This window comes from Vulpes vulpes, chromosome 1 (assembly GCF_048418805.1).
Source record: "Vulpes vulpes isolate BD-2025 chromosome 1, VulVul3, whole genome shotgun sequence".
NCBI classification, from domain to species: domain Eukaryota; kingdom Metazoa; phylum Chordata; class Mammalia; order Carnivora; family Canidae; genus Vulpes; species Vulpes vulpes.
Window position 1 is genome coordinate 45,886,905 of NC_132780.1, and position 60,948 is coordinate 45,947,852.

The following is a 60,948-nucleotide window of genomic DNA, read 5'->3' on the forward strand; positions in this document are numbered from 1 at the left end:
CTAAAACACAGTAAGTGCTGGAGAGGTGGTAACTGATGCTACCACGGTTCTAGTCACATCTGGGTCACTACTTCTTCCCCCTACTTCAAGCTGTGGCAACCAGGAAAGACCTGGGGTCATTTGTAAATGAACAGATAATTGGTCACCAGAACTGCAGTCCCAAATTGTCCTGCTCTGTATTGTGCCTCTGGTCCCCTCCACCCATCTGGGGACCTAACCCCTAGGAATCCTGGTTGGGATGTGGAGAAGGATAAAGAAAAGGCAGGGAATGGCTTATAAATCTTGCTTTCTAAAATCTTGCTTGCTTTTTTGTCAATGCAATTTATATAACTTTTAAATTTTGATAGTTTCAAATTTACAGGAAGGTTGAAAGAATTTTTACATATCCTCCACCTATTAACATTTTGCCCCATTTGCTTCATTATGAATGCAATTTATAAACATGATCATGCTTAATAAAACAATTTTATAGCAATCTATAATTAATCAATATTAGTAAAAATGATTTAAACCCAAGCTAAAAAAATACCACTTTGCTGCCAGGGTTAACAAATATAAATCTAATCAGATATAAATCGCAGCCTTTGAATTGGAAAGTTGGATTTTGCCCTATCTATAACCCACACATAATTATGGGTGACAATGTTAGGACACCCAAGGGTGACCACAGTGATGTTCATTTCAATGTGAGCTTATTTTTCAAAGGAGAATCACTCTAAATGGCCTTTGAAAAAAAAAGCTGTTAATGCCAAAACAATATTTGTTTTTGAGAGAGAGAGAGAAGCGTGGGGAGGGGCAGAAGGTGAGAATCTTGCTTTCTTCTAAAATGAAGCAAGATTTTAGCAAGCAAGCAAGATTTCATTTAGCAAATGAAGCAAGATTTTTCTAAAAGAAAGCAAGCCTTCTAAAATTTCTAAATGAAATCTTGCTTTCTAAAATGAAGATATTTCATATTTTATAAATCTAAAACCATCTGCACCATATGCAATTAGAATATACTTCACCTTAAAAATTCAGTTTACTTTTTCACATGGCACCGACGCAGCTGGCAACCATGTCTTTGCAGAGGTTTGGAGTTTAGGGCTTCAGGGTTTAAGAAATCCCACGCACCTGAGTCTCTAATACAAATAGGCTTGTCAGAGATCAAATACACTGACCTGTGATGGAAGCAGAAGTGAAGATCCTCAGGAGAGCAGTGATCAGACCCAGAATAACCAAGCTCTCACCCATGGCCTCTGGGAAAAGCCAGAAGGCTCAGGTACATAAGTTTGTTGCTATGATACATTCCATCCACTGAATCTCAAGTGTATACTGGCTGTAGGTCAGAAGCAGACCCCTTCAGAATCCTCCGTTCTAGAACAAGCAAACATTCTACCAAGTTCCCAAGTCACGGTTTACCCTTCACATCTTGCGTCCCTTTCCAACCAAAAATGACTGCCTCTCCTGCCCACAGACAGGGGGGCACACAGCAGCTTGGTGGAACTGGGGGCTCACTTGTGCAGTGTCGGCGCACGCTGCTTTCCCTTTTTGGTGCCTATCACTCTACATCTATTTCTGGCTCAGGTTTTTTTTCTTAGCACATCCCTGGAAGCTTCTCATCTCTTGCTCATCTTGACCACACAGAGTCTGATACTCCCTTTTCTCCTGCTTTCTCCAATTTTCCACGGGTAACTTCACCCGACTTCCAGCATACTGGGAAAACCCAGTTGTAAAATTCATATCACTGAACACCTGTAGAGAACCTGAGCTGAGATGTGTGTGTCCATGTCCACAAGTGGTGGCTGAGCCACATCCTACATTCACAGCACAGCTGACACCTACCGAGCACTTCCTGTGTCCTGGCCACCTTGATAAACTTTTTCTCACAATTCTATGGACAGGTACTCTATGTAGCCCCATTTAGCAGAAAATGAACTGATGCTCAGGGAGGTAAATACCTTGCCCAAGGGATGACTCAGTTCACTAGCAGAAGGAAGAGCTTTACCTTAAAGCCTGGACTGCCTGATACTTGTCTGACATTTTGTAATGCCTTCCACTGGCAGAGAAGTAGAAGTCTTCAACCTAGAATTGACACCAATGATTTTCAATGTCCTTATTCTTAGTCCCACTCCCCCTTTTTTAACAGAGATGTAGCCTCCGGACAGCATGTGGTTCTAGCCTGTTCAGGTCTGAAGAAAATGTACAGAGACATCTTAATACGAGGAAAAGATGGCACACCTCTGAAGTCTGATGGGACAGGGGAGGACAAACAGCCAGCCGAGGTGAAGCTCCTCGTGGTCCATCTGAATGGGTCGTTTGAGGTCATCTCTGGACGCTTACTCAAAAGAAAAGGACATTTCATGCCTCCTGAATTACTGCAGTCCCAGTTTGATACTCTGGAGCCCCCATCAGCTCCAGAAAATTTCATTCAAATCAGTGTGGACAAAAATCTTTCAGAGATAATTGCTACAATCATGGACACTCTAAGATAAAAGGAGAACAGTTTCAGATTGGCAGTCTAGAACAATCAGGAAACCTCTATTCCATCCCAAACTATGTTCTAGTGTCTTTGCCAATACTGTATTCTAAATTCCTAAGGGGAACAAATCATAGTATACTGAGATACACTTTTTGGGGTATATTTTTAGGAATTTGTGCTCTGACACACTGAGAAGAAACAGCAGGGAACTCTGAAAGTAAAGCTTCAGTAGAAATTCAAATTCCTATGACCTAATCAAACAATCAGAGGGAACCCCGTAATCGATGCTGTAAATCACCACCTTATTTAGAACATTTCTTGATCATACCTATATTTGAACAAATAAATCAAACTTGGCTATCCTTGGTATCCCCTAGAAATTGGTCCCAGGAGCAGAAACGTGTACAAAATCGACCACTCACCACCAAGTCATGTCACACCACACACTTCTAATCCTCTCCTCTCTCCTTGGATTATCTCAAGGTAAATAAAAGCACAGTGGATGAAGCATGAGACTCACTGACCAGCCGTCCCCACTCATTTTGCAGAGACCCTTGTGAGACCAGGCTGGTGTCAGCCACCTGCCTTCCTGCTGCAAAAGCCATCAGCAACAGATCCTAGGACAAAGAAGGAACACCACAGCTGTTACAGCACAGACATGAAATGAACCTTTCACATGGGCAGCAATGTGCCAGGGGCAATGGGGCTAGGGGAGGCCGTGTAGGACGTTGGGAGGCACGGGTGCATGCCAGTCTACTCAGCAAAGGCTGGGTTTCAGCCCTTCCCCCAGAGGCTCCAGAAAGAAGTTTCTTTATCTCTTTATCATAACCAAGGCCACAGAATACAGCTACTCTGCAGGGCCACCGAATAGCCCTGCCCTGAAAGTGAATTTTGGAACCAATAACCTGTTTTTCTCCAAGGGCATGCAGTCTGTCTTGAGAACCAGAAATAGAATATCTGTCGGGGGTGCCAGGGAGTGAAAGAACCCTTCTGGGTAGACAGACCTTGCTTAAGAAAACTGAAGTTTAAGCCTCAGGTTTTCCTCTCTGCCAGCTCCTGCCTGGTTTCAGTCTCTGTCAACCGTCACTGCTCAGCATCTGAGCTCTCCAGTAGGCCAGTCAACATACTCAGGCAGGCCGAGAGTCCCCCCAACACAGAGGAAGGACTCGGTGATTGTCCACTGCACTCAGTGAGTCTGGATTGAGTACTGTGATGGGCACTCTGCAGGGTCTAAGGACCTGCAGTATCACAAAGCTCTGGTTCTCAGCTGGCTTCCATTGGGGTGGAAAGATGGGGTATCTCATAGCCTCTGGCCCAGGCCAGAGTTCTCAGTGAAGGCAGCTACTCCCAAAAAGGAATTGATTTTCATCCCACTGGACTGTCACATAGGACCTGGTGAAAAAGCCTGTTTATGATTACAGGAACACAGAATCTATCATATCCCTCAATAAAAATGTTTTTTGCAGTTGTACCATACAATGAAGTTTCTGAGAATACCATAAAGGAGCAATTGTATTCCTTTTTGTTGTTGTTGTTTACCATTTCAGAAGATCGTGGTGTATTTTCCCATCACGAATATAACATGCTCCATCACGCTCCATCGACACCCTTACCAGCCCACAGGCACAAGCACCCAACTGCTCCACTGGGTTGCTTTAGGGTAACTGTGTCCAAATGTTACATATTGAAACTCATTAGTTTATTACAAGTTACTTTCCCTTTGTTAGAGTTAAGGTGTCCTATTCATATTTGCTGGGGTTTTATTAGCCATCAGTCTCACTGCAAGGTGGTTATGGGGATATCAAAAAATTGCTGTTAAAAATGACCAGAGGCATGGACTCTGCTGGGGTTGAGAACCACTGCTCCAATCTTCCCAAGCCGGCCACAGGGAGGCCAAGGCGTGGGCTAGTACTGCCCCCTGGTGGCCCGGGGAGCACGGCCGGCACACTTGAGCTCCCAGCCCTGGAGAATACCTCCCGCAGGCAGCCCCTCCGTCCTGTCCCTGCTGCTCCCCACCTGGCCCTGACCATACCCTTGCTCAGCCTCCACGACTTGGGAAGAAGGGGCCGGGAAGACTTGTTTGCTGTGGCTCAAAACAGACGCCAGTGATTTTCCCCACCCTGCAAATACCACTTAACACCCCTCTGGCAGGACTCCTCCATCTCACCCCCCACTCCAGTGGGTAATTTTTCCTTTCCTATAAAGCACCACCTGCCTCGTCAAGTTAGAACTGAGAGAATACATGCACAGTGCGGAGGCCAAAAAGGACACAACTAGCCAGCCCTTGTTACACCTGTCACTCCCTGGAGGCTGACGGAGTGTGGCCATAGGACAAACTCCACTCCTCTGCTTTTCAGACTGTGAGGAGCTCATGAACCCCTGCTTAGAATGTGAATCTTGTCTTTGGGATTTAACAGGTCATCCTCCTTAACTGCTGCCAGGCTCTGCTAACACTCCTGCTGAGCCCTCAGAGCCTGTCGAGACTCTGAGATGGGCTGTGCACCGGCTCTGGAGTCAGGAGACGCTGAGCTCCAGGTACAACACTGCCATACACTCACTGGTTAACTATGGGCAAGACACCACTACAGGGTGTCACCAGTGCCCCAGAGGCCCAGAACTCATACCGTCAGGCCGGGATTCTCTAGAGACTGCTCTGACGAGCAATCTATCTTCCCTCGAATGGAAGGGCCAGAAGGGAGAGATTAGAACAGGCTGGCTTTATTTTTCTTTTTAAGATTTTATTTATTTATTCATGAGAGACACAGAGAGAGAGGCAGAGACATAAGCAGAGGGAGAAGCAGGCTCCATACAGGGAGCCTGATGCCAGACTCGATCCTGGGGCTCCAGGATCATGCCCTGGGCCAAAGGCAGGTGCTAAACCACCGAGCCACTGAGGGACCCCAACAGGCTTGGCTTTAATCAAAGGTACCATCCCCCAGAGATTTTCATGTTTTGACACTACTATGCAGGTTTATTCTCCCCTCACTAAATGGCAGATCTGTATGTTCAAAATGATTGAAATTTAAGTATTAACTGTTTTGTGGGCATAATGAATGCCCAGCCATTACCAAGGAAGAGAATACTAGACATCCAGCCTACAAGTTGTGTTGGGCCTCCAAGTAGGGAGGGGTTTCAACCTTTACAGCATCTCAAGTGTAAAATGTAGCCTGGTGTCAATTTCCAGACAATCTTCAATCCCTCCAGTGAAGTTTTCCCCCAGCAACCTTAAATGCTGCAGAAACTGAATTTTACTTTCTGGGTTAAGGTTGGAAAGTCATAGGCCATCACTCAGGAGGACCCAAGATCTAATATGAATACCTAACACATAGCTCAACTAAGGATCCAATGAGGTGGTGGTGGAGGTAGTGGAGGGTATGTCCCCAAATCATGACAGTCAGTGGTAGGACCCACACATTTGAATGCCCAGAGGGCCTAGAAAAAACAGTAACGGTGGTATATAGCAGACATCAGGTAGTGTCAAGGGCTATGACACAATAGATAATGCGTGCCTTATCTAAAAAGGGCAGCCAGGGGATCCCTGGGTGGCACAGCGGTTTGGTGCCTGCCTTTGGCCCAGGGTGCGATTCTGGAGACCCGGGATCGAGTCCCACATCGAGCTCTCGGTACATGGAGCCTGCTTCTCTCTGCCTATGTCTCTGCCTCTCTCTCTCTATCATAAATAAATAAAAATTTAAAAATTTAAAAAAAAATTAAAAAAAAGGAAACCAAGTTGGATTCCTTTAAAAAAATAAAAAAATAAATAAAAATAAAAAGGGCAGCCACTACTCAGCCAATGATACAGGAACACACCAGCATTATACAAGTTGGGTTTATTGCTCATTGAATAAGGGAGAACAAACCTTCAGAATCACGGAGGGAGGTGGGGTGCGGTGCAGTTAAGATGTCACAAAAGGGGATGCCTGGGTGGCTCAGCAGTTGAGTGTCTGCCTTTGGCTCAGGGCCTGATCCTGGTCTCAGGATCAAGTCCTGTGTCAGGCTCCGAGAGCCTGCTTCTCCCTCTGCCTGTGTCTCTGCCTCTCTGTCTCTCTCATGAATAAATAAAATCTAAAAAAAAAAAAAAGATGTTACAAAAGGACTTATGTTTTGGATGGACACATTAGGTGATTTGAGGGAGGATTCAAGGAAGCTGCAGAAGAATTGGAGAATCACTGGGATCTTAAGGTGAGAGAAATAAACTGAGGCTAAAGCTATCATTCATCAAGAAGTGTATTAGCCAGGACAGGGAGGTACTGGTCATTTTTGTGGACTGGATAATGTTCATGGTTTTCTCTGTGAGCAGGCACAATTGCACAATGGGTCTTTTGACTTTGGTCACTGAGCAGTCTTGTAACTATGTAGGTATTTGGAAAAATTATTCAGCAGGACAAAGAGACCTCAATTTTAGTAGGCCAGCTCCTGGATGACAGGCACTGCCTTTCTTCCCTCTAATCATCAGAGATCATCATCACTAAGATCTGTTAGGCCTAGATGTGAAGTAGTTGAGGACACATATATCTGTAGGACACAAGCAGAGTTCAGTGTTTAACTTGAATTTCCCTTCTCAAGAAGTGAGAATTTGGTAGGCTTTCCATCTTAAGTAAGGGTCAGGTTGCAGCAGTTGATTATACTGAGGTCTGAGTAACAGAGAACTAGTGGATTAACCTCTCAGGATCTATACCACTTCCTTCTGTAGTTGGGGCTCCTGTGGTTAACCTTTAAAAAGACTGCTTAACTGGTTTCCAAGTAGCTACATCATTTTACATTCCCACTAGCAACCCTACCAACACTTGTCACTTTCTATCTTTGTGTATATGGCCATCCTAGCAGGTATAAAATGGCATCTCATTAAGGTTTGGATGTGCATTTCCGTAATGATGTTGAACATCTTTTCATGTGCCTATTTGGCTATTTGCTTATCGTCTTTGGAGAAATGTCTATTCAAATCCTTTGTGCCTTTTTAAATGGGGTTGTTTTATCTCTTTGTATTGTTGCATTGTAAGAGTTCTTTATATATCCTGAATAGTAGATTCTTTTTTTTTAATATTTTATTTATTTACTTATTTATTTTATTTATTTATTTATGAGAGGCGCAGAAACACAGGCAGGGGGAAAAGCAGGCTCCATGTAGGGAACCCAACGTGGGACTCCATCCCAGGTCTCCAGGATCAGGCCCTGGGCTGAAGGCGGCGCTAAACCGCTGAGCCACCCGGGCTGCTCTGGATAGTAGATTCTTAACAGTTACACTCTCTGCCAATTCTGTGGGGTTGTTTACTTATCAACTTTGAAGTACAGAATTCAAGTTTGCTGAAGTCCAACTTATTCGTTGGTTGCTTGTTTTTGGAATCCTAGCTAAGAAACCACTGCCCAGTCCAAAGTTAGGAAGAGCTACACCTTTGTTTCTTCTCAGGGTTTTTATAGTTTTAGCTCTTATATTTATGTCTTGGATCCATTCTGAGTTAGTTTTTGAATATGAATACACATTTTAACAAGACCACAGGTCACACGCACAATGATGTTGAGAAACACTGCCTTAAGTGACTAATAAATTCTCATTTCCCTTTAAATCCGTGGGTCTAGTGCTGGCAGCATATTACAATCACTTCAGCTTTACAAAATCATGCTTGACTTTAGCCAGATATAACAATTCCACTTGGTCTGGGGTGGGCTTATTTTTTAATCTCTTCAGTAGCTTCTGATGTGAAGTTAAGAGTTGAGAAATACTACGTCTTCACAGATTCTGCGTGGATTTCACTGACATACCTTTGCTAGGCTGGTTTGCAGGTACTACCTGCTTAGTATGTGATGTCTGGACTTCTAACAGAGCCACAAGAAGACTGGGATCAGTGTTCACAATGTGTATGTAACGTGAGATTGTAAGCTTAGAGTCTGGATAGGACACAAATCACACTTGATCACTGCAAGATGGAGGTCATATTGAGTGGTTGTATATGTAGACAGAGTGGAGACAGGTATGAGAAGAGGAAATAAAGAAGGTCAATACTGTTCTAGGAAAACCAAAGACAGCTATATTTTAACCTTTGGTTATCATGTTTTGACTGGAGTATTACTTGTCCTTGTTCTTTTTCTTTTTTCTTGAAAGAGAGGAATGGATATGCATTGAATCTTCTCTTTCCTTTGCAAATCCAGAACCACAGAACCAATTCAAATGGGTCAATGATCATAAAAGCTAAGCTGATAAAATTCTCGTAAGAAAAACACAGGAAAAAAATCTTCATGACTTTGGACTTGGCAATGGATTCTTATATATACCACCAAAAACAAGAGCAACAAAAGAAAACATGAAACAGATAAATCTGACTTCATCAAAAATTAAACACTTTTGTACAAAAGACATTAACAAGAAAGTGAAAAGACAACTTACAGAAAAGGGGGAAAATATTTGCAAATCATGTATCTGAGATTGAGCCCTACAGGTCAGGCTCTGCACTCAGTGCAGAGTCTGCTTGAGATTCTCTCTCTCCCTCTACCCAACCCTGCACTTTCTAAAATAATAAATCTTAAAAAAAGAAATTCTCTCCCTCTGCCCCTCCCCCCCTCTTGCTCCCTCTCACTCAAATAAAGAGTTGGAAAGGATGGAGAGAAAACTGGAGCCCATACACTACTGGTGGAAATGTAAGATGATGCAGCTGCTATGGAAAACAAGCAATTCCTCAAAAAAGTTAAAAATTAAAAACTATATAGGACCCAGCAATTCCACTCTGGGCATGTACCCAAAAGAATGGAGATGCAAATGGATACTTATATGCCAATATAAGAAGCATTATTTGCAATATCCAAATGGTGGAAGTGTCCATCAACAGATGAATAAAATGTGTCGTACCCGTATAACAGAATATTGTTCCACAATGGAATGAAGTACTGATACATGCTACAACATCAATAAACCTGGAACACATAAGTGAAAAAAGCCAGACACAAGTCTACCCATCATATAATTCTAGTTAAATGAAATAACCCAGAATAGGTAAATCCAGGGAACCCTGGGTGGCTCAGCAGTTTAGCTCCTGCCTTTGGCCCAGGGCATGATCCTGGAGTCCCGGGATTGAGCCCAGCATCGGGCTCCTTGCATAGAGCCATCTTCTCCCTCTGCCTGTGTTCTCTGCCTCTCTCTCTCTCTCTGTGTGTCTCTCATGAATAAATAAATAAAATCTTTAAAAAGAAAAAAAGAATAGGTAAATCCAGACAGAAAGCAGACTAGTGGTTGCCAAGCTTATGGGGGAAGTAAGAGACTGCTTAAGGACTAAAGGGTTTCCTTTTGGGGTGATGAAGTTCTGGAAGATTGTGATAGGTTGCACAAAACTGTGAATATACCCAATATCAGAGAACTATACACTTTAAAATGGTTACAATACATTTTATTACATCTATGTTACCACAATTTTTAGCAAAAAAATAAAAACCACAACCCCTCCCCACAAAGCAGAGCCCATCTCACTAACCCTACTACCATATGCCATGACATCAGACTAGAAAAGTGACTCAGTCAAGTGTATATAATTTCTTCTATGGTATTCTATAAGTAGGCCAGTTACTACTTATTCCTCAGGAAAGAATAAACACTGGAGAAGAAAAATATGCTCCTCTAACTTTTTTCCCCTCCTGGGATCAAACTGTATAGTAGATTAAGATAGTTACAAATTCTCTGACATTCTACCCATCAAGAAGTGGGGCCTATGACCCTTAAATCTAGCCCAACTAAAACTGACCATTAAAATACAGGAGAAATGACATTGCATCAATTTGGGGCCCTGACATTTAAAAGCTAACAGCTTTCATGTTTCCTGAAATACTCGATCTTTAAACCTATCAACCTATGTTGTAAAGAAGCACAAATAGCCCTGTGGAAGAGGAACTGGGGCCCCAACCACACACTCCCAGGTGAAGGCATATAGCAATTAAACAGCCATGTAAGTTCTCTTGAAAGTAAATACTCCAAGACCCAGTCAAGTCCTCTAGCAGGATTCACCAAGCCCTGCCAAAACTGCAGAGTAATTTGTTATGAAGCATCAGATAACACAGCACAGTGGAAATTCCCTTCCCTCTCTTGGAGCAGATAATCTAAAGAGTTTAAAAAAAAAAAAAAAAAAAACCTGGCTTGAATACACAGCAAGTACTTCAGCTCTGGTCTTTTGACTTTTGAGGAAAACTACACCGGGAGCTCTAATATGTGCCGAGAGGTTTTAAGCACAGAGTGGGGCAAGCAACACACACTGGTGCTGTAGACAACAAATCTTAACATGTTTAAATTGGAACTGCAGTCTGAGCATGTGCTTCATTGCTCGCTAGCTCTGGAAGAAATTTTAACCTCATTCTCTTAAATCTAACCAAAGCAAAGTTGTGAGGAGGGGGTTGCTTTTGCTCCACTTCGGAAAGGGTTGCCCATAAAAAAATATTTCAGATGGGCTGGGAAGGTAATACTCCTGCAAGCAAGGAAAGGCAGCTCTAGCTGAGGAAAATGATGGTGTGTGTGTGCGCTTGCTTATTTAATTTATAAAACCTACTCTGGGGATCAAATGCTAGTAACTCTTTTCTCTTTTTACTCTTTGGGAGAAAACAATGACTCCATATTCTCTTCTTAACTCAAGCCCTCTCCACATACCAGGATCACTCACATTAGAAGACAAATATGCTGCATTACTTCCCATCTTAAAATTCAAAAGGTAAAGTTCCTCAACACCGCCACTACTCTCTTTACCACTTACTGCCATTTCACTGACTCTCTTTGCTTCAAAAACTGTGTTTCCTGCTATCGCCGCACTTTACCCTCATCACTCTATAAAACCCCTCTCACAGTCATGAGAGTGGTAGCTCCCTTTATGGATCCACCGGTTAATATTCAAACCATGACAAGTATGTAAAGCAAGAACATTTTACACAGTTCATTTACCATCTTTCTCCTTGTGAAAAAGTGCCTTGCTTGCTCTCAGGTCTACTTCGCTGGTTTCCTCTCCTCTCCTTGAACGGAAGTTGGGAGTTAAGTGGCCTCAATCCTCCCAAAGTGTGTTTATCAACATTCTCTACAATTCATCTGGTCAGGATTTCTCGGGATCCCTGGGTGGCGCAGCGGTTTGGCGCCTGCCTTTGGCCCAGGGCGCGATCCTGGAGACCCGGGATCAAATCCCACGTCGGGCTCCCAGTGCATGGAGCCTGCTTCTCCCTCTGCCTATGTCTCTGCCTCTCTCTCTCTCTCTCTCTGTGACTATCATAAATAAATAATAATAAAAAAAAAAGGATTTCCCAACCGTAGCACTGGAACATTTTGGACCAGAAAAATGTGTTGTGGGAGCTGTCCTACGCACAGATGTTTAGCAGCATCCTTGACCTCTACTCACTAGACACCCATAGCAGCCCCAATCATGTCAAGAATGTGTCTCCAGATAAAGCCTATTAGCAATTGCCTCCCCCTGTGTGTGGGGGTGGGGAGAGGAGGAAAATCATTTCTGGTTGAGAACCACTAGCTTAGTTCTTTGGCTTTCAATACCAGATATGCACACTGGCAGCTGTAAAATGGCTACAGTTTGAACCTCTCTCCTCCAACTGCCTTCTCATTTTGTCCACATACAGGTCTTATCAAGTATATCCCACTTACCGTGTCAAAAATAAAATTCTTATTAATACTCCACATCGTGTATGCTGGTACCTAGCTTGTCACCATGCTTGACACCTCTGCTGCTCTTTGAGAACTTCACAATTTTATCCATCAACAAATCCTACTGGCTCTGCCCTCAAAATATACCCCAAATCTACTACTTAATACTTCACTGCTATCAAGCTCAAGCCCATATGATCCCTAAGATCATTACCTCATTCCCTATTCTACCCTGGTTCCCCTAGTCCAGTGGTTCTTACCTAGGAACTTGTTAGAAATGCAAATTCTCCTCCAAACCTAGGCAATTAGAAACTCTGGGGATGGGACACAAAACCTGGGGTATTAAGTCCTCCATATGTGAGGGCACTCCTTGCCCACATTTCTCCAATCATATTTCCTATACCACTTTCTCCCTAGCTCACCTCACTCAGTCACACTAACTCCCTGTGTTCTATAAACACACTCAGAGCGCTTCCACCACTGGGCTTTTTCAATAGTTATCCCTCTTCCTGGAAAGTTATTCGCCCTCGAAGATAATCTTCAAGTCTCTATTTAAATGTCACCGTTTCAATGAATCCTTCTTCCTGGACTACCCTACATAAAATAAAAACGCCTTCTTCCTGAACTAGCCTCCTTGCTCTGCTTTTTCACCAAAGCACTCCGTTACTATCTAACCAGGCTATGTATCTGTTGTGTTTATTATTGTCTCCCTACACTCTACTATATAACCTCATATGGACATGTTTTATTTACTGCTACACTTTGAGCAACTAGGAAAGACCCTTATACTTAACAGATGTTCAGTGAGTGTTCACTTTCTGAGGCAATGGCTTCCTATGGTCCATTAGAGGAATGATACAAAGAAGTCAAGGAAGAGTATTTAATGTTACTTAAATAACTACCAAGAAAATATCAGGGAAGAAAAAAAAAAAAACACAAAGCAAAAACATTAAACCAAACAAATCCCAAACTCAGAGCTGTAGGGTGACTGAGAAGGATGGATGCAGCAGCTGAGAGTAAATTAATCACTGGTCAGCAAAGTTTAGGAAGACTTCAGAACTGAGCCCAGAAGGAACGGTTGGCCTTCTGTAAACCGAGGATGACCAATGAAATTACAGAGAGAGGACCATGTGCAATACCACAGAAGTGGAGGCTGGCTGGGCAGTCTTCCCAAGGTGTGTTCATATGGCATATCCCTGAGGAACAATTTGGTGAAGTGAAAAGGATGGTGGAACATAAGAGAAGGCTGGATTTGACAGCTTTAAACAGATTTAACACAGGTCTTGGTTAATGTCAATCTCTAAGAAAGGAAGTAGAGTATGCAGTATTTCCCTGCCTTAGCCACATAATCTTTTCTCATTTTGCATAAGCACACAGACATGAAGCCAAGCTGAACTTTTATTACTAATGTGACATTTTTCCCTTCATTTTGCTGTAATTTGCCTACTAAATTAACACAGTAATAATGTGTCCCCAAACGAAAGACTCCCTTCATTAGTGTATTTAAACCAAATGTGCAACTCCAATTCTGAACATGCCCAGAAGCCAGCTGTCATTTTATCTGATCATGCTCAATATTCACTACACATTGTTTAGGGTATCACAAATCTTCCACTTGGGAAATAAAATCCTGAAATGTTATTTTCATCACTCATTTTCACCACTCCATTCTTTATTCAATTTGCAATAAATAACCCACTATGAGAACAATTTAAGCCTATATTTTAAGTGTCTTTTTTAATGCTTTTGAGAATTTTAGGTATTCTGACCTCCTAAAAAGATATTCAGATCTAAGATAAACATATTAGAACTAAACAACAACAACAAAATAGTAGTGCTTCAGCAGCTGGAAGGCACTCAAGAGACTACACAGTCCACTGTCCTGAAAGGCCTCACCAGCCCCATTACAGCAAAGAAATCATGATGCCTTTACTCAAAGTCAAATAACGAGTTAAGCAACAAAAACAGCAAACAGAGCTCAGGTCACCTGACATCCTAGTTGGTTATCTTTTAAACACACAATACAGTGTATATACATATTTTACTTAAAACCTGATAAAGAATGATCTAAAGTGTGATAAAATCTGTGTAAGTCAACTCCAGTGGTCTTCAAAAGACATAAAGAAAAGTTAAACTGAAGACATCCTTTTCTACAAAAAAGGCAAGACAAACCAAATGTAAAAGCTAGAGATTTATTGTTATTTTGTGATTAATAAATTGTCAAATTGGTTATGACACTATCCCACACTGTATACCACCATTCGCCAGTACAGAAGTTTTTTAAACCAGATTGAGGCATACGGCAGAGAGTGCAAAGACACATGAATACCATCCTTAACAACCTCCTCTAGTCATGCCTCCACCTTGATCATCACTCATGTTTTCCTCCTAGGGAAAGTGTCAGAACAGTGCACGGGCTGGTGGGCAACCTGGCCTCTTGACCTTTTTTAATAGCAAGCAACTTACAGAAGTAATGGAATTCAACTTGTATTTCCTTTGATTTTATTGGTCTGAACTCATTTTAGATTAACATTTTAATTTCCTGTAACTGTACATGAGAGTATATAACGACCTAAGAGAATACTGAACCAGAGTCAGCCAAATATATTACTGACCCCAAAGTTGTGTTTTAATTGGTCCTAAAGGAATGTACCACACCCCAACAGTTTGAGAGTTAGGCAAACAGAACTTCTTTGGGGAGGGAAGAAAAAGGCTGTAGAACAGCCAAATGTACTCAACATTGTTAAAACGGCTCTTTGTTTTTCACCCCTGAATGATACCTCTTTACTACACTATATGCACAGAAATCCTAACAGAATCTTGGTTGCCAGTATTATTTAGGCTGGCCCAATCCAGGATAGATCCCCACCCCCCGCCCCCAATTCCCCTTTTCTGAGGCTCTGGAAAGCACAATATTTAACTATTTCTTATTAGAACTACCAAAACACTTCAGAAACAAGTGGCTCACAAATCATTTTAAATTCGTGTATTGCCTGTGCATGAGAAAACTGATAAACCCAAAAGATAGTCCTATTTTTATATGGCAATTAAAAATAACTGAAACATCAAGACACTTTCAGTGAAAGCAACATTTCAATTACAAATTGTAATGCCTGTTGAACTACCTATGGGAGAAGCTGAAAGTCCTAGGCAAATGCACTTTTGGGTTATACTACAGTGCTCCTTCAGTCTGCACAAAGATGATAATTTACAGTCAATCTGTGAATGTTGAGACAATGTTACATTTTGTTGTCTGTACAATTAAATGTCCTTAGAGAGATAACCAGAATCAGCTTTTCTACTATATTTTCAACAAACCTGACTAACCGGCACTTTTGCTGAGAGATGTTTATCAAAGATGCTGTAAGATTCTACACAATTAAGAAATACTCAGCTTTAAAATATTTCCTTATCTTCACTTTTTTTGGTTATAGGTGCTCTGCTCAGATAATCTATTGCAGTTTGTTTCTAGAAATGCCATCCCCAATGTGCATACTACATTGTATTCAAATAAAGCAAAAACTGTCAGTAGTATAAATCTTACAGCATTTTTTTTTGCAAAAATACATGCCAAAGTCACAATAAGCAATATTGTACCACAAATTATAGAGCGCAAATGATTTGCTTCTTTTTAATGCTTTTATTCTACATAAATTACTACCATAGGCTAATGTTTAAAAAGCAAATAAATTGGACAGATGCAGAACAAAAATCTGTTCACCCAACTATAAAAGGTGAGGTTTTTTTTTAAAAATTACCATAAATGCAGAAGTGTTTGATGCATGCAGTAGCCTTAAATGAAAAAGCATTGATTCCCACTGTTAAAAAAAAAAAAAAAAAAAAACACAGAGAAACCCACACATCTTAACTGCACTCCACCTTAAAATGCATCATATTGGGTTTGTTTATAACAGCACAGAATCCCAAGAGTCAAAATGAAATAAAGCAGGTATTTTAAAGATTTAAGAGCCGTTATCAAAAATAAATTACATTTTTTCAAGATACAGAAATGCCGCTATGATGGCTGGGAGCCCAGTAACCTTTCAATAGCAGCATTGATATCACCTCCTGTTGCTATTAGCGCTTGCAAGTTTGCTTCACGGTTCAAAAATCCCATTGCACTGAGCTGTTCCAGTTGTTGCTGAAATCTGACTTCTGGATTCTGTAGCTGTTAAAGGGAAAAAAAAACACAAACTAACCAAAACTCTAAGGAAAATCAGTCTGTGTCACGCCTGCATAACCTCTAAAAAGTTTTAAATGCTCTTTTACAAATATGCTGGTCTACTAAGCTGTAAAAGCACTGGCCTCTCTTGAAACATAGTCAACATTTTTAAACATCCAGTAGCACTTAATGTTGTTATTTTAAATAATTTTAGACTTAATCCTGTCAAATAGAATACAAAACTCTGCTCTTAAAAAAATTGCTTTTGGGGCAATTCTGGGAGGCTCAGTAGGTTATAAGTCTGACTATTGATTTTTGGCTCAGGTCATGATTTCAAGGTCATGAGATGGAGCCTGGCTTCAATGTCAAGAGTCTGTCTAAGATTCTCTCTCTCCCTCTGCCCCTCCCCCTGCTTGCACAAGCACTCTCTCAAAAATAAATAAAATCTTTTAAAAACTCGCCTAATAAACCTCATCCATTACATTAGGTCTATTTAAGAAGCCGCTGAAAATGCAAGAAACTTAAAAGTATAAACAGCTCAGAACTAAGGATTTATTTTGTAGCTATTGACCAATTGGGTAAATATAAAAGCTAGTGTCCTCACATTCTAAAGGTAGAATGAGGCTTAGACTGTACACTCAATTTTGCACTGGCTGGTCAAGTCTTCAGGAGAGTTCCATTTCCATTTCCAGGCCCACAGTATATTATATACTCCTGATATTTCAGCTCCATCAAATCTTTCTTCAGAAACAAAGTTAAGACAAAATACATAAAGGATCAAACAATCCTAGCCAATCTGATAATGAGGAGGCCTATAGCCTGGTTCAACTTAGGTAACAGTTCTGATACCTAACATCTTTTTTACTTACTAATTCCATGAATATTATACTGAGCCAGAGCAATGTTAAGTACTGGGAATACAAATAGTTGTATAGGATAAAACTCTGCCCTGTTTATTAGATTTAATAAGGCTTAAAATCAGAAAGCATGCTCTATTTTTTGCCATGCAGAATTACAGGGGAAATCTACCATTAACAGGTTTGACTGGCTCTCATCTTTGTACAACAGCAGATTCTTAGTAAGGCTAATTAATGTTTCCAGATGTGAGAACATTATTAGAAGTCCACATTTTTAAGCCATATATTTGTGAGGCTTATATATGTAACACAAGTTACCACACACAGTAGTAGTGGGCAGGGAGAGACAGGACATTTTCTTTAAGACAAAATACAAGGACAAGATAGAACTATAGTTACAGTTGTTCAGGAGGCATTTGGGATAATCAAGCTTCTTTCTTAAAAAAGATTTTATTTATTCATGAGAGACACACAGAGAGAGGCAGGGACATAGGCAGAAGGAGAAGCAGGGGACTCGATCCTGAGACATCAGGATCACAACACCTGAGTCAAAGCCAGACGCTCAAACACTGAGCCACCCAGGTGCCCCTGGATAATCAAGTTTCTATGCCAACCTGACAGACTTTTAAAAAATACAACATACTTCAAATAATTTCCCAAGATGGACTCTAAAAAATGCACTTTAAAAGGCAACTTCCAAATAAAGCAAAGTTGGGAGTATTTTTTTCCAACCACAGTTTCCTTTGATGTCTAATAGTACACCAAATAATTTTGTAATGCCTATTCTACAAGACTATGTTTTTCACTATATTCTAAACCCTGAAGGACTGCCTCTTTCTTTTTTGGTTGTTTGTGGAAATTTCTAAATTTCCAACAAGGAATACAAAATGTGAGCAGAAAGAATCTTTACCTGAGGATTTACTCCAGCAAGAGCCTGCAGCATCTGTTGGATAAACTGCTGGTGTCCGGGTTCAGTGGTTCCGGTCGTGGGACTTGGGTTGTCAGTAGGGGCAGAGTTAGACCCGTTGCTTCCTGAAGAGCCTCCAGTGCTTCCTAATGCCCCCAGGCCAGGAGTAAACCTAGGGAAGCAAGAATTGGTAAAATAAACCTCAGGTCCTGCAATAGGAGGCCAGACCAGGCCCCTGGTGGTAAATCAGTTATATTTTTAAAATAGTATTAGCTGTTATCTTCTTAAAATGAGCATTTTTAACTTTGAAAACTCAGTCTTGAAAACAATCTCAACAAAAATGGGCACAATAATATATAAGTATAAAATGCTCAGAGAGAATAAGTAAGTACTATGCACTTTCACAGTCATCCCCAAATGAGCCTACCCTGGGATGAGGCCAGGGGCTTCCGTTGCTAATGTCTGTAAACCCTGCTGAATTTGTAACAAGGCCTGCATTGCTCTAGGATTTGACATTGCCGATAATGTATCAGGATTCTGCATCTAAGGAAGAAAGAAAACAGGTGGTTAACAAAGGAATTAATTACAATCAGTGAAAGTAAAATTTAAATGTTTCTTTGCTACATTTCCGGAGAAAATCTAAAACCTTACTTCCAGACACTGGTAACCCATAATCTTTCCCCAGATAAACACAAGCACCTCTTCCTTGACAGCAAACCTAGAGGGCAAATCGTGAACTAACTTGCTCCCAAGTCCATCATGAAAGCCATTTTTCATAAGGAAAGATAATCAGGAGCTACTCTGGAAGCCACAACTGTTCCCCTTCACCAACAGAAGACAAAAGTATTATTTCTAAGAGACAACCTCCAACTGCACAATTTGTATAACATGGTAAAATATGGTGAAAGCTACAGATTCTTCCCAACCAAGTGTTATATCTGTTGCCGATATAACAATTTTACCAGTAAGATATACTCTAAAACAATAGTTCCAAATTTGAAGTTAGTATGTGTATTCTAATGTTCAGCGTCACTACTTCCAAACATAACACCACCTGACTGACCAAAAAAGAGGCTAACATTAACATCATTACAATAGATCAAAGGACAATAACCTTGGATAATAGTTTACAGACCCAAGAATCATTTGTATAATATTTAAACACCCTAGAGCTACTAGTTTCAAAACACCAAGACTGACTTCTCTTTTGTCTTTTTAAGTAATAAAATACCATTCCAACCTCAAGGTTTTTTTTTTTTTATTATAAAACCTTCCTTGTAGGACAACACTGACAATTTTAATCATGCTAATTCCGAGTCTGAGGAAATGAGATCTACCCCTCAAAAAAAGAAACATTCCATTAATTTGGAGGAATTAAAACATTACAAAGAAACCAAACCTGTGAAGAAACAGAATAGGGTAGCTCCTTCCTGCTACTCGAGATTAGTTAAACCACAAAGCATAACATAACACAATGGAGCACTTCAAAGTTAGTAAAGTGAAAGGAAATGGTTTATGGTATTAACGAAGCATTCCAAATCCTAAATCCTCAAAAGCAAAAACAAAATGGTTCTTTCCTCAGAATTTAAGAAATATGAGCAAAAGGTCAGCAGTGAAATGGGGCTCAGTTAAGATCAAGCCGAATTCTCTGTGAATTGACAGCAGTATCAAACTAACATCTATGGTTTGCTATCAGCCAGAGAAGAGCAAGGAAAATGTTTATCATCAAACTTTTTCAAGCAAATCATTACCGAAGATAGCTAGCATCTTTTCTTACTCACTTGTTGGAGGAAAGTTGGGAGCTGTTGTCTCATTTGTTCTTGAAGCTGAGGATTTCCAGCAAATAGGGGATTATTCAGCATCATCTATGGGGCAAGTGTTCAAACATTTTTAACTGGAAATATCTGAAACAAGTAATGTACCTTGTTTAATAGTCTATCTTCCCCCAAGTGCCTAATCTGGCACTTACAGAGAGGAAGGTAGAACATGAATAAAAAAGAAGGGAAGATACTATCCACAAGAGGGATCTCCAGAAAAAAAACAAAAACAAAACAAAAAAAAATGAGGCATCTTCTCTCTCAATGAGAATGGTGAGTATGATAATGACATGCAATATCCTAAAAAATAAAAACAATCGTTTTCTTAGGATTTTCCTCGAGCAAAGGAAAATATATGCCCTTAAAAGAAAAATAGGGATAGCTGGCATTCAGGAGGATACAATAACTGCTACACTGACAGAATAAACATAAGCATCAATACATGAAACAATACATGGCTTGCTTAGACACCTCAACACACAAGTGGCAAGCACAGAGAAAAATCCAGATCTGGAACCACTATATCTATCTACCTGCCTACTGCAAAACAGCTAGTATTAGGTCCAGAAAAATAACACTGCAGAACGGCAATCACCCTGCCAGAGAAATGGAGCTGCTAGGTGAAAATCAGTCCAGGACTAGCACCAACAGATCTCTGGGTAAAGTATTAAAATGTGTTAAGACCTGAAAGATGTAAATCTGTTTGAGAACACCAAGATTAGCCTCTGGATTTCACCTCACTACCACCAGAGATGAGAAAAGTGGCATGCCTCCTAACATTCACATAGGTGTTAAGAATTCAAGTCAGGGTCAATATTAACGTTAATACCTGAAAATAAGATTATGATACACAATCAGCATAACCAGAAACTAATTCTCATAGCTTTGAAAAAGACGAAAGTTTTATCACTTTCCCAGATGGTATGAAGTCAACTAACAATGATTTACTGATCACCTATTTACCAATCCAAAGTCTGGAGGGTAAAGTAAAATCATCATTGCCCTCAAGTAGTTAACCATATTTGAGAGCAATTAATTATATGTACACACTAGAAATAGAATTCCACTTTCCCTCCTTTATTCTTACAAAATGGATTAATTTCAACAAAATGAAGAAGTGTTTTATGGATATACAAATATTTGTTTCAAAGTGACCAATAAATTCACAGTAAATAATACCTACTTGATATCAACAAACCTGCTTCTTTATTGTCTCCATTAAAATGCTTTTAATTATGAGAAAAGATTAATAAAGTTATCACATTTATCTTCCAGGATTCATGTCATTTGAGAAAGCATGGCATCTTAAACCCATTCATTCTTTCTCAGAAAATCATTATTTTGTTTGCGTAAGATATTTCTCCTAACTTACCTCACTATAAACAATAGTTTTTATACTCAGACTTTTTTGAAGATCTAAAAAACTAAATCAGCATAGGAAAACTACAAACTTTAATTTGTTGATAACCAGAGTATGTTGTAAACATTTCTAAATTGTATATAATAAAAGACACCCATATCTAGCCTTCTCTGTTAACATTTTACTTTAGAGTGAAAAACAATTTATCGAAGTGCTCAAGTCACTGTATAATGTAGTTAGTTTAAATGGCTGGAAATGTGCGTATTAAAATCAAACTGTTTTTTTAAGATTTTATTTATTTATTTATTCATGAGAGAGAGAGAGAGAGAGGCAGAGACACAGGAAGAGGGAGGAGCAGGCTCCATGCAGGGAGCCTGATGTGGGACTCGATCCCAGGTCTCCAGGATCATGCCCTGGACTGAAGCGGTGCTAAACCGCTGAGCCACTGGGGCTGCCCAAAATCAAACTTTTAAGTGAAATGCACATTCAGTGCTAATTAGTCAAACAGACTTTTAAAAACATACATATATATTTTCCACATTTATTTTAAACAAAAGTGCTATGATCACAGTAAGTTGAGCATTTAATAGTAGTAACTCATAATTTTTATATGAATAAGAATATACAAAAATTCAAATACAAAAACTTGTTCTTTATTTCTAATTCCACAAATATTAAGAGGGTAGAAGTTATCTGCTATACACGAATCAATATGGTTCCAGACTTCAGAAAACAAAAACCATTTTGTTTGACATAATGAAGAAAGTGATTAAAAGCTTTTAGAATTCTGAAAATAGGAATACACTATAAAGGAAAAGATTTAAAGTCCCTAACACTCTAAGCTTTTAATACCCAGTAAATATAAACTACAGATGATCAAGGTTATTTAACATCCTCCAAGGTTTTTTTTTCAAGCCCACTGGTTCTTAACCTAGGGACACATCAGAATTGCCCAGGGAATTTGGGGACAGGGGAAATGCAACGTAATTACAACAGAATCTCTCAGGTTAGAAAGATTTTTTTTTTTAACTTTAAAGCTCCCAAAGTGACTTTTTTTTTTTAAGATTTTATTTATTTATCCATGAGAGACAGAGAGAGAGAGAGAGAGAGAGAGAGGCAGGCAGAGACACAGGCAGAAGGCGAAGCAGGCTCCACGCAGGAAGCCCGATGCAGGACTCGATCCCAATCCCAAGACTCCAGGATCACGCCCTGGGCCGAAGGCAGGCACCAAACCGTTAAGCCATCCAGGGATCCCCTCCCAAAGTGATTCTAAGTGTTCAGATCCACTAATTCCCCTAGTTATAGTCTCTTCAAAACGAATTAGAAAATGAGTAAATTAATAAAAGGCCATCATACTAATTTTGGAGAGGAATCTATAATGGAAAGAATGAGAACACTGTTCCACAAATCTCCCCCTGCATTTTAACAAATGATTTCAGACTATTTTATAACTTATATATTTTTTAAAATATTTTATTCATTTATTCATGAGAGACACAGAGAGAGAGAGGCAGAGACACAGGCAGAGGGAGAAGCAGGCTCCATGCAGGAAGCCCAATGTGGGACTCGATCCTAGGACTTTGAGATCATGCCCTGAGCCAAAGGCAGATACTCAATCACTGAGCCACCCAGGCATACCTATAACTGCTATTTTGAACATGACTATTTCTCAAAGATTTATATGATCTAATAAACACAAGTATTCCAAGAAATGTATTAACACTGTACTTAATCACTTTCAAGATTTACATTTCACTATCTTCCAGAGTCATCCAAAACTGTTTTCATCTCCTAAATTAACATATATACAAATTAAACCTTCACTTCTTTCTAGCCAATGAATAGCAGATATGAAGCTGTTTTAATTATACATGAGGAAGTTAGTTTACTGCAAAGAAACAAAGTATCCAAAATATTGGAGGTGCAGTTTACCTATTTTTCTAGGTAACACAACATAACCCAAACATGCCAAAATCATATTTGATTAGGCTCTTTCAATTCACACTGCACAGTCCTTTTTAATACAATTACAAACTCACCTGTGCAGCAAGGTCAGGGTTCTGACTTAGTGACTGCATCATGCTTCTCATGTAGGGGGCGGACAACATATTTTGCATAAGTTGTGGGTTTTCGGTTATTTGTTGCAACAAGCTCTGCATTCCTGGTGTGTTGAACATACTAGCTGAAAGTTAAAAAAAAAAAAAAAAAGAAAGAAAGAAAAATGACACTGTATCAAGGAAAAAACACATAAGCAAAAGTGAAAGTTTTAAAGTACAGTACATACCATGTGTAATTTTAGGAACTACAGATGAGCACACATATTACTAATCAATTGAACTAATAAGAATTATAAAAGAATATCTCCCAAACTACATGCTAAACATATAGCAGTAAAGGAAGGCTTATGATGTTAAAACATTCTGCTTACGTTTCCAATAAAATCACACCTAATGGAAAGGGCTAAGTTCTAAAGTAAACTTAAGAGGCAAAAATTAGGTATGGTCAAAATTACTAACTGAAAAATCCCACATAGTAAATCTGCGCTAACGTTTCCTCTAGGACTGCCTGATTAGAACCACATCCAGCACCTGATACGCTCACACTGAACCAAACCCTCTCGCTTCTCGCCCAGATTTTCTCATGGATGAGCCTCCATTCCACTTTCACCCAGGACTGATACGGAGTAAAATAGCAGGCACATTTAACGTATCAGAGCAAAGACTAAGTAAGAACAGTGACCAAAGCCAGATTACCTGGGTTCAAATCTAATTTATGTAATCTTGGGCAAGTTATTTGGCTTCTTCAAACTTCCAGTTTCCCCATCTGTCAAATGGAATAAATAGTATCCACTGCATGGACAGGTTGTGACAGCTAATGTGCATAAGTGCTTGTTAACTTTTTTTTTTCTGAGACCTACTGCTAAATTTATGCAAATTTAACCTTCTATGAAAACTAATCTGTTCAACACATAACCAGATTTTTACTTGCTGACTAGATAAACTCAAATATATTCTCAAACTCATTATACGCAAACTTAACTCCTTAGTTTTTTCATTTCCCTCCTGCTCTAACTCCAGAGTCATTTTATCAGGCTTAAAACATTCAACAATTCCCATTTATCTTTCTGGTTTATTAGAAGTCTTTTGGGGTTTTTTTGGTAATCATTCTTTTTTTCCTATTTTCTCAAGTTGTTTCAATTAGGTTATTTTCCACATTCTGGAGTCTAAGAATATTCTAACACAAGTGTTGAACAAACACTGCCTGCAAAGCAAATATGGCCCATGACCTGTTTTTGTACAACCTACAAGCTAAAAATGTTTTTTACATTTTTGAATGGTTAAAGAAACATTGTGAAATGTGAAAACTATATGCCATTCAAACTTCAGTGTCCATAAATAACATTTTCTTGGAACACAGTCTTGTTCATTTGTTTACAGTCCACAGACACCTACACCTAGTAGTTCCCATGAGGCTGTGGCCAGCCACCCCTCCCCTGCTACTGCAGATGCTGCTGAATGCATCACACATCACGGGGACTCAGTCACACCTCACACCACACACATCACTATAGCATGTTGTTATTTTCTTTCTCTTAACTACCAGAACATACCAATCACATAAGCACACAAAGAAAAAGAGTTGGGACTATAAAAATTGTGCTTCTAAGGTACAATGGAGCAAGGGTTATTTTATCAAATGAGACAGCAAAACACTGTATTTTATGCAATAACATGAAGGAATACAAAATACTTCAACATTGCTAGACTAAGCACTCATCACAGTATTCCCAAATCAAGAAAACAAAAAATTTAAAATACAGCCATCTACTCACAGCCAGATTTCTTTACAAAAATAAAAAATGAAAATAAGGCTACAACCAGTAAAGTTTTCAAGTGGCTTCTTTGTCAGCCAAAAAGAAAAGCAGGATACTAGTAGTGATTAACTGGCATACTTAATGAAATCTTGATTGCAGCAGCCAAATACAAATCTGTCCAGAAAAAAACTCGTTTAAGTCTTTCAAGGAGAAGAGTTTCTCAAGAGTAAAGGACACTGAGCTCACAGCATCAATATTCAATAAAAAAAACAATGGAAATTATTCTGTGTGGTATTCCTTTGTTCTTAATGAGTTGACAGATGTTAGTGTTTGAGGAGTCAATGTCAAGCTTAAAGTGACTGAAAAATTAGCCTTTGTAAACAGTCTGCATAGAACTACACACAAAACTATTTTCGAAGTCCAGAAAACACTAATACAATGCAACCTGAAACAGAATCTGATAAAATGTGCCTATCTGATGATGATGAAAACATATGTGGAAGACTGAAAGGATTACTTATACAAATACAGAAAGCTTATAAAAATATAAAGTATTTAAAAACTATGGTTATTCACAGTCTTATTAATCAGCAGGTAGACCAGAAGATATTTTGAACTATCATGTTATCCAACCAGTAGGAATATCAATGGTGAATACCATTTCACTCCTGTGAACTTCATCTAGTCAATTCCATGAATTTTTGTCAGAAATATTCTGACTTGCCCAACCACCCAGCAGCAATTTGATGGCTTAGCAGAGGTTAAGTTTTTCTTCCTTTTTTTTTTAAAGCTAAAGGCTAAGACTGAAATTCTTCTGAACCACTTAACCACCATAACCAAACACCAAATGACTCTGGAAATTACCTTTTGCTAGAGACCTTAGTAATATTTCCCAATAAATTCAATCCATATAATTAGAAGGCAAACAGCATGCAAACAAGTAAAACTCATACTGTAGTGATTGTGACAATAACAAATTATTCAAATGACAATGTTAAGCTGCTTTATACATTCTCTTGCTGTCAAAAAGCTAAAACAAGATCTCCATTCCCACAAATTTACAGTAGGTATATATTTTTATTTCATACTACTGTTTCAGCAGCATTTTTTGGACCTCAATGCAAGTGCAAAGAAAATTTCCACATTTCAAAATTCACTTAACTGTTTAAGTGAGGTCCTACCACCAAACATTCAATTGCAAGTGATCAAACCTGCAAATAACATGTTAAAAGCAATGAAGAATCTAACAATCCTATAAATGCTTCCAACTGATGACTATGCTATTAAAACCACATGCTTTTGGAATGAGTACATATTTAAGTAAAAACTCATTATATATTATACTAACAGATGAACACAATTTGATTCTGACAACAGGAAAAACTGTGAAAATCAATTAAGTATTATCCCTAAAAAAGAATTCCATTCCTATCATTCATAGATATATATGAAACAGTATTATACTCAATTATTATTATATTCTCACTTATCATAATGTGTTTTCTCATAGTATTCTCAACTTTGCTCTTGGCCTGCAGGGCCTAAAGTATTACCTGACCTCTTGCAGGAAATCTGCTGACTTCTGCTCTAAGATTTCCTTACCTTCTAGAGTAAATGCTTACAGGGCAAAAGAGGAGTCAAGAGTTTTATCTTTACAGGTATATGTGGGTACATATATGTGTATGTAACTGCAAAGAGTTGAGTAAAAACACAATAGTGTACACTATGCTAACAAATCATTAGGCTAGCAGAGTCTCTTCACTTTTGCTGTTTTTTGTTCTCTTTTGATAGACACAATAACATGAAATCAAGCCATTAAGTAAAAAATCTGAATTAAAAAGTTACAAAACTGACTTTTGATAAAAGTTGTTACCGTAGATAACCATGTTATAATTTAAAACAAAACAACAACAATTCTCCTATCAGGAGATCTGCCTAATCTTTGCTCTGTCTGGTCTGAGATCTTTGAAGTGTGAATAAAGTTATCTCTCTCAAATGATAATAAGAGTCAAATAAGCAGTAAGTAAAATACAGAGCAGGATAATTATTTTGCTAATTTAAAAATGGTATTATTTCAGATGTGAACTAGACTTACTATGGTGATCATTTGGGAATACACACAAACACTGAATCATTATACTGTATATTTGAAACACTATGCCAGATATAGTCCAATTTTTTAAAATGGCAATACTTCCATTTTTACAAAATTTGTATTACATTCAAAAACTTCATGAAACCCACTATAGTCTATAAAGAATATATCTTGGAGTGACCACCAATGACTTCCCCTATTATGATTTCTTCTCTCAGTAATGACCTTCCTAAAAATTCCTCATCCAGGGGAACCCTGGGTGGCTCAGCGGTTTAGCGCCTGCCTTTGGCCCAGGGTGTGATCCTGGAGCCCCGGGACCGAGTCCCACATCGAGCTCCCTGCATGGAGCCTGCTTCTCCCTCTGCGTATGTCTCTGCCTCTCTCTGTGTCTCTCATGAATAAATAAATAAAATCTTAAAAAAAAAAAAATTCCTCAACCAGCACCTCACCCTTCCACTTCCTCCGCCAAACACCAGGTATCTTTTAAAGCACATCCAAGTCCTCCTCAACTTTAGGAAGTAGCCCCATGCTTTCATTTCTTCTCATTTCCATGCCAACCACTAGGACTAAAACCATCACTCTAGCTACATATTTTAGATTTAAGTCTTAGCATCTGAATAGCTGACAAAAGGATTTCTATTTATTAAGTCCAGTCTACAGAGAAATGATCAAAAGTAAATTCCTAATCTGTTCACACATCAAAATCTCCAGCAGCTTAATGCAAATACAGATCTTAAAGCCACTGTGAAGATTCTGATCCATGAAGGCTGAGGTTAAGACCTGGGAATCTGATTTTTAACAAACCTGGCAAGTGCTCTGATGCAGCTCATTTAGCCCTGGTCCCAGGACTGGAGTTTGAGAATCCACTGATCTAGAATACAAACTAGACTAAAGCCAAGAAACACGTGCTCCAGTAGGAAGTCCACAGGTAACTATATTCCCTCAGCATTCCTGCTGTTGAAATGAAATGACCACCTACTACTTCTCCCAAAACCATTTTATGAGAACGGAAAAACACACCACAATCTCTGGAAATCTTCAGTAACCCTTTCCACTATAATGCACACAAGTGATTAATACTCATCACTATATATTTAAAAACCATTTAAAAACCTGCAACATGAAAAGATAATTCATAAAAGCTACCTGACACACAAAAGCACAAAGATTAAAAGCATAAAAAAGTGTTTTCATTATTCAAAGAAGGACAACAAAGAAAAAAATGAATTGTTATGAGCCTACCTCCTACTCCAGGCCCCAAATTTGGTGCAGATGAACTCTGCCCAGAAGTGCCACTGGCAGCACTACCACCAGTGCCCCCCACAGCGCTGGTGGTGCCACTGGAAGCTGATGAACTCTGGGAAGCCTGTGGAGCCCATGGATTGGGCAATGGATCTCTATTTTCTGTACGGGAAGGTTGACTACCTTCACCTGAGGATGTATTGCTCACTAGGGAAGCAAATGGATTACCACCAAACTGTAATAAAAGACACAAAAATCATAAAGAATAAACTTTTGTTTTAAATAACAGATATGGAATTCTTTTCTTAATGAAAACTGTTTCCCATATAAAGGTACCCTTTAATCACACACATATTTATATTAAAATAGGCACTACCCTTGGACCTAAGCCTTGGGGGCCAAGGTTATCACCTGTTCTTGTGCAGCACTCAACATTGGTTCCTGAATATCCGTGTACATGCGCCGTAAAGCATTATATCCCCCTGGGATGCTTTCTAGGTTGCTCAAGGCTCGGTCCTGGTTTCTCATCATTTCCTGCATCATTGCTGGATTCCTGGCAAGTTCCAATGTCTAAGAAAAAGATATCCATATGAAAAGGCACTGAAATACACATGAATTAATTTAGCTATTGACCACTACAGCTGATTTGTTTTCAAGTTTTCTAACTCTATGAAGTAGCAGTCTTCGATATTTAAATCAGAAACTTATCTTAAATAATTCCTGCTGGATTTCACCTCAATCTAACATTCAAGTCACACCAAGAAAAAAGCACTCTATTGTGAGTGAATGCCCATCTCCTGAACCAGATTCTTTTTGTTTCTTGAATCTGCAAAGTAACTGTTCAGAGTGATTTTTAAAATACAGCAGAAAATGCAAAGTTCAAACAGTCCAAATTAGTGTGTTGTTGAGTTTTCCTGAACAAATATCAGGATTTCTTTATGGAGCTTAGCCATCTACAAAAGGCAAGCCCCTTAAGTATAGATAATTAAGAACTAAGTACATAATTCCTTAGCTAAAGGAACTAAAAGAACTGTCCACATACTTGTCTCATAATATCTGGATTATTCAGCATATGACTAATTTCTGGATTTCTCTGAATCAACTGCTGCATCTGTGGATTGGCCATAATTAACTGCCTCATCAGGTCAGGATTTGAGAGCATGCTCTGGACAAAGGGATTCTCCATAATCTGGACCATCATTTCAGGATTGGACATAAGTTGCCGCTGCATCTGACTTTGTAGTTCAGAGAAGTTAGTAGTATTCAAACCCAAGCTACTCAGGCCTGCAAGCCCTCCAAGGCCACCTAAAGAGATAAAGGGAGAAAGATACATAAATAAAAGTCAGAAATTTTATCACTGTGCTAAAATATGAAAATGCAATAATACTGACTCAATAGTCCCATTATGGAAAACCATTTTAAAGCAACAGAACTCCTATTACTTCTATAAATACATGTTTGATTTCTGCAATTAATATTAGCCAAAATCCATTCACTTTGTTAATTTAAGTTTAAATAATAAAACCAAATAAAATGTGTATTTCCTATGTGTGGTATAATACAATATTTTTGGTCTTTCTCCCAGATTCCTGGCATAGATCTCCTAAAAGCCTTAGAATCTCCAGAGTGAAGGGAGCGTCTTTTTTTATGCCATTACAAGCCCCTTTAAATCATACTTCACTTATGCTAATTAATTACTTACTGTGGGGCACCTAGACAGCCTCAGGATTGGTGATCACCAAAAAGATCAAGTAACAAAAGAGCTGGTACTTCCAGCCCCACCCACCAACCTCCAGAAAGGGGAGGGAAAAGAACTAGATGAGAGACTGAGCTCTAACAAACTCTTGAGCAATGAGATGCAGAGACCTTCCATGTTGGTGAACACTTCTAGGGCATGGGAACTCTGTACTCTCCCATACCCCCACATTTCTTGCCCTATGCTTCTCTTCCATTTTATATTTCTGAAGAGTATCCTTTATAATAAACTGGTAAACGTAAGTAAGGTTTTCCGGAGTTTTGTGAGCCATTCTAGCAAACTACCAAACATGGAGGTGAATTGTGGAAAGCCCCCCCACACACACAATTTATAGTCTGCAAGTCAAAACACATGGTCCAGTCCCCAGACTGGTACCTGAAGAGGCAGTCTTGGGGGACTGAATGACTCACTTTTAAACCTGTAGGATAGGACACTACCTCCATGTAGGTACTGTCAGAATTGTACTACAAGACACCCAGATGGTGCTGGATAATTGGCTGATGTCACAGAGATACCCTAGAATATGCCCATTCAAAAAGAGATGAAAATATGCAGGGTTTATACTTGTAAATAATCTCTTTCTAGGAGACTAGTTTAAGTTCAGCAAGAAAAATTCACCTACAAACTCTGGTTTGAACAGAGGTGCTACCAATCAAGGAGAGAAAAGGACAGGATATACTACAGGTGTCTCTTTGGAGGAATTAAGTCATAGAAAAACCTAATAGACCCAAGAAGATGAAAGAGTGATTTTCATAAAATGTTAACTTTGTAAAAATTACATGACCAACCAAACGCATTCATTCAAGGAAATAACAACAGGGAATAACTGCATGGGATGGGGTAGAGAAGAGGTATGGAGATTTAGTGGGGAAGAGGTAGTAGTTTAAGAAGCAAGAGAAGAGTTTTTGCATTTATTTTCCTTATTTACTGAGCATTTTCTAATAGGCCATGGACTGTGCTACACACATAGGGAAAAACGTGACAAGAAACAAGTACTACATACAGAACTCAATATAGTAGGAAAGACAACACATGGAAAACAAATACAGAATAAGTACTTTAATAGAAATGGTCACAAGATAATATGGTGATGCAGTACCTAAGTGGAATGGCTGCTTTTCATTAGATGACAATGAGTATAGAGAATGAATAAGCTGTGAAGAAATGGGAAGGACTGGAAGAAAGATTTAATAATAAACGCAACAAACTCTACATACAAAAGGCAGAGAGACAAACAGGACTACTGACGTATTCTTGAAATAAAAAGATTCAGTATCACTGGAATGGCAGAGAGTAGTGCTTACCAAACATTCCACATGCAGTCTTTTATTTCTTTTGCAGTTGGACAGGCCCAAGTGACTAGTTATGACCAAAAGACTTTAAAACATGTGTGTCACTTCTGGTCAAAGTACAGAAGGTCTAGCATGAGACTCTTAGCTATCTCTTCTGCCATGTCCCAAGTGGTGCAGCTATAAGATGGCAGGATTCCATTAGCCTTTGTCCCTGATGACTGACCACGTGGATGAGGGCCTCACTGACCAGTGAAAAACATGCAGAATGAAGGAAAGCTTTGGAGCAAGAAATTAAGCTTTGTGTTAAGAAGCCACTGAGTCTGCAGTTATCTATTACCAAAGGATAGAGACTCTAATAAAACTGTTGAGCTGAGTTAAGAAATAAGAACAGAGAGGTAGGTAAAAACTAAATCATAAAGCCTTGAAAGATTTTAGGCAGAACAGTCACTTCAGTTGTTCTTCTAATAACAGTGTGGAAATGACTCAGAGTAAACATTACAGATTTGAAAAGTCCAGGAACTGCATCAAGGAAGTAACAACAGGGAATAATTATTGCATGGGGTGGGAGAGAGAAACAGTATGGAAAGAGATTTAATGGGGAAAAGGTAGTAGTTTGAGGGGCAAAATGAGAGTTTCTGCATTTGTTTTCCTTTGCTTTCTGAAGACACACACACACACAGGTAAAGTACTTAGAGAACATCAGGTATATCAAAGAGGAGTGCTTAATACAAGACGTGGAATTCACAAGTGCCATGGGTTGACATACAGATTTGAAAGTCACCAAGATACAGGAAGAGGATAATGTTATAACAAGAAAAACAAGGCAGAACTCTGGGGAACAATACCAATCAAGAGAGACCCATAAATGAGAAAGAAAAAAAAAAGTCTGGAAATTAACCAGAGAAAAAACAGGAAGAAAATTTCAAGGACTGGTAAGCACTGAGAAAGACTGAATTAAAACAAAAATGTTTCCCTTGAATTCAGCAAGCCAAGAGGTCAATGGTGACTTCATCAAAGTAATTTTCAGTGAAGTGACGGGGGAAAAAAACAGCACAACAAACTTAGTGAAAGGGAAATACAGACAAAAAAAATGGAAAATACCTCTTCCAAAGACAGTGAAGAACAAAGGAAAAGGTGGTGGTGAGATTCTGTAGCTTTTATACATAGGATAGGCCTTCATGACAAGAGGCATCAAAAAAGGAAAGCTAACTACTTAGGGTAAATGGAATAAATGATGAAAGAAAGCAACTCAGGAGGGGGTAGGAATGAGACTGGAAATGAAAGAAATGTAGGAAATGAAGGAGATGTATGGCCTCAAACAAATTAACTAAAAGCTTGTCTGGGCTTCAATTTCTTTGCCTATAAAATGAGGGACGAGGGGAGAGATTTACTCCAACAATACCTTTCAAGACTCTGAACTCATCAATTCACCCTAATCTCTCTAGATTGTTCGTGCCAATAATCCTGCCATCTAAAACTTACCAAAAGAGACACATTTAACCTAAGATCATTTCAGAAAACAGGAGCAGCAAAAATGTAAAAGTTAAAAAAAAGAAAAAGAAAAGCAATTATGAATCCCTGCCATGCCCTAAAATGATTCCAACATAGTTGTACAGAACTAAATTACTAACAAACTTAGGAAGGAAGGAAGGAAGGAAGGAAGGAAGGAAGGAAGGAAGGAAGGAAGGAAGGAAGGAAAGGTATGATCCTTGATATGTGAAAACTGTACATATTTTTTTTTTAAATGTCAGTTCAGAAATGAATGGGTGGCTCAGTGGTTGAGCATCTGCCTTTGGCTCAGGTTGTGATCCCAGGGTCCTGGGATAGAGTCCTGCATTGGGCCCCCCAGACAGAGCCTGCTTCTCCCTCTGCCTATGCCTCTGCCTCTCCCTCTGTGTCTCTCATGAATAAATAAATAAAATCTTAAAAAATAAATAAAATTTAAAAAATAAAATGTCAGTTCAAAATACTATTATACTTATCATACAACCTAAGAACTGAAAGAAGCATCTAGCCATTTATCTATCCAGTTCAGTGTGTGTTTCAGAATACTCTTTTTTCCCCAACAAAACCTTCCACAGAACCTCAGTATAAAACTGATATAAGAAAAGTGGTTTTGGCTGATGCAGGAGCTCCTTAGCCAATGGACTTGCTCCTAAGCCCCAGCCCTCCTCTGTAGTTTCAAGACACTAATGCAATCTGAGTCCTTCATTTTACAAATAAGAAAATCACATTCAGGGGGTTAACTTAACTTATGATCAATAATTAGCTAATCTTTCTCAGATTCAATGATGTGGCAGTCAGATCAGGTACACATATACTAGATCTGTTTCACTATTTAAAAAGAAAAAAGTGCTGCTAATTTATCACTTCTTAAATGAAAATGTAAGCTAACCAAGCACATCTGTATTCCCAACTACTTTCCTTAATACCTACAATTAAAGAAATAAGCTATAGGGATCCCTGGGTGGCGCAGCGGTTTGGCGCCTGCCTTTGGCCCAGGGCGCGATCCTGGAGACCTGGGATCGAATCCCACATCAGGCTCCCGATGCATGGAGCCTGCTTCTCCCTCCGCCTGTGTCTCTGCCTCTCTCTCTCTCTCTCTCTCTGTGACTATCATAAATAAATAAAAATTTAAAAAAAAATTATTAAAGAAATAAGCTATAGAAGCAATTGTCATTGTTGTGGAAGTGATTTAACGTTTAATTCTATCATTTTACCCAAAACCACCCTGAGGGTGAAAAGGAGTTTTCCTTTCTCTATAAAATAACCAAAGGCATTTACCTAAACCAAAAGGGCTGCTAGTGGCAGAACCAGATGTGGAGTTAGTACTAGGCGCTGATGATGTGGTAACATTGCTTCCACTGGTATTTGTTTGCTGAGCTGAATGATCCTGCGGCCTAGGAAAAATAATCAAATCATGGTGTAAACAGTGGAGCTAATTATTTTTAAAAGAATCTCTGAAATTCCAGAATTCTCAGAAATAAAAGTGTAACTTTTCAGACTAATTCAAATTATAAGGTAAATAACCTGAAATAATTAAGCATTAAGAACATAAACACAGCAAAAACCCTATACAATTTAAACTATACTTCAACTGCCCCCCCAGTACATGTACATAAATATTTCATTTGGCATAATGATAATGTAAGATATGGTGACAGGTCAACTCATAGAAGAGAAATCAATGACTAGTCATATCCACAAAGCTGGGCTATATAAGCAACTTTTTATCTACTCCCTTCTTTCTTAGTTCTTGAGGATTGGGGGGCAATTCTACTCAGCCCCTTTAAATTGTTAGAAGTTAAAAAAAAAAAGGCTGAGAAAATACCAGTAATAACCTGTATTGATATAATTATTTAATACTACCTTTATGAAAAAAAAAAAAAAAAAGATACTTTATTGGAAACCCCTTCCACCTGATACCAATTAAGAGTTCTGAATCACTCACTGCTTCATTCATTGTTCTAAGATATACCTTTTTTTTCATTATAGCATTTCTGCAATCAAGAAGTCTTATAATTGCTGACAACCAGGCATCAACTGTCATGCCTGCACACAGGTATTCTGTATGACTTCAACTGAGTGATTATACCAGACATGCTGTGTTTAATAGCACAGAAAATGTCTTCAGGAAGATTTCGCCATTAATTGGTACTAATAGTTACCAATGTGTATACAGAAAAGTATAGAAACAGAAACAGAAGAAATGAATTTCCATCAGAGAAGCAAATATTTGCTGTTGGGGTAAAACCAGCATAAAATATTGTAGAATGAGTGTCAGTGGCTTGGAGAAATGCCTGGAGAAAATACTGTACCAAATCTTTACAAAATGCTATACCACAAACTCTCAACAGTAGAGGTTCACCACATATGCAAAAATGTGAATATTTATGATGAAGTCAACATGATTCAAAAGAATCACTCAACATGAAGTAGTGTTAGGAAGACTTTAACCGATTTATTTCATGTCTATTTTCTATGTATGCATAAGAGTTATATGATAAAATATATCCAAAAATAAGTCTAAAGGAACTTTCTCTAAATATAAAAATTTCAAGTGAAAAGAAAATATAACACGTTTGAATCTTTTATTAGTGATACAAAATATAAAAGTATCTTTTAAAAACTGATAATGAGGTACACCTGGGTGGCTCAGTTGGTTAAGCATCTGCCTTCAGCTCAGGTCATGATCCCAGGGTCCTAGGATTGAGCCCCACGTCAGACTCAGTGGGGGTCTGCTTCTCTCTCTCCCTCTGCCCACGCGCCCCCCCATCTACCACACATGCTCTTTCTCCCTCTCTCAAATAAATAAATTTTTTTTTAAATTTTTATTCATTTATGATAGTCACACAGAGAGAGAGAGAGGCAGAGACATAGGCAGAGGGAGAAGCAGGCTCCATGCACCGGGAGCCCGACGTGGGATTCGATCCCGGGTCTCCAGGATCGCGCCCTGGGCCAAAGGCAGGCGCTAAACCGCTGCGCCACCCAAGGATCCCAAATAAATAAAATCTTTTAAAAAAAATTGATAATGAAATATGGCTACTCATTTGTGGGTTACCAAGGAAATAGATACCTTTGATCTTATCCAAAAATCACTCTACACCAGAAAGCATAGCTAAAAACATATCTGCTTGTTCTATAATTCAAATACTTTAGAATTATGACCATTCAGAAATATGACAATACTGATGAACTCCTTAAAATATCAAATGTGAAAGCATCACCATTACTGAATCACATTTTTTTAACTTGTTATCAACAAATAAGTGAATTTTAATCGATTTTAATATTAACGGTAGAGAAAGTCACTTAAAGCCAAGACTAGGGCCACCTCAGTGGCTTAGTGGTTGAGCATCTGCCTTTGGCTCAGGGCATGATTCCGGGATCCTGGGATGGAGTTCCACATCGGGCTCCCTGCAGGGAGCCTGCTTCTCCCTCTGCCTATGTCTCTCTCATGAATAAATACAAAAATCTTTTTTTTTTTTTTTAAAAAGCCAAGACTAGTTATTTTTTAAAAAGAAATAGTTAATAAAAAAAAGAAATACAGTTGACTCTTGAACAACATAGGTTTGAACTGTATAGGTCCAATTATACCTGGATTTTTTCAATAAAGACAGTAGAGTACTAGAACTGTATTTTCCTAATAACCTTTTTCTCTAGCTTATAGTATGAAACCAGTATATAATACATATAACATACAAAATAAGTTTGTTCAAGTTCCCAGCAAGGCTTCCAGTCAACAGTAGGCTAGAGTAATGAAGATTCTGGGGAGTCAAAAGGTATACTCAGATTTTTGATTGCATGGGGGTTGGTGCCTCTAACACCTGCATTATTCAAGGATTAATTGTATAAACATTTATTCACAGTTTAAAGCTCTAAGTCTTCTCAAAACATACCTGTTTTGTGTTTTGATGACAAGGTGAACAGTAAGTCCATCATGAATTCCATGCTGACTCAAAGTATCTTGATCTTTTAAAATTTTTCCAGCAAATATTAACACAAGTTGGTCAGTATGTGATTTGAAACGTTTAGAGATTTCTTCCTTGAACTAAATAAGATAAAAATAATTATTATAGGGGTTTACATAGCACCACCTAGTCGAGTTTCTATTAGTACTTCAAAAAGGCTCCTACTACAAATATTGCAACAATTCAATCAGTATAAAGATACCTCTTTTGTCTGTATCTTGATCACAGTGGGAAATGAATATTAGCACTTCACACTCATCTCCAACACTAAGGTTTTGTTCTAAGTACACATGTCCTATTTTCAACTTTCTGCTAAGGCCTGACAACTCATTTCTTCCCAATATTCTTGTTCTTTCTACACCAGTGGTGCTAACTCTAGGTCAAGTAACATAGCTGTTACCAAGTTTACAATAATCTATGCCTCAGATTTCCACTCCAGTCCTGCTCCATTCTAGCTGAATACATATACAGCCAACCTCATATTCTCAGCCTATTATACTTACTTTCCTCCCTACCTTTTTCATTCAACATTAACAGGAAGCATTATCTACACACACACACACACACACTATCCACATGCAAAGATACAGAGCAAAAAATCTTTCCTTCAAGGACAGCAATTAAAGTGTTATTAGTCAAGTAACACAAAGTACAGAGGGCAGTTAAAGAAAGCTTTCCAATGAAAACTGAAGAAAGATTAGGAACTAGCCAAGAAAACCTGAAGAAAGGCTTTCCAGAGACAAGAAAAACATGCAAAAAACAGAGAAAAGAGCTTCATACTATTAAAAAAAAAAAAAAGCCTTTATTTATTCGATGTTAATTCAGTGTTTTTTCAGATCTTTATCACAATCACCTATATGCTAGGGTTTACTTCACTGTCTACATCAGGAGATCTCAGAGTAGGCCAAGGAAACTACATTAAGAGACTACCTCAGAGAATCCAGCCCAAATTCAGAAAAGAACTACATCTTAAACCATTCTACCCCAATGCCCTACAAAAATGGGTATCAAGAGATGAAGGCACTACCACCAAGGGAATGTTTTGGAAATATAAGGGAGTATTTTTGGTTGTCATAGTAAGTAAGAAGATACATTAAATAATATCTGAAACATAAAATCTTGCAGAAGGAAGGGAAGGGGAAGTGTAGAGGGATATAAATAAAACACAGGCATATATGTCAATAATTGTTGAAAATGAGAAGTGCATGAAAGTTCATCACATGCTATCTTTGTGTATGAATGAAATTTTCCATAATCAAGTTACAATACTCAGTGTAAACAACTGTTTTATCATAAAGATGATGCAAAATTATGCCGCAGTAAATATTTTAGAGTTTTTCCATCTAAGCTCTTTCTCTGAAAGTACATAATCTGTAACTTTTTTTATCTAAGATAACAATTTCCAAATAACTAAAAAATCTTTGTAAAACACCATTTGGTAATATCCTCTGGAGAGGCCAATCAATAATTAAACCATTTTCCTATCACTGACATGTCATTTCTCCCTTTGGTAGCTACTAGAAATAGTAATAATGTAACGAGCAACAGAACACATGGTTTCCTTTTCTTCTTTTTTTTTTTTAAAGATTTTGAAAGAGAGAGAGAGAGAGAGCATGATCAGGGGGAGACAGAGGGAGAAACAGACTTCCTACTGAGCAGGAAGCCCAACTTAGGACTTGATCCCAGGACCCTGAGATCACGACCTGAGGTGAAGGCAGATGCTTAACTGACTGAGCCACCCAGGTGCCCCAGAACACATGGTTTTCTAATGACTGAATGACAATGTATGTAAAATGCAAGCATCAAGGACACTGCTGGTGGTCAATAAATAGTAGCTACTACTATGCCAAGTCTTTTAACCCTCAATATCTCTGAGGTAGATAGGTTTTAATCCTAGTTCAGATACAGAAACAAAGAGAGGTTCAATATGTCCCTCTCAGTAACACGGCTAATAAACTGCCAGGTTAGGATTCAAACTTGACTTCAAGAACCAACCTACCTAGATAAACTATGATATCTATTTTATATTATAAAATGGGATTAATTTAAGTCTGTTTCCTAACCTTAAAGAAAACCTTTTCAGAATCTTTAATATCCCTCATGTGTGGGGGGATTTAACTAAGTATAAAATTACATAGTATTTTAGTATATTTTAGGATTTGAAGGTAAGATGCCGAACTAAAAAAACACATCTACTCTCACATCCTAACTTCCCACTAAAACAGTAAAGGATTTTTTAATGCTTTATGGAGGTATAACTCACATACCATACAATTTTTGCCCATTTAAGGTGTACAATTCAATGGTTTTCAGTATATTCACAGATATGTGCAATTATCACAATTTTAGAACACTTTCATCTTCTCTAAAAGAAACCATTACCCTTTAGCTATCACCTCCCTATTCCCCCATCACTGCAACCCTTAAGAAACCACTAATCTACTTTCTATCTCTACAGATTTCCCTATGCTTGACATTTCATATAAATACAATTATATAATATGTGGTCTTTGTTAACTGGCTTCTTGGCATTTTCAAGGTTCACTCATGCTGTAGCATGTATCAGTGCTTCCTTACTTTTTATAGCCAAATATTATTCCACTGCATGGATACACAACATTCTCTGTTTGTATTCTTAATCAACTGATGGGGCATCTGGGTTGTTTCCACCATTGGGCTTATATATAAATGCTGCTGTAAACATTCATATACAGGTTCTGGTGTAGACACAGGTTTTCATTTCTCTTCAGTATATACCAAGATGTAGAATTACTGGGTCATATGGTACCTCTTTATATAACCATTTGAGGAACCACCAGAGTATTATCCTAAGTGGCTGTACCATTGTATATTCCCACCAGCAGTGTATAAGGGTTCCAATCTCTCCACATCCTCACCAATATTTATTATCTGATTTCTTAAATTATAAGCTATCCTAGCGGTTTTGATTTGCACTCCCCTGATAGCTATTAAATATCTGTTCATGTGCTTAGTTATAAATCTTCTTTGGAGAACTATTTATTCAGATTTTTTGCCCTTTTTTGTATTGGTTTGTCTTTTTATTATTGAATTGCAAAAATTCTTTTTTAAAAGTTTTAAGTAATCTCTACTACCCAATGTGGGGCTCAAACTTGCAACCCCAAGATCAAGTCACATGCTCTTCTAAGCCATGCAGGCACTCCTCAAAAGTTCTTTATATATCCCAGATACAAATCTCTTTCTGGGACAGGATTAGCAAAAAGAGATAACAGAAAAAACTGAGACTTTTCAGTCTCAACTGGAACAAAATTTTAAAGCTGGACATCGGATGGACACCTGGTCAATTAATTTAGCAGACCCAAGAGAACTGAATCCTAAACTGGCAATGCAGAAAGCAATAGCTAATTCAATCCCCAGAATCTGCAGAATTCCTAGAAAACTCAATACTGGTACCACCAGAGGCTGAGGGCAGGGGGTCATGGGTTGAGAGACGCATAAGGGCTAAAACACAGAGGACTATTTGCAAGTCTCAGAAGCAGACATATCCTCACTTCACACACCAAGCAACAACTGCCCCTCCTCAAATCCAACAAGAGACTAAGGGACTTTTTTCTTCTCTAGAAAGGGAACAGAGAGTCTCTGGACTAAAGAACACACAAGGCACAATGAGACTGGGAGTACAATATAAAATGAAAAAAACTAAACATGACACATTAGATGCTGAGCCTTTCCCCCCTTCACTACACATCTATGAAACCGAAAGCTGGGGCCTTCACCATCAGGCAGTTAGACTATATTATTATAGCATCTCCAAGGAAAATCTAACTATCCTAAAAGAAAAATACCTAAAGATATGGATGTAAGAGTTTTTTCCAGGCACCCTAGAGCAGTGGTACCCAAGGCAGATGGATCCACTCTGAGAAGCATCTGGCAAACTCTGTAGACATTTCTGCTTGTCACAACAGGGGTTAAATACCACTGTCATATGGTGGGCGGAGCCCAGACATACTGCCATACATCCTACAATGCATAGGATAGTCCCACCCAACAACAAAGAACTATCAAGTTCAAAGTGTCAATAATGACAAGGTTGCCAAACTGCCCTAGAGCTGTACTTCTCAAAGGCCCAGATAAGCAGCATTCACCTTTACCAGGTTAACTTGGTAGAAATAATTTCTCAGTTCCCACCCCAGACCAACCAAATCAGAAACCCCAGGGATGGAGCCCAGCAATCTAGAGTTTAACAAGCTTCCCAGGTGATTCTGATGCACACTAAAATTTAAGGACCACTGCCTGCTCTAGGTATAACAACAAATGTTGCCAAAAAATAAAAATGATAAAGGAACATATCAAATGTCATCAAAAGGATACAACCACTCCCACACAAAAAATCCTCAACAAACAAATCTACAAACCTGTAGATGAAAATGAAACTTTCTTTTAAATAGGCTTCATGCCCAGCACGGAGCCCAATGAAGGGATTGAACTCATGACCCTGGGATCAAGAATGGAATGCTTAACCAACTGAGCCACCCAGGGGCTCTGAAAATAAAAGTTTCTAAGTACACGTGGGTTGCTCACCACGCTAGACCATAAAGTGGGTAACAGAAAAACCTTGGTAATTTAAGATAACTGAAATCATGTAAATATATTCCCTGGCAATTTCAGAATTACACTAAAAACCAGTAAAAGATGATTACCAGGAAAATCTCCAAGTTAAACAAAAATACTTCTAAATAATTCAAGGGTCAAAAAGGAAGTCTTGAGTAGAAATTAGAAGTACTTCCAACTAAATGAAAATTAAGCTACAATACGTCAAAATGTATGAGATTTGGATAAAGCAATACCTAGAGAAATTAACAATATTAGGCTTACATTTAAGATCACAAATCTATAATTTAAGTTTTAACCTTTCGAAACTCAGAGAGCAAATGAAACCCAAACGAGGGATATAAAAAAAAAGCAGAAATCAGCAAAAACAGAACAAGAGAAAAATCTTTTAAAGTATCAGTAAAACTGATAAATCTCTAGCTAGATTGACCAAGAAAAAGCAGAAATACATAAATTAATATTATCAGGAACAGAAGGGAAAGTCTACAGACTTCATGTACAGTAAAAGGATAAGGGACATTCCACACACGCGTGTGACAAGTTTGATGAAACGAGTCAATTTCTTCAAAGAGTGAAGCTACCAGAACTCATTCAATCTCTTTTGAAAATACAAGCGGGGACACCTGGGTGGTTCAGTGGTTGAGCGTCTGCCTTTAAATCAGGGTGTGATCCCAGAGTTCTGCTTCGAGCTCCCTGCAAGGAGCCTGCTTCTCCCTCTGCCTATGTCTTTGCCTCTCTCTGTGTCTCTCATAAATAAATAAAATCTTTAAGGAAAAAAAAAAAGAAAATACAATTCTCAACTCATTTCATGAGGCTAATACCATCCTGATAACCAAAGCAAAAAAACAAAGTACAGACCAATATCCCTTATGAACACAGATGTAGAAATCCTCCACTAGGGGATCCCTTGGTGGCTCAGCAGTTTGGCGCCAGCCTTCAGCCCAGCTCATGTTCCTGGAGTCCAGGGATTGAGTCCCATATTGGGCTCCTGCATGGAGCCTGCTTCTCCCTCTGCCTGTCTCTCTGCTTCTCTCGCGCTGTGTCTCTCATGAATAAATAAAATCTTTGAAAAAAAAGAAAGAAATCCTCCACAAAATACTAGTAAATCAAATCCAGCAATATGCAGAGAACTAACAGGCTAAGTCAACATTTGAAAATTAATGTAATTCACTTTATCAACAGACAAAAGAAGGAAAACCAAACAATCATATTATCAGTCGACAGTAAAAAAGCATGTGACAACATTCATTCGTGACAAAAGTCTCAACAAATTAGGAATAAAAAGGAACTACCTAGACCTGCTAATGTGCATCTAAGAAATATGTGCAGTTAACATCATACTTAATGGTGAATGCTTTCCCACTAAGATGAGGAACAAACCAAGAATATCTCACACACACTCCCCTCACCCAATCACCACCACCACTCTGCTCAACATGGTATTCAAAGTCCCTCAATCCAACAAGGCACAGATACTGGAAAAGAAAAGGAAGGAAAAAAAAAAGAGAAAGAAACTTATCAGTCACTTGCAATGTATGAATCTTATCTGTATCCCACTTCAAAACTTAATCTTTTTAAACAAAAGAGAAACAAGCCAAACTGAGTGAAAATATCTGCAAAAAAACCACGTCTATCTGATAAAGGACTATTATCCAAAATATATGAAAAACTAAAACTCAACAGTTTAACAACCAGGTAAGCTGATTTTAAAGATAGGCAAAAGACTTTAACACCTCACCAAAAATAATATACAAAATGCAAACAAGCACATGAAAAGATGCTCCACATATGTCATTAGGGAACTAAAAAATAAAACTTGGAAACTGCACTACACTCTTACTAGACAGAATGACCAAATCCAAAATACAACACTAGATGCCAGCATGGATATGGAACAGGAACTCTTATTCATTGCTGATGAGATACCATTTGGTACACTCTGGAAGACAGTTTGGCAGTTTCTTGTAAAGCTAAACACTCTTACCAATTGAACCAGCAATCACACTCCTTGGTATTTACCCCATAAAGTTAAAAACTTAGGTCCAGGGGATCCCCGGGTGGCTCAGCGGTTCAGCACCTGCCTTCAGCCTAGGGTATGATCCTGGAGTCCCGGGATCGAGTCCCATGTCGGGCTCCCTGCATGGAGCCTACTTCTCCCTCTGCCTGTGTCTCTACCTCTCTCTGTGTGTCTCTCATGAATAAATAAAATCTTAAAAAAAAAAAAAAAAAAAAAAAAAAAAAAACTTAGGTCCACACAAAAGGAGAAAATCAGAAGCTAAGTAATATTCACAAATGATAAAAGCTGCAAACTTATGTACACACAAAAATCTGCACACACATGAAGCAACCAAGATATTCTTCAATAGGTGAATGAATAAACTGTGGTACATCCAGACCACAGAGTATTATTCAGTGCTAAAAACGTTATATTTATATGAAACCGTATGTATGTATGTATGTATGTGTATATATAGGAAAGGATAATGAATAGGCAGAGTACATGTCATCAAACGTTTGTCAAAACCCAGAATAGGGACACCTGGGTGGTTCAGCGGTTAAGCGCCTTTGGTCAGAGTGTGATCCAGGGAGTCCTGCCTAGGGCAGGAGCCAGGGGCTCTCTCTTCCTGTCTCTCTCTCTCAAGAATAAATAAAATCTTAAAAAAAAAAAAAAAAAAAAGCCCACAGAATGTAAAAACATCAAGAATGAATCTTAAACTATGGAGGAGCCTGGATAGCTCAGTCTGTGGGTGTTTGACCTCAGCTCAGATCATGATCCCACGGTCTTGAGATCAAGCCCCACATCAGGCTCCCTGTTCAGCAGAGTCGGCTTGTCCCTCTCCCTAGGGCTCTACCCCTGCTGGTGTGGTCTCTCAAATAAGAAAAAAAAAAAATCTTTAAAAAAAAAATGTAGAAGAATGAATCTTAAAGTATGGACTTCAGGTGATGCCCATCAATTTTAAGAAATGTACAACTACAGAGTGGGATGTTGATGCTTTGGGAGGTGGGGGGATTTGGAGCAGGGGGTATGGAAACTCTGTACTTTCCATTCAATTTGCTGTGAGTCTAAAACTACTCTAAAAAAATACAAGTCTTTTTTGAAAACAATTAAAAATATATAATTATTCTATCATTATGCTAAAAACTCATTTCGAGATAGCAAGGAAATCCTGAACTGATGAAATTAAGGAATTATTCACTACAAAGGCAGAATAATGTATCGATTTTTAAAAAGGTCCTTTAAAAAAAATTTTATTTTTCTCCCTCTGCCTGTGTCTCTGCCTCTCTCTCTCTCTCTCTCTCAATCTCTGTCTCTCATGAAAAAGTAAATAAAATCTTTAAAATAAAAAAAGGACTTTTTTTTTTAGGACCTTTTTTTATTTTAAAGATTTTATTTACTTATTTGACAGAGAATGTGAGAAAGCACAAGCAGGGGGAGCAGCAGAGAGAGAGGCAGAAGCAGGTTCCTGGCAAGCAGGGAGCCCAATGCAGGACTGAATCCCAGCAGCCTGGGTTCATGATGTGAGCCAAAGGCAGACACATAACCGACCAAGCCACCCAGATGCCCCAAAAGGTCCTCATTTTTTCAAAGACACATCCTGAAATATTAAAGGATGAAATGATATAATGCATGAGAGATGCATCAAAATAATGAGGAAAAGGTAGGGTGCCTGGCAGCTCAGTTAGGTGTCTGCCTTCAGTTCAGGTCATGATCCCACGTTCTGGGATTGAGCCCCACATGGAGCCTGCTTTTCCCTTTCCCATGCTCATGCTCTTTCTCTTGAATAAATAAATAAAATCTTTAAAAAAAAAAATGATGGGGAAGGTGCCTTAAGGGAAAGTATACTTGAAACAAGGATGGCTTTAAGATTAGCTGTCAAAGGTGGGTACAGGATTCCTGAGGGTTTAACTAATATCTATTCCCCATATACTTGAAATCACCCATAAAAAAAAAAAATTTAGAAGAGGGAAGAATAACTGGCCTAAAATGTTACATACAGTAAAAAAAAATCCCTCAAAATGAAACATTTTCAGACATACAAAGACTAAAATATTACCTGGCATATACAGACTATAGGAAATGTTAATGTATTCCTCAGACAAAAGAAAATGACCCTAAAAGAAGGAATAAAAAGTGGAATATATACATGGGTAAATCAAAATAAAATTTTGATAAAGCATTAATAATAATGCCTTGTGTTATATGAAAGAACGTCTAGTCCAGAGGCAGGTGGGAGTTTAACTGTTCCAAGGTCCTTAAACTAAATAGGAAGAAGTACAAGTACTTATTTAGTCATTTTACAAATTAAGATGCATATGGTAATCTCTAGAACTACTAAAAAAAAATAGTAAAAACAGAATACATCCACCAACTTAATAGTAAAAACAGAATACATCCACCAACCTAACAGAAGAGAATAAACAGGAAAAATAAATAATAATATAATGGATAAATGTAAACCAAATTTAGCAGCAATTACATAATAGACTATATATTAAAAAGACAAAGACTACCAAACTGGATTTAAAAACTCAACTTCATGCTGCTTAAAAATGGTATTCCTAAACTGCAAAGAAGATTGAAAAAAAAAAAATGGGTATAACCAAAGAAAGTGAGTGAGGTTATTCTAAACAACAAAACAGACTTTAATACAAAAGCAACAAGACATTTCAACATTCTGAAGTGTTAAATTCGCAAACCAAAACTTTATATGTATACATATATATAAGACAGCTTCAAAGTACATAAAACCTAACATAACCACAAAGAAAAACACACAAATCCAAAAGTATAGTAAGATTTGAGCACATTTACCTCAGTACCTGATAGAATAAAATAGGAAAAAGAAAAAAAGGTAAGGATATAAAAGATTTGAACATAATTAAATAATGTCTTAACTGGAATGTATAGAAAACTGCATCCAACAACTACAGAATAAGCATTCTAAGTACATTTATAAAACTAGACCATATGCTGTGCCATAAAGCAAGTCAGCATATTTTAAGTTAAAATCTTACCAAGCATGTACTATGACCACATGGAAATTAAACACTGCCATGCAATTAAACAGACCCCAAAATAGAAATCAATAAAATTCTACACAACTGGAAAAGATTTCCTAAGCAGGACACAAAAGGATGTAAGCATTTGGGGGGGGAAAAAAAAAAGGCACAATAGGGACGCCTGGGTGGCTCAGTCAGTTAAGCATCTGCCTTTGGTCAGGTCCTCTAATCAGGACCCACAGCTGCTCCCTACTCAGCAGGGAGTTTCTCCCCCCCCCCCCCACCCACCCCCCCCACACACTCATGAGGCACAATAAACTGAACTATCATTAACAGAGATAAGCAACAGAGAGAAAATATCCAACATACCAACAACCAAGAGGGCTTGAATCCAGGTTTTATACAGGATATGCACAATCATCAAGACAAAACCCAATTAAAAAACAGTTCAAGAGACTAAAACAGGAACTTCACAAAATGAAAGCTAAATGACTAACACAAAGGAAAATGTGCTTTTTTCCTAACTTAATTATCAATTAGGTAATTTTCAAATCAAAACCAGTGATACGGGACGCCTAGATGGCTCAGCAGTTGGGCACCGCCCTTTGGTTCAGGTCAAGATCCTGGGATCCGAGATCAAATCCCACATGGGGCTCCCTGCAGGGAGCCTGCTTCTCCCTCTGCCTGTGTCTCTGCCTCTTTCAGTCTGTGTCTCTCATAGATAAATAAATAAATCTTAAAAAAAAAAAAACAAAAAAAAAAACAAGGATACATTCAACCTAAAAGACTAGTACAGAAAGTCGTAGATGATGTGGAACAACTGGAATCCACATACATTACAGGTAGCAGTATAAATTGTTGTATTTTGGAAAAATATTTTGAGGCAGAAGTTGAACCGATGCTTACCCAACAATTCCACTTACAAGATTTTATCTAACAAATTACGGGTCCATAGGTACACCAAAAGATATGTTCAAGAAGTTCAAACCAGTATTCTTTGTTATTAGCCAAAAACTTTAAATAACCCAACTGTTCTTTAGAAGAAGAAATTGTGGTATATTTACTTACTAAGATATTAGTAATGACAATGACAACACTATGACAACAAACTATATGACAAACACAATGACAACAAACTATACTCACGAATCATCACAGATCCCTCAGTGGAGAACAAAAGCCAATCACTAACGAAGATAAACTGTGTGATTTCACTTATATAAAGTTTTTTTTTTTTTAAAAAGGAGGTAGGAGGGGGCAAAGTCCATATTGTGAAAAGTAAGAATAGTAGTTACCTTTGAGAGAAGGTGGTGATTTTAAGAGATCATAAGGTGACTTCTGAGGAATTGGACCTTTGTGCTTAATACATGAAACCATACATTCATGATGAGTGCATTCTTCTGTACTATAAACTTCAATTAAAAATATGTTTAAAAGTTGACTGTAGGGACACCTGGGGTGGCTCAGTGCTTGAGTGTCTGTCTGCCTTTGGCTCAGGGCATGATCCCAGAGTCCCAGGATTGAGTCCCACATCGGGCTTCCTGCATGGAGCCTGCTTCTCTCTCCCTGACACACACACACACACTCTCTCTATATATATATACATATATATAAAATAAGTCTCTCTCTCTCTCTATATATATATATACACATATATATAAAATAAATATCTCTCTATATATATATATATCTCATGAATAAATAAAATCTTTAAATAAAAAAATAAAAGTTAACTGTAGAGACACCTGGGTGTGGCTCAGTGGTTGAGCAGACATCTGTCTCCGGCTCAGGGCATGATCCCGGGGTCCTAGGATCAAGTCTTACATCGGGCTCCCCACCAGGAGTCATCTTCTCCTTCCGCCTGTGGGTCGCCCCCCCCCCCCACCGTGTGTCTCTCATGAATAAATAAAATAAAATAAAAAATAGTCAATTGTAAACGCCCGCTACGTAAGAAACAACAGGAAAGCAAAACACAGGAGACCAACTTTCCTGGGCATTCCAATTTCGTGTCTCACCTAGCCAGAAAGCTAACATAGACCTTGCCTTTGGCAGCTCATCTGAAAGGAACTGACGATGAAGATGCTCTAGTTTTAGGTAGCGGACCAGAGTAGATACGAGACCTGGAAATCACAACAGAGATGATCACTCAAGAATAAGAGATGATCACCTGTGAGCACTATATCTGACAAAGACAGTTAAGACAGGCCGTACAAAACAGCCATAACCTCAAAAGCTTATAGAACAGCTATGAAAAGTTTAGTTGAGCCCTTAGTAATACTGAAGGGCTGGAGTCCTCCTAACATCAGTATCTTAAGGATAATCGGGACTTTCTGGACAGACTATAGGCTGATCAATGATGCCCTGAAGCAAGAGAGTAAAATCCCATGGCACAGTTCATAAAGCATTTACACGAATCATTTTTTGATTAAGCTGTTCCTGGCACCATATACTATCTCATTCAATCCTCACAACAAAACCTCAAAAAACTAAACCAGTCCTGACCCATTACCAAAAAAAAAAAAAAAAAAGGCAACTCTTTTTTTAAAGATTTTATTTATTTATTCACGAGAGACCTAGAGGGAGAGGCAGAGTCATAGAGGGAGAAGCAGGCTCCACACAGGGAGCCAGATGAGGGACTCCATCCCGGGAATCCAGGATCACGCCTTGAGCCGAAGGCAGATGTGCCTAACACTGAGCCACCCAGGCGTCCCCAAATCACTTTCTCTTACAGAATTTCCAGCGCTGTTCAAAATTAGTATCACTAAATACAGGATTCTCCAATATCATGGAACTCCTGGTTTTCGGGGGCACCTAAAGCAATTCAATATGAGTTCACAGCACTTCATAGTGCAAGTTGGAAAGCATTGTGTTAGAGATGGTGATAGAGTTCAACTATATGTCTAGTACTATACAAAGGGAAAATGTATAACCTGACTACCAATTCTAACTCAGTTCTTATAAATTTTAAATTTCAAACCGATGTCAAAATACTTAGATATTAGAACCACTCCCCAAATAGAAGACTAGTTTTTTTTTTTTTAAGATTCTATTTATTCATGAGAGAGAGAGAGAGAGAGAGAGGTAGAGACACAGGCAGAGGGAGAAGCATGCTCCATGCAGGAAGCCTGATGTGGGACTCAGTCCCAGGACTCTGGGATCATGCCCTGATCAGAAAGCAGATGCTCAACTGCTGAGCCACCCAGGCATCCCAATAGAAGACTAATTTGATTCTGAATAAATGATCCAAAGCTTTGAACAAACTAGCAAAAACCAAGAGATTCAGCTGCCCACTACTCCATAAACCTTACTTTTATAATTGTATCATCTCAAATAGATAAGATATGCTTTTCCAAATATGCATTATTTTAGAAAATTTTAACACAAATATGATCAATGTAAACAATGTTGCTTTCTTTTCATTTTTTTAAAAAAGATTTTATCTATTTGTGAGTGTGTGTGTGAGAGAGAATGAATGGGGGGAGGGGCACGGGGAGAAGCTGACTCCCTGCAGAGCAGGGAGCCCAACGCTGAACTTGATCCCAGGCCCCTGGTATCATGACCAGGACAGAGGGCAGACACCTAACCAACTGAGCAACCCAGGGGCCCCAATATTACACTTTTACAGAATAGCCGAAACTACATACTTCAGATTTCCTTAAACTCCTAAACACTATTTAGGTAGAGGGAAATAATTTCAGCTTATAGTGGCTTCAAACTTTCCAAAAATTTTCTAACATTTGAACTTTACTTCCATGTCTGTTTTCTTTACTACAATTTTGTTGTACACAACAAGAGGAAATCAGAGTCTAAGTAGTACTGACAGAAAAAAAAAAAAAACAATTAGCAACCTTGAAAACTATCAAAGCTGTTTTATATAAAAGCAGTCCACAGATACTATTTCTCCTATTTCTCTGCAGAAACATAAAACTTATGTAACAAATTATATAAAAAGTTTTCATCTATCTAGGGAAGAATCTTAACCAGAAGGGAAAGATTTTTCCTAATTTCCTTTACTTATTTCTAGACTATCTAGATAGATATTTTTGTCCTAAGGCCTACATTGCCACCACTAATCCAAAATGAAAAATACATGCTAGAATGGGCCTCTACGGGTCCATATTTCCTATAAATATGTTTCCTACTCTGCTCTTGCACTGACAACCTACAGTAATAAACAATGGGCCAAATAGCTGAAAACTTAGGAGTACTACATGTTTTCCCAATAACCAGAAGAATCAAAATTCTAACGTACTTCAAATAAGTAATCTAAGCCAACGATTTGAAATCAACCCAGTATGTACAAAACAACTGTCACTAGCCTCTTCTCTCAACCTCACCCAAAGTCAGGTGTTTCACGTCAGTGGATTCTCCAGCTAATTTATGTTTACCTGGGTGTGATCAGAACGCAAGTTTTTGAGAATGCTGAGTTACTGCTGCATATATCTACTGCTGTTCTGCAATACAGTGACACTATTCCAAACTCTCAAGGTGTCCAGTATCTGCTTTTTTCGCCAGACTGTCAGCTCTTATCTTGACAGCATACCTCCCCGCCCCTCTAAATTTACGATTTTTAATCAGGGAAGAAGAGGCAAGTAAGCAACTAAGAATTAGAAAACCAAATAAAATAGAATGCCGAGGTAATTTGAAATACTCTCCTGACATGAAAACGTATGATCTAGTATATCAGCTTTTATGATACCAATCTCAGTGGTTCAGGGCCCACTTCACTTATTTCCTGTTCTTGATTGATTAGGGGAAGAAAGACACACCAGGTGAGGAGAGCAAACAAAAATGGTTAAGAAAAAAATGTTTTTGAAACATTTAGATTTTAATTCAAATCTTGGTTTTGTCACTTTCAAGCTGTGACCTTGAGGATGTTACTTAAGTATCTGTGCCCCTAAAATGGAGGTATTTATTCTGTAGGGCAGATGGGAGAATAGAGAGAGGTATGGAAAATGCCTGGGGGCAGCAGAATACTCACACACGTGCACACACTCAGATATTCAAGCCTAATTATGTAAAGATAAACTCTGAATCGTAACCACCTTTTAAAATTAAGTTAATCTGATTTTTAGATTACCTAAAACAAACACCATCATCCTTTGCAAATATCCCACAATCCAAACTTGCCTTTAGTCATCTCTCCGCTATTAAGTATGTTCAAAAAAATATTTTTGTGACCTTTAAAAAAAAGTTGATTAAAACATACATATTAATTGAATTTCTTGCAGAACCACACATTAATAGCATTAGCAAGAATTTTCTAAACAGTTGTCAGAATAATATACTTCAAATATTTGCTATTTTAGTATTTTAAGTTACAAGTCTTTTTTTTTTTTTTTTAAGATTTTTATTTATTTAATTCATGAGAGACACAGAGACAGAGAGAGAGAGAGAGGCAGAGACACAAGCAGAGGGAGAAGCAGGCTCCATGCAGGGAGCCCAATGTGGGACTTCAGGATCATACCCTGGGCTGAAGGCAGTGCTAAACCACAGAGCCACCCAGGCGTCCCCAAGTTACAAGTCTTTTAGTCAGTTCCTCATTCCATATTGCTAATACCTCTAAAGAAAAAATCCATATTCAATAAACCATCCTATGTAATATTTCACCCAGTTATCACTCTCCAAACACCTATGTCCGAGTAACATTAATTAGTACTCTCATTTAAAAACATTGCATAAATCTAACACAAAGATATCGAATATGAGCTGTAACTAGAGACATGAGCAGCTATATGGGAAAAGCACTCTTTTCTTGTAAAGTTGAACGTTCAGCCATAAATGTTATAGTGCGTTAGCTATAAAACATACTATTTTTAAAGTTTCTATGATCTAAATCTGACAAAGAATAGCAAACTAAATGTTTCATTATTCACATGCTAGATGCTATTAGAGCTTCCTTCTACTGCAAAAAATTAAGACTCGACTCACTGTCAAATAAAAGGGTGCAAGAGGAAAGAAACCAATACAAATAGAGCATAGAAACCCTAAGCCAAATACTTTACACATATTATCTCATGAAAGCCCCCATACAATCTTGTGAATCAAATATTATATCGCATTTTAAAAATGCTACCAGTGAGGTTCAAAGGAGTAAAAGCATCTTGCTCAAAAATCTCTCCAATTCCAATGTTCACATTGTCTCAAAAATGCAGACCACATTTCAATATACTTAAGTTAATTTGCCAATAAACACTTTCCCCCTTTCTCAAAATCCTAACAAAAATGTTATGAATAATAAATAAGAGAGGAATTAGTTCCACACATGCCAATATGGAAAGACCACAACACAAATAAGTGAAAAGAGAGTAAAGAAAAATGAGGCTAATGATCCATCTGCTTAACAAAAATAAATAGAAAATTATATATGGGTATACAGATAAGTGCTTTTCTGAACAGAATCCACTGAAAGAGTTTTAAAGGTTGTTTTGGGTTTGTTTGTTTTGGGGGGGTTGTTTTACCAAAAACCATTACACCCATGTCTCAAGTCTAGAAGCCTGTAGCAGCTGCTTAACCAGTAATAAGTAAACTAAGCAGTCTATGTTGTCTTATCAGTAAGAAATCAAACCAGGTCATAATGGCATAAGTTTACCTGGAAAGACCAAAGTTCAGATTTTCTGGGGTAATGAAAACATTTTGCAAAATACCGGCACACACACACACACACACACACACACATATATATACACTTTATCATACATATAATGAATAGAATGTTTTGTATGCTAACCCAAAACTTTTTGCATCAAACAGATTTACAGATGTTACCAACTTAAGTCTCCAATCCTAATTTAATGAAATGTTCTTTTTTAAATAGAAGCCGCTCTTACAGAAAAACAGAAATGCCATTAGACACTTCAACTAAAAATAAGCATCACATTTTTCTAAGTAAATCACAATTAAAAATATCTCCAAATAAGTACAAAGTATTGCAAATAAAACTTTAAGACATTATTTGTTCACTCAATAAAAACATGCATTACACAGTATGTGCCAAGCACTACGGGATTAGGAGGTAAGCAAAACAGCCCCTTACCGCTTGCACATTCAGTATGAAATGGGAAGGATAAAGCCCATATATATTAATCACAAAATGGTATCACATATTATAATTGTTGAACTCATTTAGTGAGTCCAAACTCTGATCACTCTAACATTTAATTTTAATCACTGTATTATACACCTGAAGTTAATATTACACTGTATGTTAACTAAAATTTAAATTAAAACTTTAAAAAATATAAATAAATAAACTTTAGAAAAGTTAAGGCAACCTGGAGTAGTGGTTAGATTTGAATCTAACCACCACCTCCAAAGTTAGTCACTGAATTTGAATCTAGATTCCACTAATTTAATGGGTATCTGAATCTTTTTTTAAGACTTTAATTATTTATTCGAGAGAGACATGGAGAGAGAGGCAGAGATACAGGCAGAGAGAGAGGCAGGCTCCCTGCTGGAAGCCCGTTGTGGTTGGAGAGTGATAACCCAAGGGGACAGTAATTTAAGACAAGCTTTGATGAGAGCAAGAAGCCATGAGATCATGTATATATTGCACCCAATGAAGGCTCAATAACAGGCAATTATTATTAAATACATGTTATTGTACATAATGGGTCTAAATTCACTTGTAAACAAATATTTACTGAACCCAAACTATGTGTTATGCTTTGGTAATCAATGGTGAACAATCAAAGACCATCTCTAGCAGAAGAAATAAGCTTTAATCAAACATCACATAAATACTGAATTTAAATTGTGACGAATTATGACCAAAAAACAGTGCTGTGAGAAAATACAGCAGGAATTCCCAGTCTAGACAATCAGGGATATGAGCAAGTGACCCTCACACTGAGATTTAAGGTAGGGGTGGGAACAGGCAGAGTAGGAGGCTTTCCAGGTAGCAAGAACATATTCCTGAGGCAGGAAAAAAAATTAACAGATCAAGGAACTAAACAGTCAATGGGGCAAGAGCAAGTAACTGAGGAGGAAAGAACACATCAGAATGGAGAGGTAGGCAGGAACTATATAGCACATAGGGCCCCATGGCTGAGTTATGTAAGTCTAAGATCAGTGCAGAACTATTGGTAGTTTAATAGAGGATAACATCTGATTAAAATTTCACAGAGACTGACCCAGGAATGTATGTTGGAGGGAAGGCAGTTAGGTGGGAGACTCATCAGCAAGCTACTATGGTTTCTAGGCAAGAGGCAATGGCAATTTAGTGGAATCTGGAGTCAATCCTCCATCTTACAAGTACCTACTTAATGTATTAAATATTCAGAGCAATTTTTGGTCTTTAGGACATCACTCTCACAAATCTGAAACCCAAGCTTTCGTTTATGTACATTGTATCTCCTGATATTTGCTTCATTAAAAACTAAAACTGAGGCATCTTTAAAAACATTCATTTAAAAATAACAATAAACCTGGGACGCTTGGGTGGCCCAGCAGTTAAGCATCTGCCTTCGGCTTAGGGCGTGATCCTGAAGGCCAGGGATCGAGTCCCACCATTGGGCTCCCTGTGTGGAGCCTGCTTCTCCCTCTGTTTACATCTCTGCCTCTCTCATGAATAAATAAATAAAATCCTTAAAAAGGAAATAAATAAAAAATAACAATAAACTCATTACATATTAATATAAATAACATTCTTATGAAAAGTAAGTATATTTCTCCAGTGTGATAGAGTAGCACTGTTTTAAATTTTCGCTAATCACTTTAGTTTCATAAAGAAGACTGTTGTAATATCCCATCACATCTAACAGCTTCCGAGAAAGTGTGCTGCTGATTTTTTGGAGAATTAGAGTGAAAAATACAACAGAATTATTGTGAAAATAGTTTTGATCTCGTGGTCCTCCTAGAAAGGGCTTGAGGACTCCCAGACCACACTGAGTCATGTAATCACAATGAGATGCACTACACAGTAACTAGGATGGGCAATAATCAAAGACAGACAATAACAAGTGTTCCGGGGAATGTAGAGTAATTGGAATCCTCATGCACTCCTGGTGGGAATATAAAATGGTGTAGTCACTTTGGAAAATAGTTTGGCAGTTCCTCAAAAAGTTAAACATAGACTACCACATGACCTACCATTTCCATTCATAGGTACACACTCAAGAAATACAAAGACATGTCTATACAAAAACTTTTGGGTTATTCACAGAGACATTATTCAGGCTGGTCAAAAAGAAACAACCCAAATGATTGCCAACCCCTTAACTGATGAATAAAGAATAAAATGTGATATATTCCCCTACAATGGAATACTATTCGGCAATAAAAAGGAAGAACTGATCCATGCTACAACAACACAGATGAACCTTGAAAACATTAACTGAAAGAAGCCAGTCACAGGTTTTCAAAATCTGTAAGTTATGCTTTCAGCATATTTCAAATCAATCCAACCACATTTTAAGTATTCAATAGTCAGATGTGGCTGGTAGTACCAAAGTGGACAGTACAGTTCTATACTCATCATAAAGTATAATGTTACATGATGTTTGTGGTAATGATCCTGACACACAGCAATTTCCCTTAACAAGAAAAGGCTCAAATCTATGCAATACAATACTTGTTATGTCTAAGTATATGAATACTCTAAAAGTTTCAAGTGATAAAAATGTTTTCTAAGACTAGAATATATGTTGCCTGAATATTTCAGAGAACTAGATTTCAAAATCTTTTACTATAACCTAGAGCACTACAAAATCCGGGAACAAGCTAATTAGACACGTTACCTGGAAGCTCCCTTCTGCTCTCTGCACTAATTTTAATGAATGAATGACAACAGAAAGCACTTTTCAGAATAAAAATTCAAATGTCATCAGAATAAGTTGCTTCAGAAAAGCTTTAATTTAACCAATTTACTTTGGTTACAGAAGAGTAAAATTAAAACTCCCAGAGGCTTTAAAATTCTAATGTCACTCTCTCTCTCTCACACACACACACACTATATATATATATATATATATATATATAAATCCTAACAGACAGTACCTCATAAAATAACTTAAATGTACTTTTCTATTTATAAAATATTGACTCTTTCCAATCTTTCACAATAAAATGCTGAAAGCAGGCAGAAAGGTGGAGACCTGAATTAGCAATCCTAGAAAGAAGATCTAAGGGCTTCAAAAGCTAATATACCTAGCAGAGCTAAAATGAAAAAGACACTATCAAATGCTAGCAGGGATGTGGAGCAACAGGAACTCCCAAGAACCTCTGGTGGAATACCGAATAGTATTCTATTGTAGGGGAATATATCACATTTTATTCTTTATTCATCAGCTAAGGGGTTGTTAATCATTTGGGTTGTTTCTTTTTGACCAGCCTTTAAAAAGAGCGATAGAAGCTCTTTTTAAAAAGACAGTTTCTCATAACTAAGCCTACAACTACGCTATCACCCAGTCATTCCACTTCTAAGAATTTTAACAGGAAAAACTCCCTCTGTCCAACAAAAAAAGTTTGCATGTCCACAGCAACCAACTGCAAGAAGCCCATGTGGCCCTCAACAGAATGCATTAATTAATAGCATATTCACACAGTGGAAAACACAGCAATAAACAGGAATTACTAGCATATACAAGAATGCGTCTCAAAAACATTACACTGAGTGAAAAGACCTTACCCAACAGAATATATACTATAAAATCCCACTTATGTGAAGTTCTAGAACAGGCAAAAACTAATGGTGAAAAAAATCAAAACAGTGGTGTATGGAGGGGAGTGACTGAACTGTAAAGTTCTACATCTTGATAAAACTTTGGATCACATAGGTATATTTGTTGAAAACATTTAATGATACTTGCAACTTACTCTAAAATGCATTCAAAAAGTAAAAGGAAGTAATGCATGATTAGTTGTGTGATAAAGCAAACAAAACGTCAATTGTAGGTGACGAACTATGAATGTTCACTGTACCATTCTTTCAACTCTGCTAGATGTTAGAAAATATTAAAATATTAAAAGAGAAATTTTTATACAATTGGAGCCCCCCCCACACACACACACACACAAAAGGTGATTCAGTAGGTGGTAAAAGTTTCTCAGTTGATGGTACACTCTACTTACTGCTCTACTCTATTTACACCACTATTTCCTGCTCTACTCTACACCACCTTTCAGAACGATTATGTAAACCAATATCCCATTTACAGTTTATGAGAAAACTTACATGTACATTTCACATTGTTGTTTCCTCAAACTGTTCCCATTTTAGATGTCAGAGATCAATTCAACAACTATGCAAAATATTTTCAACAATAAGCTAACAACAAATTTGTTGCATTCTTCAAGATTCTTAATTGAACAGCAAAGTTTGTACACCCGAACCCAATTTTAAGCAGTAAATTTTCTGGCGATATTCTCCATTAACTCCAATTTTGTTCTCTTGCATTCCACTGCCACCGCTAATATCTGCAAAACGTGGCTACCATCCCTCTAAAATCAAACAAAAACCTTCCCGATGACTGGCACCTAAGGGATAATAGATAAACACTGAAAAGAAAACCGCAAGTCATCAATGAAAGTCATCCACCTTTCTTCCTTAAGGCTAGTACTATTAAGATGTAGCTGAAAACGATTTCTACGTCATGGTTAATTTTTTTTTTTTTTTTTTGAAGATTAGAAGGTAGAAAAGATTTCAGCAATCAAAACGCAGAACTAAATGTACACGTGCTCCTCGCCCCAAAATCGACCTTAAGCTACAAGCAGGTAAAACAATGAGCACCCACCCACCCTTTTTTTTTTTTTTTTTTTTTTAACTCAGGAGACAAAACCGCAGAGGAGGCTACGGCGAACCCTCGCCCAGCCCGGCCTCCACCCCGCCCGGAGCCCGGCGGTGGTCCCTTTCCTTTGTGAGCAGCCGGAGGGAGGGGGCGGGGGCGGGGGCGGGGGCGGGTGGTCCGCGGGCGCGGGGGGAGGGCGCGGGGGGAGCGGCGTCGGCGCGTCCCACAGCAGGCCGCGGGGCCCCGCCACAAGCCTCTGCGGTGTCCCAAGGAGCACACCCGGCAACTTGGGTGTGATCTGGTTCGGGGCGAGACCCGCGAGGCGGGCCGACAGCGCCTCGGGGGACGGTCCCCTCCCAAAACCGTCTCCTCCCGCCGCGGGCGGAGGTCCTGCCGCCTCCCCCACCCGGGCCCGAGGCCAGGGCGGCCCTCACCTGCTGCACGGAGCTGTTCTCGGGCACGGCGAACTCCTCCTTCTCCTTCGGGGTCTTCACGGTGACTTTCATGATCTTGGGCTCCGCGGACGCAGCGGCCGCGGGGGCGCCTGCACCTTCGGCCGCGGCGGCGCCGTCCTGGGAGCTCGGAGGGCCGCCGCTTTCACCACTCTCGGCCATGGCGGCGGCGGCGGTGACTCAGGCGCGCAGGAGGGAGCGGGCGAGCGAGGGGGAGCCAGCAGACGGCAGAGCCGGCCGGCCCGGGCAGCGGAGAACGCGGGGCACGCCGCCTCAGTGACAAGCGGTGCAGGGCCGCCCTGGCAGGCGAGGGGCCGCGGAGCTCGGCGCGGGCTCCGGCGCAGGCCCGGGCTGGGCGCTCGGCAGCCGCCGTGAGTTCAGACGCCGCTCGGTCGCAGCGACATCCGCAGCCGCCGCCGCTCTTCCTCCTCCCCGCCCCTCCCCCCACGTCCCTCGGCCGGCGCCGCGCAGGGCACGCCGGGTAACTCGGCTGGCGGCGTCGCCGAGTCATCCCCGGCCAGCCCCGCTTCCAGCCCCGGCCGCCTTTCTTTCCCTCTCCCGCTCCATGGCTCAGAGGGCAGGCGCAGCCGGAGAGGAGAGCTAAAAGCAAAATGGGGCGGGAGGGATCAGTTCATTTCATTTCATCCCCTTGGCTAAAAAAACAAATTAGCGTGTTCTGGGAAGCACGGTAACGGCGCGCGGTGATGACCTCACGCCTAGCGAAATTACTAGAAAGGGGCTCGACCACTGGGCGCCGCGGACGCGGACGCGCCTGCGCGCTGTGGCTCGGCAGCGTCCCCCGCCCCCTGCGGACCCCGCGGCGGCCGTGCCCGGCCCCTCCGCGCCGTAGCGCTCGCCTCGCCTTTGCGCGCACCGGGACCCCGCGGGGAGGGCAGTGGGCGTGCTGGCTGTCGCGGTGACAGCCGTCCGTTGGCCTACTTGTAGCCTTTGAGATGCTTGCTCGTACGGCCCGGTGCGCGGGAGGTGGAAGCTACGTGAATGGAGGAAGGCGCTTCGTCGTAACGAAGGAAGAGTGGGCCGTAGCCACCCTGCGCGATCCCGCGGAGTCACTGCCCCGCGGCCCGGGCGGCCCGCCCTCGGGTCAGCCGGTTGGGTCTGGCGATCAGGCCACCTCTGCTGACCGGCCGCCGCCCCCCGCCCGGACAGCCTGCGCGAGCGCCCCGGAGTCTCTGGACGCTGCCCCTCAAAGTACCGGGGCAGAAACGGAGGCCCAAGGGCTGCCCCCCACCTGGGGCGCTTGAATGAAGCCGAGGTGTTCGTTTTACATTCTGTCAAGCTATTCCTGCAGTTCAGATTTTAGGTTCAAAGATCCTTTTTAGTAGAGCGTGGGTATGAATAATTTAATTATATCTCCCCCCCCCCCCCGAACTCGGGCTTTGAAATGACGTCATTTGCCTTTAAAGATGACTTGCAAGGAATATAGAACCCAGGACATTAGCTTTATTAATCAGTATTGCGCAAATGGAAACCCAGACAGCCCACAGTGACCCAAATACGCAAAGACACGTTCTGTATTTGTGTTTTTAAACAATCCAGCCCTGTTCTGGCGATAAATAAACTGTCCCATGAAGACTGCTTTTTAGCAGAACACCTTTGGAATCTGGGTGTTAAAGAGTTCCGAAAAAATAAGCTTCAATATAGACATCATTTGACATCAGCTAATTTCTGGCAGCATTGTTCAATAAGGCGAACAGGTTACCTTACAAGGCTGCCTGTTGAAGGATACACGCTGCTGACGGATGAAAACTTGCATATGTGAGGTAATCGCTACTTCTCAAGGTAGAAAGTTCCACCATTGGAACCAATCATTATCTCTAACCCTGTTCTTATGAAATCGCTCTGTAATTATCTGTGTCTGCTTTAATTTATTGAAAAAAAAGAAGTATGTGCACAACTTATGAAATAATACAATTTATCTCTAAGAATATACAATATATATGCCACTTTTTGTAAATAATCCTACCAAGGAACCGTTGGCAGTTGGGGTCTAGACAGGGATCAGCAAAGTTCCAGGGTAGACTAGATAGTAAATGTGTTAGGCTTTGCAGGGCATACATTCTCTATCTCAAATAATCAGTTCTGCCCCTGTAGCACAAAGCAACCATAGACCACACATACATGAGGAAGTGGCTGCATTCCAAAGCCACTTAGAAAAGAAGCATTCGCTGGCGCCCTGGTGGCTCAGCGGTTTAACGCCGCCTTCAGCCCAGGGCGTGATCCTGGGGTCCTGGGATCGAGTTCCGAGTTCCGCGTTGGGCTTCTTGCCTGGAGCCTGCTTCTCCCTCGGCCTGTGTCTCTGCCTCTGTGTGTGTGTGTC

The 60,948-nt window shown here is 39.1% G+C and overlaps 2 protein-coding genes across 7 annotated transcripts in view; one reads left to right on the forward strand and one right to left on the reverse strand.

The window, feature by feature from the left end:
* Positions 1-3,934, forward strand: part of IDNK (IDNK gluconokinase) — a 14,392-nt gene extending 10,458 nt beyond the window's left edge. For all 5 annotated transcript variants that reach the window (XM_025988254.2, XM_025988256.2, XM_025988259.2 and 2 more), the window contains one exon: positions 2,126-3,934. In XM_025988254.2, the coding sequence (XP_025844039.2) occupies positions 2,126-2,471 (346 nt within the window). In that variant the 3' untranslated portion in view covers positions 2,472-3,934. The remainder of the gene's footprint in view (positions 1-2,125) is intronic.
* Positions 3,935-14,246: 10,312 nt separating this feature from the next.
* UBQLN1 (ubiquilin 1) lies at positions 14,247-59,289 on the reverse strand. Of its 2 annotated transcripts, XM_025988250.2 has the most exons (11): positions 58,593-59,289; positions 36,770-36,921; positions 34,155-34,270; positions 29,365-29,627; positions 28,734-28,892; positions 28,323-28,557; positions 23,211-23,353; positions 19,776-19,859; positions 18,422-18,537; positions 17,998-18,166; positions 14,247-16,236 (listed from the first exon to the last, which is right to left on the reverse strand). In XM_025988250.2, exons 1-11 carry the CDS (start codon positions 58,770-58,772, stop codon positions 16,084-16,086), a joined length of 1,770 nt encoding a protein of 589 aa, XP_025844035.1. In that variant the 5' UTR covers positions 58,773-59,289; the 3' UTR covers positions 14,247-16,083. The 2 variants fall into 2 exon arrangements, with proteins under 2 accessions (XP_025844035.1, XP_025844036.1); XM_025988251.2 differs by lacking the exon at positions 19,776-19,859.
* Positions 59,290-60,948: the final 1,659 nt, after the last annotated feature.

Coding starts and splice junctions, on each gene's coding strand:
- UBQLN1 (XM_025988250.2), bottom strand. CDS start 58,772: ATGGCCGAGAGTGGTGAAAGCGGCGGCCCTCCGAGCTCCCAGGACGGC. Junction 29,628..34,154: donor TAGCAGCCCTTTTGGTTTAG/GTAAATGCCTTT, acceptor TTATCTCTTTAG/GTGGCCTTGGAGGGCTTGCA. Junction 28,558..28,733: donor TGAGTGCTGCACAAGAACAG/GTGATAACCTTG, acceptor CTTTTATTACAG/TTTGGTGGTAATCCATTTGC.